Source organism: Vicugna pacos, chromosome 24 (assembly GCF_048564905.1).
Source record: "Vicugna pacos chromosome 24, VicPac4, whole genome shotgun sequence".
Taxonomy (NCBI): domain Eukaryota; kingdom Metazoa; phylum Chordata; class Mammalia; order Artiodactyla; family Camelidae; genus Vicugna; species Vicugna pacos.
In genome coordinates this window covers 3,081,725-3,153,813 of record NC_133010.1, presented here as the reverse complement: position 1 = coordinate 3,153,813, position 72,089 = coordinate 3,081,725, and the positions used below count along the sequence as shown (strand labels likewise).

Here is a 72,089-nt window from a genome sequence, read left to right as displayed (position 1 = left end):
ATTTAGTTAATAATCCCAAATAGATTTAAGAAAAAAATCTGAAAGGTGATCCTAAATTTATTCCAGATATATACACATATATACAAATAAAATAATGAGGAGGGATGTTTGAATTTGTAGTATTAGTGACATTCTGGAAAAGGATAAAATAGGACCAACTCTAGGAAGTATTAATCTATGGTCATGGAAACAGTATAGAAATAGTGCACTGAGAGTATGAATGAAAGAGATTACATTTCAAGAATACACGTGGATATTTATGAGATTTTAGTAATATTATAAAACTGACACTTCAAATCAGTGGATTCAAATACTGGAGTAATTAGCTACATCATTGGAAGTCCTGGTACAGTGTCCTCATTTATCACATTAAAATAAATTCCAGATAATTTTTTAATTAAAAAATAAAACACCAGAAACAACCCAACATGATTTAATCTGTTCAGATATTCAAGCGAGAAGAACTTTCTAAAAAGCTTTTGGAATAAAGCCCAAAACAGCAGAGGCCTAGCAACTCAGCAAGACCAGAAACGCCCACTGTAAAACAAAACTAACCCTCGCCCAACCCTCTCTCACGGCCCTGTATTGCTTTCTGATACGTTCTACACTTTCTTCTTTCCCTTAAATTCCAGTTTCTTGGAGAAGTGCCTGCGATGATGACTCCTCCAGGGCTCAGATCCCTGCATCCCCCACGGCCCTCACCGTGGCACTGAGACAGTAGTTGCACTGCCGGTGGCTGCGTGCTTCAAACCAGTTGGCATTTTCAGCTCCTGTTTATTTGATTACCAGTTAGCTTTTGACGTGGGCAAATATTTTCCTCTCAGTGGAATATTTTCCCCCCTTAATATTTGTTTTACTTAAATAAATTTAAATGCCCAGGCAGAAAAGTGTGTGTGCACATATGCACACACACAGATACACACAGATCTGTTTTTTAAAGTCTACCTAAGTATAGTCCTCCTCCTCCTTTTCCCCAGTCTTGTCAATTAAAGGTGGGCTTTAGCCCTTGCTTTTTTGCCCCACACACTCCCCTTTCTCACTATGCTCCTTTTAGTCAGTGTTCAAATCCCTCTTAAGCCAGGTTACAGCCTTCTCTGTGTTGCCTCAACTAGTTTTCTCTCAACTTCTCTGCTATTCTTCTTTCTCTTGGTGGACCTCTCTTCTCCCATTTGCCATGTACATGGCCCTTTTCCCCAGGGCCTCGTCTTCAGTCCTCCACCTGGCAGGACTGAATCACCCGCACGGCCTCACCCACAGCTCCTCTGAGCTCCTGGCTGGTGAATCCAGCTTAACAACGGACATCACCCCTCAGATGTCCCATAGACATTTCACAATTAAAATGCCACACACAGAAGCATCTCCTTGAAACCAGCTCCTGCCCTTACACTCCCCCTGCAGATCCACTCTCCAGATGGGTCACTGGAAAGTCACCTCAGCAGCTCTGTGGCCAGCCACCCCGGGTCTGCAGTCCCCTCTGTAGCAGTCACCACTTCTGCTGCCCATGACTCTCTCCCTCTGCCCAGGGCCTCTCTGCAGGCGTTTGCCACTTGTTGTCTGGGTTACCTGGGTGGTCCCCCAAATATCCTTTACCCCCAAAATATGGGCCTCCCCCCAAAAATAGTATCTTCCATTCTGCTGCCAGTATAACCAGATATTCTTCAACATAATCATTATGCAGTTCTCTTGCTTACATATATTCCAATATATCCCTGTTTCTTTAAGAATACATTCAAGTCTAAGCACACAAGGCCCATCGTGACAGAGGCCTTGTGCACCAGATACTCCCACCTTGGATACTTTGTTCTAACCCTACTTGTTATTCTTCAGTCTGGCCAAGCCGCTTCATGCCGTGTACTCTTATATGTCTCTACCTGTCTGCATGAAGTGTCCACTCCCTCTACCACACATTAGAGAGCTAACTTCCTTTCACCTTTCAAAATTCAGTTCAAATATTTCCAGCTCTAGGAAGTCCAATTTGTGTTCACCTGCTTAGCAATCCATCAACTACTTGCCAAGTCTTGCCTGGCCTGGGGATTGCAGACACCGAGTCTTACCTGTCTTGGTCTCCCCAGCAGTTGATACAGTGTTTGGCATAGCAGGTGCTCAGTGTTTGTTGAATAGATAAACGAATGAATCAGTAAAGAGATGAGAGGTCTACAATCCCCCCCAGTTACTCAGCTGCCATTTTGGAAAGTTCATTCTGCAGAGTTAAGGAAATGTCTGTGCAGGTGGTGGGCAGACAGAACAGAGGTGAGGGCATGGGGGAGACAGGCCTGGTCCTGGACAGTGCAGGAGAGGCATGGGGGGGGACAGCACTGGAGAGAGAGGGAATGGGGGGTCAGGTGCAAGGAGATGTTGAAGAACAACTGATATTAACTGCAGCAAATTAAATGGAGAACATAATATATGAAGGGAAGATCAAGTTAACACAGCAAGGGTGGAAAAGGCAGTACCAGAGACAAAGAGCTCTCACTTCATCCCTCACTGCATTTCACTTATGCCACCCGCCCTCTGGGAAGGCAGCACCAAATTCTTGAGAGACTGGTGTTTGTGCTGTGGGTGCTGTAAGTAAGAAACAGTATCTTATGGCTTCCAGATTTTAAGACTGATAGATTATTTCTCTTATATCCCATGTCTGAGTTCTCAGACAGCAGGATCTTTCGCTGGTGGGGGGAGAGCTATTGTGGTTAACAACTCAGGGTTACTCTAATAATCTCAAAGGACAGTGGGGAATTCACTAAAACAAATAAAAGAGAAATTTCACTCAGAAAAAACCATATGCCATATATAACCTTATGGGGGCCTTGAGGGCAATGTTACCGCCAACTCATCTAACAGCTGTATGTAAGTGTGCTGAAACTCCAAGCTCAAGTCACTTAAACACGTATGAGATCCAGGGTCCAGGCTGTGGTGCTCCAGACATGGACGGGAAGATGAAAAGCCTGACTACTTCCTCCGACAGGATCAGTCCAGCCACGGAGCACAATGGACACGGACACGATCACGCACCATCAAGACAAGAACCAAGTGCAATTCATGCCTAGAGAGGAGAGCAGAAAATCTCTAAAAAGTGGAGGGCTTCCTGCCAAGGCTTGGCAAGAGCCCTTCCAGGCAGAAAAGCAGAGAAAGGTACTTCAGGCGAAGGAGACTAGTGTTGGTGGCTGGGTGTGACGCCTAACGAAGCACGGGTGGAGGGATCCAGGGTCATCAGTAAGTAGCTCTTCCCCTTCAGCAGCTAAGAGGCATAACTAAAAGGCAGGTGGGGTGTCATTAATGATCATGGGGAAAACTGGGAGGAGGAAACTGAGGTCAGGAGATCACCACCAAAGGCACTTTATTTTAGAGGAACAAAAATAATTCAAAAAGCACTTGGAAATTCTATCTCCCATGAACGAAAAGAACACAAAATAAGTTTCACTCCAGCATTGAATACAGAATAACAGACTGCTTACCCTCAGAAATGGATTGAATTTTCTAATTCATTAGGAATTATTTAGATAATAGGAAAATGAATAAATCTGAAAAATCTCTCTAGAATAGCTGTTAATCCATCCTGTTATGTAGGGTAGAGTTAGGCTGAATTATTTAATAAGTATTTTAATGAGACTACAAAGTTCTAAAAGTCCTATAAATTTCTCCCAAAAGCGTACAACTTTTCCTTTCAATGACCTTCATTTGACTTAATTAGAACAATAATTTTTTCCAAGGCTTTTTTCGTGTGTGTTAAAATACCAAATGATATGCTGCCTTCAGAATGTTGTTGTTATTATTAATGCTGATAATAGCCCCAATAAGACATATTTACAAATATGACTCATTTTGGAGTAACAGGTCATTGGCTTAAAGTCCTTTTGAAAATAAGCAGAATAAACGAATGTAATTTCTACACCAGGGACAGCAGCTGCACCCTTAATGGAACCTGGTCACTAAACACAATAAAATCAAAGATGAAACTCAAATCAGACCCCAGGCAACAAAGCATAGCTGACTGAAGATGCCACAAGATGAGCTTTCATTCACCAAGGGAACCAGATGTGTTTCCATATACAATATATATTTTTAAAACCAATTATTTTATATATAGAATGTAATTTAGGAGAAAGAAAACTCCCTCTATCTGTAGACTTATAAACAGGAAGCACAAAGGGTGCCTTTGCAGACATGAACCCGCATGCATAAATGCAAAGCCTATTGACCAAAATCCTTTCCTGTTTCCTAAGCTTAAATATAAATAAATAAATAAAACTAATTTAAGGCAGTTATGAGCTGAAATGGCTCAGATACAAAACTTGCACATCATCAGCCTTCTAGTAGCTAAAAGTGTGCCATGCATAATAGAAAAGATGAAGTTTCCTATGGAAATCTATTTTGAGATGCAACAATTTAAAGGCAACTGAGAGCTCAAAAGCAAGTTCAACCAAAGAGAAACAGAGCCCAAGCAAATGTACAGAAATGGACAAAGACATTGGAGAAGGAGGGGATCTGTGTTCTACCAATACTCCATATCAGCAAATTCATCCTGAATTCAAACCAGTGATGTGCCATGAGGTCACTCAAGGAACCAGGCAGAAACGATCAGCCAGAAGAAATAGGAACAATGTGAAAGGCAGGTGTGACATGTGGAAGGGGTGACCCTGTGAACCTTGCTGCCATGGATGCTCTTGCGGGCTTTCTGCACAGGCTGGCTGGCTCACATGACTCTGTTTAGAAGGATATCAGCCAACAGCTGTGCCACACGGGCTACAGCCCGAGCTGAGTCACATCTAGTTACGGTTCTGAGTTCATCTTTTGACAACATGACCAGAAGGATCTGAGAATCAATGGTGGAGACATACCTGAATATTCATTCCATTTCATTCCTTGGCAGTAAATCTTCAGCTTTCTACAACATAAATATTGACAAAGATACACACAGGCACCCTATTTGAAAGCCTGACTGCATAATTGCATCTAATGGAGAAAAGCGGGCTCCATTTTGGTGTGGTAAGTCATTGTTTGGCTCGGTAACCGATGCTTCTGAGACCCAAAGCATATTCTAGTATAACCGACAACACAGAAGTCTCCACTGATGACTTATTCATTTCGGGGTATTCATAAAATAACCCCAGTTTGCCCATGGGATACAGATGGTTGTCCTGTTCCCATCGTGGGGTGGTCTGTTCTGCTCCCGAAACTGTGGCACCATTAGATTCATGGCCCAGCTGCCAAACATATCAAATTATAAGGCAGGATATTATCAGACCAAGGTCATAAAAGTATTACTGACATTTCAAGCTGAACACATCATCTTCCCAAGAATTTAATTTCTTGTTTTCAGGATAAATTTCTTTTTATTGCTGCCTCTGTACCCTCAAATATTGTGAAAACTAGTCCTGACTACGTACCTTGGATTTAGCAAAATTGTAGCGACGACTACTACTTTATCTCCTACCTCCTTTTCAGGTGGGCATTTTAGCTTTTAGAAGATGCCTTCCCTCATTTGTCTTCTTTACCCCCATTTCCCTGCTATTATCCACCATGACCTTTCCAGTCTGAAAATCATCAGAGAAAATAAGAAATATAGGGTCTGTGAGCTGGTGATAAGTGCTGTGGAGGAAAATAAAGGAGGGCGAGGAATGTGTGGTAGGGAGGAGTGGGGCTGGGGCAGTGACCTTTGAATAAGGCAAAGACGGAGGCAAAGGGGCGGGCTGAGGCGGGGCAGAGGGAACAGTGATCACAGGCCTGGAGGCCCTCACGCTGGGCAGACAGCATGGAGACTGGTGTGGGCCACAGTGAATAGGAAATAAGTGGTGGTTTTGGGGGTGGAGCCTTAGAGGCTGCCGTGAGGTTGTGGGCATTTTTCCTTCTGAAGGAATTGCAGAGCCATGGAGGGTCACCAAGCAAAAAAGTGATACTCTAATGTTGGATAGAACAGGTCCAAGACCCTAATTTAAGCAGAACAAATCAAGGGCCAAAGAAGTGACTTGCCACCTGAAATTCAGTGCAGAGCTTGAAAGAAACACAGCCTCGACTCGCCACCCAGTGCTCTGCCCCCTTCTGGATGCTGTCCCACAGAGCTGTCTCTAAGGTTATGTTTCTTCCTCACTCAGAGGCTTGTGGGCCAACTGAATGCGTCCCCCTTTTTCAAATGGCAATTTGTCCTGAAAGGAAATCAGAGTTGGCAGTGAAACAATGCATGAACCTGTAGCCTACAGAGCTGTTGTCCCTGAAAGCAACAGCTGGCGCATGGCTTACTCGTGGAGTTCAGCAGAAGAGACAGAGCAACAACAGACTACTTAGGGTGTGGCTGAGCTTCGGCTGACTGCACTGCACGATTGGATGGATTTCAAATTTGGACAGTGAGGCGGCTTCTCACGAAAGGCAGGTGTATACATCATACATGTATGTATGCACATCTGTATGCACAGACGTCTGTATGCATACACACGTGGACACACACAGAGTACATGATGTGACTTGTAAAGAGCTGTCCCTGCTAGGTTTCCCACTGCCTCTGATCTCAGCGTTAACCTTTTACTGGCCATCCTCCAAGGCTTGTTACGAGATTTCTTTGCAATGGAACATGCCCTTCGCTTCACAAACATTCCCCACCTCTTCCCATAACATTAGGGGAAGAGCAGGGAGCTCTGGGATATGGTGGGGATATGGACTCGAGATACCCCTGAATCTGAATCCACACTTCATGGCTTATTTGTTATTTAACTTTATTTACATTCCAAATGCAAATGTTGCAGATCTCAGAAGATGATTTACACTCACTGCTATGGCAGAATGTTGCGGTTAGTAGACCCACCACTGGATCCTTTTAATCAACATGTTCTTCCAATAATTCAGATATTATTGTATCACAAATGCCCATTTCTATATTTTGATATCTGCTTTTCAGTATAATTATCTTCCTTCTTTATTCTCTAAATCTTATGATTTTAAAACATTTTTCTGAGAAGTGGTCCACAGGCTCTACTTATGATAAGTTGATAAAGGGATCCTGGAGATCTAAACCACATTTAAATCCCAAGATAAACTCAATTGTGTCATATACATGGCTAGGTTTAGTCTGCTTATTTTGTTACTTTGTTTAATAATTTTTGTTTCAAACAACAAGATCCTACTGTATAGTACAGGGAACTACATTCAATAACTTTTAATTCCCTATAGTGGAAAAGTATATCACAAGGAAAAATATATATATGTATATGTGTATGTATAAGTGAATATATATATATATGTATGTATAAGTGAATCACTATGCTGTACACCAAGAATTAACACAATATTGTAAACCAACTATACTTTCAACAAAAAAAGTTGATATAAAATTGGGAGATGAAATTTCCACCGCCCAGGCTGCTGTCAGGATGAAACGATTCAAAGCAGGCCAGGTATTAGCAACCCCCCTGACACATCAAAACCCCATGGGGGATCTTCCTTTTGAGCAGCACAGGCTAACCGGCTGTGGCCACCTGTAAATAGGGTTGAAGTTACTTAGACCCTTGGCTTGGGAACACCGTGGCCACAGGGGTGGGGGTCACTGCAGCACCTACGAGAATGACGGGGCCAGCCTGCTGCTGAAGCTGCTCCCCAGGCTGCAGCCCGGAGCGCTGCAGGCAGGTCTGAGGTCCAGCCGGGAGCGCGCAGCTCCACAGCCCCTCGAAGCCCTGCGGTGCGGGTGGCGCTGGGACCGTGCTCTGCCATCACCCTTCCTGGCAACGAGACTCGGGAGACTCCTGGAGGAATTTTTCTCTGCCTCATGCTTCCTGTCTCAGCCTCTTGTGGAATCCGATCCATGCCCCAGGGAAGAAGGGCTTTAACGCCCCTGGACTCAAATCCATCACGGTATGGATCCAGGATGAAACATCCATGTTAACTCACCTGGCGCTCCCTTCTTGTGCTGAACTGCCCTCCCCCGTCGATGGCATTAGGTCATATTAGAAGTCCCGACTTGCTTGTCCTTAGCCAAGGCTCTGAGCCTCTTGCTCAGTCTCCCTGGGTGGAACCACTCATCTGTGGCAGAAAAGCTTGAGCTGTCGTCTACCCATCATTTTCCTTGGCCTTTTGGGTTTTCTGTTGGGTTATGGTTCTCGTGCAGGGATATCAATCTGCACATGAGAAGAACCTGTAGGCATTTTAAAAAATACCGACACTGGATCCGCCCCCCTTTCCAGCCAAGGCTGTAAGCTTTCTCCCTCTAGCAGGGGTTACACAATCATTTGCTTGGGAATTGACCACACATATTGGCATAATCATAGTAAATTGCCCTTTACTCAGTGCTTGCCCCGTGGCATTTTCTAGTTCATGTTGTTTTTGTACCTTCATTATCACATCTAATCCCTACATTATGGATTATCACCATTTCTGTTGAGGACACTCCCCCTTGCTAATCTTGAATACAAGTATCTTTGATTTTCTTAATCTATTTCATTCCTGAGTTTCCTGTTCCTGAATTTAAAGAGTGAATTATGGACACATGTATTTAAGATTCTCTTATTATATGTATCTGACTCATCCTCTAACCAAATAATATCTGGAGAAGAGAGATAGTCTCTTTTAAACATTTGCTTTTTCTTATTATATAGTAGTGGATACACACGGTGGAAAATGTAGAAAACATATAAAGTAAGAAAATTACAGCCATACATTATCTAAACACCAAAGGACAATGCTATGTCATTTTGGGCATTTAACTATTTTTCTTAATATTTTATCATAAAATTTCCCTAGGCAAGTTGCTTAACCCTGGAATTGTACTAGCGTTTTGTCAAGTACAGAATAACATTCCCAGAAATGACCCCAATATCAAAATAGTGTGTGAGGCTGGGAAGGCCACAGGGCTCTCAGCTTATTCTCTGAGTCCTACAAAGAATGCTGTTAATTCACTGATGTCACGCATTCGATGCCTGTGAGTCACTCACTCACTCAGCTGGCTCGGACTGACACCTACTTTATACCAGGTGCCGATCCACATGCTGGGGAGACCCCAGAGGGAGCCTGGATCACGGCATCACTGTCCTTCTTCATTTGCTCCCAGAATCCTACTCAAGAAGACACAGAGTCAGAGACACTCAACCACGCTGATCTTGAGAGAGATAAAAGAGGTCACAGGCCAAGAGATTCAGGTGGCCTCTGGAAGCCAGAAAAGTCAAAGATACAGGTTCCCCTGAGGCCTTCAGAAACATCCCTGCCAATACTTTGACTTCAGCAGACTTCTGCATTCAAGAACCCTACGAGGTTAAATTTGTGTTGTTTAGTGGAGACTTTTTCTTTCTTCTTCTTACTACCATGACGTTCGGGGATACTTGTTACAACAGCAACAGAAAGTGAATACAGTAAGCTCTTTGAAATGTTCAGAAATTGCAGATAACACTGGACTGTCCACTTTGATGTGGGATTGGGCTTATGTGAAAATCAAAAAGACAGTGTGACCTTTGCTAACACAAGCTTTTCTCATTTTTAGGAAGAGAACAGTAAGTCAAAACCTCTGTAGTTATTATTTTAGACAAGTGTCTCTTAAAACATTATGTAACCCTGTGACTTAGGACCCCAAGAGAGTCTCTGTTCTTAGAAGAACATGGATTCAGAGAGATAGGGTCTTACATCTGAGTCCCACAGTGGTCTCTTATTGGCAATGAGAGTTGGGCAAATCAGTTACCCTCTTTAAGCCACAGGATCTTCATTTGCAAAAGGAAGATAAGAATAAGGATTGTTTGGCTGATTAAATTGTACACACACACACACGCACACACACATATATGTACCACATTTAATACAGTGACTAGCACATACTAGGCACTCAACAAATTCCTGTTATGGATATTTAAATGCATGTATAAAAGGAGGAGAAAGTTGTGGGAACCTGTGGGAAAACTTAGTTCACAGACCTAAAAAGGGCCATTTCTCAAAGGGCTCTGATCAGTCAGTCCCCAGTGATGGGCTAATAAGCAGAAACTATAGAACTTGGGGATTTAATTTAAACATAAAATGGAAGGTATTTAAGCATAATTATTAAACAGCAGGTACGTTTTGCACTGTTGGCTGGATCATCTTATCTGGAGAGCTTTAATAAGGAGAGAGACTCCCCAGTTTTAGAGATGGGCACACAGGAAAATGATGTGGATGGGTGGGCCGTTCTCACCCCAGGATCACATGACTGAGTACTCACAGAAGTAACACCTTTCGTATGTTATTCCAGGTGGACTGTCCTCCCATGATTATTGTCAGCTGTGTCATCAGTTCAAGGAGACAGCCACCTGGGTCACACTGGGGTATTAGAAAGAAAATCTCATTTAAATTTTAGAAAGCTCTAACATGAAATAAAGTCATTATTTTATGCCTAAAAAAATCTAAGGAACAGAGAGTAAAGACACTCTTCATTGGGCAACTAAGAGAAAACATGAAACACGTTAGACTGTCAGAAAACAAGGCTGTATTCACACTTCTTCATTTCTGTATTTTCATAGCCAATACACCAGATCTCCCTGATAAGTCACAAATCTGCCCTTAAAGAATGTGATGTAGAAACACGAGGAGTAGTAGTTGACAAACTGGAACAAGAACACCTTCATGGCTAGGTTGTTCTCATAGTCAGTCTGGTCCTTGGGAGCTCTGCAGCTAGAATAAAAAAAGTTAAGTCTGCAAAACAGTGAACGGCTTTGAGACCCTAATCAAAGCCACAGACACATGAGTTAACACGGTAAATATGTGTGTGTGTGTGTGTGTATATATATATATATATATATATATATATACACACACACACAAAATTCACAGTGTTTTCATTTAAGCTGTTTTGAATTCCTTAACATAGCTACTATGTTAATTCTAAGTGTACACACTGTTGTAAGAGTTTCTCCCACTATGAACACAATATTCCACAAGACAAAAAAAAAAAAACAGTCAGCAGTTCATTAAAATTTATAAGCACAACAATATCCAATGGACAAGAACTGTCCTCTGTCAGGTGTAAGTTGACAGAAAGCTACTTTAAACATCCTGCTAAATGATATTATCTTGTCTCCCTGAACGGCAGTAAGGTAGGACTATTGAAGAAAACAAACAAAACACGGGCCAACTTGCTAGAAGTATTTGGGGAACATAAAACGGGTCAAACTCCTAGTTCAGAATTTGAATTGGTCTTAGTGTTTTCAGAAGATGACCCCTGAGCAGACCACTGGGAGAACCACCCAGCCACATGCAGCATGTGGGAAGCACTTAACTTGGGCCGCCAAGCCGCTGGCTGGGATACAAGCCAGAGAGAAGAAACATTTATTACAGAAGCCACAGCTGATGAGAATGGAGCTACACTAACAGGAACAGCATGGAGGAAGACACATAACACTGTGATTACTTGTCCTCTCCATAATGCACAAGAAAATCTGCCTCTGGAACCAGAAACCTCTTCCACTTATTTGCAATACAGAGACTAGTTACTTTCAACAATAGGGTACATGATCTAATGTAATTGAAATTATTATTAAGCACTGACCTGTTTACACAGAGCTTGGACATTCTAATGCTTCCTTTGTCCCTTTTACTAATGCAAAGCTGGAGCTAGTCCACTTCTCACATAGGCTAGAGAAAATACGTTTCCACTTGAAGTTTTCTAAAGACTGTAATATACTGGAATTGAAGTATCTAAAAGATAGTCTCTGTTTCGACTTGGTTCTAAAACTGGTGTAGAAATGGCCTCAGCTGCAGAAGGAGCTTACCAGACTAACTCATCATGAATGCCACTTTCTCATATATGGCGTTCAGCGTCATGATGATGATAAAACTGATGAGGGAAGCAGTGATGGGCGTGTCCCACCTGCACAGTCAGGTACTTCTGGATTGGGTCACTTCCATTCAGGTTCTTGGGAAGTTTTGAAGAAAATACTATGAACACTGAAAGTCCATAGACAGTGATCCCAATACCTGAAGCAATGGTCATCAGGACCTGACAACCCAAAAACCCAGCAGCATGAGACTCACTAATGATCGTAGTTTTACACAGAAAACTTGCCCCCAATCCACGCTTACACAGACAACACTCATGTGCTGTAAACCTCACATAAACGTGAGAGGTGATGTAAATCGAACATAAATGTCACAAGAGATGTGAATACCAGGCATCTTAAACTTTAGAGGAGGAAGAATGAAGGATGTCAAAAAGAATGAGCACATCCACTAATGTAACATGCTGACAGCAGGAGCAGCTGTGTGCAGGGCATAGAGAATATATGGGAACTCCACTTTCTGTGAATTTTTCTGTAAACCTAAAACTACACTAAAGAAGGAAGCCTGTTAAATATATCTTTTAATGGGTGAAAATGGAGTAACTGGTGGCATGTTCTTTTGGAGACAAGTCTTTGATAGCAGAACCAAAGAAAATATCCCTTCTACATCTATAGAATTACTTAGGTTATGAACTAGTTGTAACCCATGAAGGGGATACACTTCCTTTCAAGGGAGAACCTATCACTGATTTAGGGGTCAACAAGTGCTAGCTGTCGTCTTCATTCTGAATAGGACCAGTGAGGCTGTGGATGTGCCCTGAGGGAAATAGTAGAAATGACAGCAGGTCTCTGCTGATGAAAGCTTCACATGCTTTTCATACTCCTTGAGATCTTAAAATGGCAGGTATTCCTACTCCCTGCATTTGCACAAGATTCATGTCCCTGAGCCATTGTAGTTCTGACTGTGTGGACCCAAGGACAACGGGGGTGTCTGAAGCATAATTTGCACGTGGCTGATAGGGTTTCAGCTCCTCACTAGGCAGGTTTTTTCTGGCCACTGAAAAATGCACATTAAAGATCCCATTTTTAAACTGTTTTCCTTCCATCTAGCTTCTTGGTCATAGTCCAGAAGCATGTACTCAGTGTCCCTGGCTGCTCCTGATGGCTGCCCCAGAGAGAAAGCTACAACGAATGTGAATTTCAAGTCTAAGTGAACCACATCATGTTATTTACAGTAACAGCGGGCGGCTGGCTTGCACCTGCAGAGCAGAGCAGTGGGAGTGTTTACAAGCCCCTCCTGGAGCCACACTCCTGCATCTGGATCCCAGCTCCGATGCTAGCTGTGGGGCCTTGTGCAAATTTCTTAACCTCGGGGCTTCCATCTCCTCACCCATATAATGGGGGAATAATAATAACAATTTATAGGACTATTGTGATGAGTCAATGATTTACTAATTGTGAAAACAATTGGAACATTAACCACAGGCATGTGAAAATCTCTATCTAAGTATTGGCTATGAATATGGTGACCAAAGTCTTAAAAAGTTGTTTCTCTGTTTTTAAACCATCAGTTTTTAGAGAAAACATTTTATTTCCTCATCTAGTCTCTTTCATCATCCTTTTCTTCACAATTAATGCTTCATGCTTGTGAAAGGAATAACTTTTTGGTGTGTGTGTGATTAAATGTGAAAATTAGTTAAGGCTGAGAAAAATGTATTATAGAAGCTTTATTAAGCCTTCCTCTCTTGTACGGCACATATAGGCCATTTAAATAGTATGCATTCTTAAAAAGTCTGCATAATAATTTTTTAATTATGTATTAAGTAATCATAATAGTTAAGATTCCTTAAATGCTTACTATTGCTTCAGCACACATCTATTTTTCTAAATCCTCACAATCACCCGTGGGGAAGGTAATATTATATCTCTTTTACAGATGAGGAAGTAGGGCCATGTGGAAATGATGCAATTTGCCCCAAATGAAGCAACTATTAAGTGAAAGTACTGAAATACTCAAAGAGCCCAAAGACACACTAACTGTATAGCACTGTCTCCTACATGGTCTGTGAAATCAATTCTAATTCATTTCAGAACATTTACAAACTTGACACATTTCCATTTTCCTTTCTAGCACTTAATGGGTTCAATATTTCTTAAGAAACAGGAAAGTTTTCCATTCTCCTTCCTCAAGTTTCTTCTTATTTATCATATTTTCTGATCATAAATTTAACATTTGCTCATTAAAGAAAATTTGAAAGTACTCAGTAGTGGACAGAACTGCTGTCCTGGATCTGTCCCCAGTCTTAGAATAGGACCCAGAATTTGCTTTAGAATAAATAACCTCCCTTTTGTTTTTAGTCCTGTGATTTAAGCTAGATTGACCCACTCTTTCTGAAGCACCAGAGGTAGATCTCAGTTAGTTTAAGGCAAATAATACCCCTCATTGTATTGGCCTTGCAAATGATTGGAGAATTGGTAAATAACCCAGGAAGAGCCACTATTATGTGAGGAGATACATGCTGGTGACCATGTGAATGATAAGTTTCCTCTATCAAGAGAGGAAACTGCCAAAAGAGACCTCTCTTGGTTTGGATGGATGATCTGGGATGCTGAGTGCCTAGAAGCATTATGCTGAGACATCCTTGGACACAGAATGAAGACAGGACAAAACCAGCCCTTGACATCATCTGGGCTACAGTATCTCTCCTTGACTGAAGCCGGACCTCAGACCTGAGGTTTTCATTTACAGGAACCAATAAATCCCATGCATCCCCATTTTTTGGTTGTTGTTTAAACACATTGGAGATTGATTCTGTCACCTACAATCAAAAGACTCCAACTCTGAAAATGAATAAAAAATAAAATTAGAAAAATGGTTCTACCTATAGACATAATCCCTTCAGAAGGGTACATTGTTTGTATATTGCAAATCATTTTATATATTAATTTTATTCTCAAGCCTATCTTAAGTATAACACTGACATGTCATAAAATATTTTCATGGACACATTTTTGCATGGCTGCATTCTATTCTACTTTGTGAAGTGTTGGAAGTATATTTTGGCTGAGATTTTATATATATATATATATATATATATATATATATATATATATATACATACACACACATACATACATACATACATACATACATATAAAAGTATGTCTGTGACTTGCATCCATACTGACTTTTCCCTGCCATTTTGAAATAATTCCTGATTAAAAGTTTTTGAAAGCTGAATTAGTGGATTAAAACATAAGAATATTTTTGACTCTTGATATCAACTGCCAGACTGCTTTCTAAGAAAGCTTGAGGAGTACACCAGAAATTATCACAGCATTGTAAATCAACCATACTTCACAAAAAATATCCAGTAACCTAGGGATGGGATTGGTGATCACTGGCATTTCATCCTCATAAACAGAGCTGTGTCACTTGAGAGGTGGAAAACTATTTCATTTTGATGTGCACTGAGTGAATTACCATTGGAGTGTGACATCTATTTTTTCCTTTGTGAATGTGTGTTCATTTTCTCTGCCTTCTACACTCCTGAGTTTTTTTAATGTTACATTTGAAGTGATCTGATCTCTCTATGTATTGAAGGAATTAGCCCCTTGTTGGATTTGTAAACAAATAATATCTTCTGGTGTTTTCTTTAAAATTAGGATTCTTCTGATGCATGGAAATCATTGTATACTTTCCTCTGAAACTTACTGCTCATCTAGAGGTTGTATACTCATCCATATTTATTTCTAGTTTTTTTTTAATTGTGTTACATTGTAAATGTTTCTGGAATTTATCACAATATATGGTTCACTGTATGATTTCAATCTTTTCCTTTCCCCCCAAGTAGCTAACAAGAGTTCCATTCACTGAATAACCTTTATTTATCTCCCTGATTTGTAATGCCTTCCATCTCTTATATTAAATTATTATTGATATCAGAGCCCATATCTGGACTTCCTGTCCTATTTTCTAATCTGGCTATTCTTGAACTAGTAAAACTCTCATTATCTTATTAATTATTATATTACTAGTATGATTTTTTTCACAATAAACCCCAAATGAATTTTATAACTTCTGATATTTTGGAGATATGATCTTTTAATCTAGAATCATGTGATTAAAGCATCTTTTATATATTTCAGTAGTTTTTACTTTTATTTTTTGATAGTTCCTACTATCTTTTTGTTAGGCTATTCTTAGACATTTTACCTTGGTTAATATTCTTGGAAAACTTTAGAAATCTTAATGCCTCCATCTGGTCTCTTAATCAGACCCTGGAGAATCCTAAACCACTGATCTGATTTGAACAAATGAGGTGAAAAGAATTAGGGGAAGCACTGTGGGCAGAAGAGACCATGGAACCTCCAGAGTGGCGCCCTGCGTTAGCTCAGATAGGATAAAGTTTTCTCTATGAGACTACATAGTTCCCCGCTTGACATTTCAGCATTTCACATTAGATTTTAAAAGTCTGTGGCAGGTTCTTACCCAGAAAAAGAGCACTTGCACAAAGGGTTATATGTATACACTTTCCCCAGGTGGCAAATAGAACACACTCTTCTTCCTAATTAAAAAAACAAGTTTAGTCAATCAAGGGATTACACCAATGAAATGATTTTTTTTCCTAACTGATCACTAAATCCTTAACATAATTTAAAAAAAATAATAATTTTCAGCAATAGCCTCCTTATTTGTAAATGCATGGGTTTTATTTCCTGTTTTTTTCCTTTTCTGTTAATGATTTCAAACACACAACAAAATATGTACAGTTTTCATTTTAATACTATTTTTTGAAAATTCACATGTGAACAGTAAACTGTTTCTCTGCCATGGTCTGAGCATCTGACGAGGCCAAGCTTTAAAGCTCTATTCCTTAGCTTGCCTTTGATTACAGAAGTGATTGTAGTGACAGCCTAGACTCTGTACAGGACGGAAAGTATCACGGGGGTCTGCAGCTAACTGGTCTCCACTGTGTGTTTCTTGGTTGAGCTTTATGTGTTAATTAGCTACAACTATGAAGTTTTAGTTTCCATTTTAGAGTTTATATTTAGAATTTTTTTAAGAGATGAAATCAGTAAGACTCAAGATTTATCTGGATTATAAAACCAGATATAGTATAAAAATAGCTGTAACTAAGTACATGGCCCTTCCTTTGTGCCAGGAACGCTTCCAAGTAGATTCTATACATTACTTCGACCCGTCCTTACCACAGTCATGAATAAGCAACTCTCTTATTCTTATTTTATAGGAAACTATGGCACAGAGAAGTTAAGTTGTCCAAGATCACTCAGGAAGCAAGCTGCTGTGTTCAAATATGAATTTAGACAACTTCATTCCCAAGCACTCACTACCACAATGCTGGCCTCTCTAAACAATGGAGCATGCTTTCACAAGTAAAGTAAAATGCTTCAATTAAAAAACAAACAAAAAAAAAGTTAAGCAATTTTGTAAATAAGGAAGAACGATCAAGTGAAATGAGTCTTCATCTTCAATTTTTCAACAAGCATGTTCCAATGAAAATTTAAACTTATTAGCTGGCAATTTTAAATTTAAACTTGGCAGTTTAAATGACTAAAAAACTTTTCTTCAGTATTTTTTGTATGCTGCCAATATGATAAGATTTTGTTTTTCAGGACTCAAAAGCATTATGAACATCTAATTTTGTCTAAGTTTTAGCTTTAATCTCTGAATGTACAGTCTTTCACCAACATATGCTTTTACCCCCATCTTCAGTTGTAAACAATGGGAACTATTAATAATGTGGACTATTAGAAGCTTATTACATTGTAAAAGACCAATGTCACTTTCTATTGGTAGCTGAACCTCATTTTTTTCCATTTATAAAAAGAGGAGTTTGACCTGCTCCCTCCACACCTTTTCAGTGCCAACATTCTGTAGATCTGTGATTCAATTTATTAAATCTATATTTGGAGGCATTTTCAGATGCTCCTAGTAAAAGCATTTTCTTTCCAAGAGTTATTCATGCTCACAACCTACTGTCCTGCTGCTGCTGACTGAAAGTACCATCAGCTCTAAATTATCTCAGCTGATGGAAAGAAGCAATAATACAGATGACTCAAAAAATCATCTTTTCATAGCTCTGGAATGTTGATACAAAGATATACAGTTTTATTTTTTTAATTTTGCAGCAGGAGTGGCAGCAATAAATTTACATTTCCAATTATGTAAAATGCCTAGCTCAAACACTGCTCAAACACTAATGGCACCTCAACAAATGTTTCACTGCTTCTTCTACACTTTCTCTGACTTTAGGATGAGAGCCATGCTGCTTTGTGTACATCCCAACCGGAAGGGGGTGCAGTGACCGGGACTTAATTCAAGACAAAGGGGCACCTAGTCTTCGATGAAAAGGAGGCCGCAATAATGAAGGCACATGTGAAAAAATGGGAGTCAACTATATAAAACGAATGTGTCTTTCCTTCTACATCTATATCATAGCAGCTAATTTATATTTTGCATTTATTTTTTGGTGTTATGAAAGGATAGAAATCAATGCCTCTTATACTCTTATACCAGTCTTTTTCTTTCCCCCTTTTTACTGTTATGATGAAGGAAGGACCACACTTCTCTTCTGCGTCCACCATTCCAGGCAGTGCTCCTTCACCTTGGCTACACATTAGAATAACCAGAGGAGCTTTATAAACTTCCCTATGCCAGAATGCACCCCAGGCCACTAAGTACCATCAGAGTTTGCAGTGATGGAATCCAGACACCAACATTTTTTAAGGCCCCCTGGTGATTCCAACATGCAGCCAAGGCTGACAAGTACAGAAGTAAACAGACTAAAGTGCATCTAAACAGCGCCCGCTTTTCCTGGGTAATCTCATCTATCTCCACGTGGGGACACGGCACCTCCTTTTCTGGCCAGACTTGTTCTTCCTGCTCAGCAGTGTCCCATTTGTACTCAAGTTCTGCCTGGCACCGCTTCCAGAACTCCAGAAGTATGGTGACTAACAGAGAGAGAGAACAGCATAATGTGGATCTTCAGTGATGACTGATGCTTCAGAAATCTGTACTTAATATTTATTACACTTAACACTTTGGTAAATGGTTAATAAAATCACATTTTATTTATAGGCGATACTAAAGAGAAAAATGAGGTAATACCTTTTTATTAAGAAAAAAGAAAATGTGGATAATTTATTGAACTTTTGGAAACAGACTAGCTCTCTAGCTCAGGGGAAATGTATTAACGTGATGGTCACAGGCAGGTGACTGTGTCTGATGCTAAAGTACCAGCTACCTGCACATTATGCCCACTAAAAACACAAATATTGGGGGGAAGGATGAGTATAGCTCAGTGGTAGAGCACGTGCTAAGCATGTACAAGGTCCTGGGTTCAAGCCCCATTACCTCCATTAAAAAAGAAAGTAAAAAAAACACAACTGTCACAATGTAAAAGCACTGCACTGTCCAAACTCCAAGTCTTCTCCTCACATCCCTCTGTCTCTTCTGTCCAAAGGACCTGAGGGTGGAGAAGGGGATTAGAATGCTTTAGTAACCCCTGCATTTCTATTTTCCACCACCCCAGTCACACAAAATAAAAATAATATTCTTAAATGTGGAAAACTGCCATTTTCCTCAATCTTCAGTAAACTAATTTTTAGAAATTGTCATTCTGTTTTAAGACTCGTAACTTCAAATTGTAGACAAAAACAACATGAAATGTTAATTGAAAATGTGGCTTCAGGGTAAATCGCCTACGCCCTTTTTCCCACCAGACTGTTACCCCTAGGCCCCAACTCTATAGAAATTGCAGAATAACCACTGTTCCTTCCACCATTATACCTGAGTCTCTACCATGCTCTGAGAATAAAGAGAAAAAAGACACAGTCCCTGCTTCCGGGAGCTCCTAGGTGCACAGGAGTCATCGTGAAATGATGGCTGAGGAGGCGTGTTAAGAGGGCTTGGATAACAGTCAGCAGAGGGTGCTCGGGGCAGAGAGCCAGAACTGTAGCCAAGGCTCTCCCAGAGGAGGGAACCACTGTGCTGAGTTCTGAGATGCCCTAGAAGTGATCAGGTGAAGGTATAATGTAAAGGCCATTTCTCCCTGGGGAGCTGCACATTCAAAGGAGAGAGGCCAAAGAGAGCCAGGTACCTTCCAGGAACTGCAAATAGTCTAGAAGTGAGCACAGGGTATGGGAGGCACGTGAGGCAACCAGGTGGAGAGATCACAGGTGCACATCACACAGGACTCTGTGTGCCTCCAACGTAGAGGTGACATGCAAAGTGATCTAGAAAGAGACAAGATAGAGGCAGGGAGACCTATTGGCAGGTTCATGTGAAGGCCTGCTGAGACCCCGCCAGGAGGAGAGAGAAGAAAACATTTCAGCAGGTGGACGGATTGGCCACAGGTGTGATGGAAGAGCAGGAAGAGGTAAAAGATGCCAGCCAGATTTCTGGCTTTGGCAGTGTCCTAAATTATAGTGCCATTCCCAGAAATAAGAAGGGCAGGAAGAGGAGCAAGTCATGAGAGGAGACAACTGATTCAGTTCTGGCTGGGTGCCTGTGGGCTCCAGGAGAGATGTGCAGTAGGCAAATAAAAGTCTAGAAATCGGGAGAAAGTTCTAGGCTGAGACAAGTAGTTTTCCTGTTTCAAGTGACTAATGGGTGTGAGTGGACAAGCTCAAGAGAAGAGGTGTAGAGGGGTAGCTCTCACCCTTCTGCACATGGGAAGCATCTGGGAGCCTTTAAAACATAGTGCGCCCCAGCCTGGAGTGGGGTCTTTGTACTCTTTATTGTTTTTTAAATACTTCTTTCCTTTTTGGGGGGGTATTTAGCTTTATTTATTTTAATGGAGGTACTGGGAATGGAACCCATGACCTCTTGCATGCTAAGCACGTGCTCTACTACTGAGCCGTACCATCCCCACCTTTTTTGTTTTTAGGCATTAGCTCTACTGATCAGTAAGGGCTGAGAATCAACCTGTAGAGAGCAGAGAGCCTTGTGGGTAGAGATCAAGGAGAAGCTGCCCAGAGCCCCGCAGACCCCACCAGGGGCAGCCGGAGACGCAGGGAGCCTGGGACGGGCTGTGAGGAACGTGAACCCAACACTCCCCAATGGCGAAGACGACAAACATGTTTCAAGCACCCACTTCCCAGCAGTGTTTGTTCTGACTTTACTAGTTTTCCAGTAATACTGTGTGAGAATAGAAATAACCTGGACACAGGGATCAAATTCAAATGCTGGTTCTGACCATTCTTAGCTGCGTGATTACTGATTAAAAGGTTACCCGTCTGCCACGTGTAAAATGGGGGACATAGAACCGTGCTTGTGGGCTGCTGTGAGCGTAATGCAATGACACCTATAAAGGCCCTCCTGACTCTCAGACGTAATTGCTACTATTGTCCTCATTTGGGACACCAAGAAACAGAGGTGCAGATAGCTTCAAACATTTGCCCAAGATGAGGGTTAGGGTCAGGATTCAAGCCAAAGACTTCGTGGATACAGAACCCAGGATCTTACGAGCAACACGGCACTGCCCAGCCTCCCTGCTGCAAAACCTGCCTCCCTTTGTCTCAGTTCCATGGCGCCTGCGCTGCACAGATGTCCTCACTGCCTGCCTGCCGGCCCGGTGTCTGACCCTGGCACTCCTCCCTCCGACCCACGCAGCGCTTCCTTGGGCACACATCCCCCACGAGGCCATTGCTGTGGCTACTCGGATGTTTACACGGAAACGCAGGTGGCAGCCCAGCTTTTTGCTATAGCTGCTGCTGTCAGTGGAGGCAAAGAGCTCACAGTTGGTGGAGGAGGCCACTTCTGGTCTCCTCCTTGGCTGGAGAGCTGGATGGAATCTAGTTTCCCTCTGCAACTTAGACATCCTGCATGAGAGCTATGTAAGGCCTTCTGGCCTCTTAACATAGAAATGATACCCCCGCAATCGTACTTAACATTGTAACCTCCTGGCCCCACCAGGGAGCAGAGGCCATGGCCTGTTGTCCACCAAGTTTTGTTTCCTTGCACGACAGCTACAATGGGGTGAGTTAACACCGGACCAGAAAATCTACAAAGCCCTCGTGTACAATTTCCTGACACTTGCAGGTCACCCAAATACCACAGATCCTCCAAGTAAACAACTAGTAAGAGGAACTGAGATGGTTCGTCTGTCAGACCCCTGATGGCAGGACTGATTTGGCCTCTCCTGCTCTCAGGATGATCTGTTCTCCTTCTGTGTGCCCTTCCCTGAGGGAAAGAGACTGTTCTTTGTTTATGGGCTAGGAAGTATTTGTGGCTCTCTGACCAGAATCTTCAAAATAGAGTTCTTGGTGAGAGTGGAAGCATTGCACCCACGTCTCATGAGCACAGCTACCCAACAGTCTCATCAAGCCAAGACTGTGGCCAAAACCATGGGTCCATGCTGTTGAGTGTTGGGTCTGGAGAGCAATGCCTCCACCACTGAGAAGCTGCCGCACCACTTGCTCCCTTGCCCCCATCCAGGGGGAGGTGACGCATCCATGGGATGAAAGCCTTGAGGGCACTTGGTGACTGTGGACCAAGCTGTGACTGCCTGGTCCTGTCCGCCATGTGACCCATGTTAGCCTCACATGCAGAAAATCCCTAAAGAGACCCCTGCTTGAATGAATGGGTCACCTATAAGCCAACTGTCCTCGGGCCGCCTAAGAAGCAACACAGTGTACACAGTGAGCCACCCACTCAGTGATATCCCCAAGGCTCACAGCTCCCTAATGTGACACCAGGTAATCCCAGCAAACAGAAGGCCCTTACTTTATAATTGACAAGAATTCTACTGCCAACAGTGCCTTCCACCTTCCACTTATGAAGTTTTTTCCTCTCTATTCCCTGCTCTGCAATTGTGCAATCAGTCCAGAGCTCCTTCATGAGACAGGAGGGAAGGGGGCAGGGCACAGCCATTAAAAGGGTGGCAGAGCCATTAGCACCGAGACGGTGGAAAAGTCAACTCCCAGTAGATCTTGAGCTTCAATACACACTCACCGAAATACCGCTGGATGCTAAATGGCACTCACACAGGTTCCAGGACAGGTTCAAGTCTGACCATAAAAGGTCAAAGGATGAGTAGTGGCCCAATTTCTGGGAATCCCAACACCTTCCACAAAGCGGTTGGAATATTCCTCCCACTTATTAGCATATGAAGATACTGAGTGCATAAAAACTAACAACCCCACACCTCATGGCTGCTCTCTCTGCTGAGGGAGACAGCCCACACTCTGTCTGTGGAGTGTGTATCTACTTTTACTTTAAACTGGAGCACCCAAACCCCACGCCTCATGGCCTTTCTCTTGCCTTCTGAAACCGCCCACTCTGTCTGTGGAGTATATATCTCTCTGAATAAATCTACATTTACTGAACTCTGGCTCTCTTGAATTCGTTCCTGGGCAAACCAAGGACCCACACTTGGCGAGGTACATCCCAGGGACCCAAGTAAGACCTGGGATACGGCCCGTCCTCTCCCCCACATTTTCCTGTATCATACATTCCTTCCCAAAAGATCTCACCTTGTGCACTCCAAAATAGACAACACTCATGTGTCCTGACCTGGATCTGCTTCTGCATGTATCATTTTTTATGTCCACTAGAATGTCACCTTCATGAGGACAGGGATTTGGTTCTGTTCACAACGGAAGCACCAGCACATAACAGGTGCTGGAGAAGTGTTAGCTGAATGAATGAGCTGTGGGAAGTCCTGGGATTTCCACCTGGAACTCCTAGCCAGTTGGGCCCCAGCTGACCCCAGTTGCTCCCTGCTACTCATGGCTGACCTCTTGCCACCACTCTCTGCTCTGCCATCACCTGAGCCGGGATGAGCTGAGATGATCACACACCCCGGAGAGCATGGCGGATGGTTCATGAGGTTGCAACACATTCGCCCTCTGACTGCCAGGGGTTACTTAGGATGGAAAAACTGAAGGCAGCACCATGTGCACCGCCCTACCCCACAACTCACTTGAAGCACCAGGACTGCACACAGGGGAAACGCTGGCCCTTTCCAACCTAAGGAGAGGGACTATGGGTGAGAAGAGGGCCTCTGTCAACTAACAGTCTCTTCACAAGCCCAGTCTTAGAAAAGCTCTTTAAAAACACTTCTGGTATCTTCCTTCTGTTTCTGTAATCCCGCTAAATTTTGTCATTTTAATCTACGCATCAAAAATACAGATGTTTTTGAAATCTCTATTGATTTTCAATGAAGAAAATCCTCAATTTCCTTCTCTGCTAAGAAAATTACTGCACTTTATATAAAAAAAAAACAGCTTCCTTTCATGAGTTTCTATCTTCAAACACCTAATTTCACAAGAATCAGTGAAGCAGAACATGAAAATCACACTGTGCTTTATCACCTACAGGTGGGCAGGGATGAAATGAATGAGTACTGATCTCATGAGATGGGAAGGCTGGGGCTCTTATTCCAGCTACAGATGGAAGGGTCCATATCTGTGTGGGTGAGGAAGGACCAAGGACGAGAAACCAACATTTTCGTACCCATTTCTCTTTTTCAGAGTCCCAGACAAAACACTGTGATTTTATCAACAAAACAAGAACATCTGCACCCTTCTAAAAGCACCCCCACAACTTTACTACTACACACGACACTCTGTCACTGACCGAAAGGCTGATGACAGCCAAGAAATTTGCAGGGATCTTATTCTGTACTCATCCCTTTTTGTCTTTGGGACCTCAGGAAATTTGCCTCCTCTCCCTGAGTGTCATTTTCCTCAACCTTCAAATGGGAGTGTAACAGTCATTCATTTGCTCAGTGTCTATTTGACAACAGGAGACGGCTTATGAAAACAACAACAAAAAAAGCAAAACAGCAATTCTCATCTGTGCTGTCTTCCTCCTCCTCCCTGAACATGAACTTACAGGGTAAAATGGCATCTTTCACTAAACCCCGAACTTAAGGAGCAGTTCTGATAAGGAAGTCACAGAACTGCCGTGTAACTGAGAAATGACCTGGTGAAAAAGAATGAGTTACCAGCAAATCCTCAAAACACGTAAGGGTGCAAACCCTGGGAGCTACAGGCATGGGTGAGAGTTCCTTAGTTCCCCATTTCACAACGCCGAGAATTTTTCAGGGTCCATGAAAGACACAGCCCAGTACAACCACGCCATGTTTTGGAGTACACCGAGGCCACATCGCTGCTGACATGCACTTCTGTGTGTCCCAGAGCAAGAGCCCTGGGCGGGGGTCACTGTGTTTGAGGCTGAACAAGAACTTCCTGTTCTGTCTCTTTTGCTCTCTCTCTTCCTGCAATAAAACAACAAGGACTATGGTGGGGAGCACTGCACCCACATTCTCTGGCAAACCACACACTAGGCAGCTCTAGATGATCTGAGAGAGGACCCTTCAATGAACATATATACACCAAAGTCAGGCAGAAGGCTGCCTGTGACCTTGGGAATCCAAACCATCTTGTCCTGTTAATCAGGATACTAGAAATCTAAAGAAAGTGTGCACCAGATGAAGACGATGCCTTAGACAACATTGATGGTTATGTCCAGCAGTGTCTAAGGACAAGTCATGCTCTGGTAGATGGGAGCATTTTGGTTGCTTTCAGAGTTTGCTACTGAAGGGCTAGGACATGTCATTGAGCCTTGAAACTCCAGAACTCTATACCCACATAGGCAGACAAATTAGGTGAGCCAGCTCAGCCTTCATTCCAACTTCCTAACCAAAAAGCTGTGAGGTTGAAAATTTATTTCTCAGACTATTCTGCAGCAAGGATTCCAGATGTGGCTTTAAAAATGCACATCAGAGATTGAGATTTACAAATATTGACTACTATATATAAAAATAGCTAAAAAAACTATATTTCTTCTATATAGCACAGGGAACTATATTTAATATCTTGTAATAACCTTTAATGAAAAAGAATATGAAAAGGAATACATACATATATATGTGTATATGAATGACTGGAACATTGGGCTGTGCATCAGAAATTGGCACATTGTTACTGACTATACATCAATTAAAAAAATATACATATAAATATAATGGCAATCAGAAGCTTCTGATGTCACTGAAAGCAGAAAGCTAGATGAATGGAAGCAGAGGTGGTTGGAGGAGCTATGTTATTTTGCTGGGGTGGATGCAGCCGGCATGTCAGAGATCTAGAAGGAATGCTCACAACAGTCACTCACTGATCTGCAAGTGAGTTAGGGTAACAGCTTCCTGAAATCCTCCCCACCCGTCCTGATGAGTCAGGTGTCTGGCGTTTCTCTGGAAATCACTAGGCGCAGACTGGAACTCAAAAGTAAAAATTAAAAACTGCAGTCAGGCAGCAAAGGGCCTGGCAGGACGCGTTGTACAAAAGTAGGTCAGAATCAACAAGGAATGGGGAGGGGATAGAACGTGTGCTGAAGACCCTGACTTCAGGGGTGGATTGTCTGTGTTGAGGACTCTGAGTCAGTATGAGTAGATGGATTGGTGTGGACTAAAATGGTGGCCATTGTTCAGATAAGTGAATGATTTGGACTATATGTATTAGAGGAGGTTGTTTTTTCCCCTTCAACATTTATCATTCCTAGGGAGCAGATAAATACTCTGCAACACAACATCTAAGTGCAAAAGAAATGCTACGGGATGATGGTGGTATGAAAAATTTCAGTTCTGCATTTCCAAGATTTCCTTAATGAAGTTAACAGCAGTTGATACTTAAAATAAAAAAGGTACTTATAATAAAGACATTATCATATGTATATATCCTTAAAGATACACATATGGTTATATAAGTGGGCCTGAAATGTGTTCTGCATTCTAAAATCCAATGAAATAAAATCAGTAGCACAATATGCCTGTCAGCTCTATAAACATGATGTAGCTAATGATCTCAGAAAGCAAGGTCAGCTAGGAAATTTGAGATTTGTCTTTTCCAGTGTGAAAGTTAATATTTTTTGCTTTACTTAAAAAGCATTTTTTTAATTAGGGCTGTAGCATCCTTTGGTATTCGGGGTTCAGTAGATGTGTTCAGATGTTCTAGACAGTCAATCAGAGCAAAGACTGAGGTTTAGACAGCAGTTAAATGCCTCACCGGTGTGATCAGCATCCACATACTGCTATACTGAAAATCCTTAAAAGTGAGAACTTCATTAAAGCAACGAAAAGAGAGGGAAAAAAATAGCCACACACTAGTGGAAATTTTGTAACGTGTAAAAATGACAAAGGGCTATTCATGAGCGTATTTTTAAAAACCCGCACAATTTAATAAGAAAAACAACAAACTGACAACAGGTTGCACACAGCTCCCTGTAGGAGAAGCCATGTAGATGGACTCTTATGTGAATGGGGCTGGAGCTGTAGAATTAGTTAGTCTTGCAAGTAACTCAGTTAAAAATAAATGCAAATGGGATACACTTCTAGAATATCTGAGTAAAAATCTTGGAAATCTTACTCCTCTATGAAGCAATGACAATGGCAAAATTTGTCAAAATTAACCTATGTAGAACTCTGGAAATTAAATCAAGGCTTCCATCAATCCGGGGAATGTTTATTTGAGAAAAATAAAACAGCTAAATCTCCTTAAAGATAGTAAGATTTGTGACATTGTAACTTGATCTACCCCATTCCTGTATCCTCACATAAATGTTGGCCTTTAAAAGCAATAGTCTCACCATCAAGGTAGGGGCAGAAGTGATTTAAAGTTACCCAAAAAATCCGTACCCAGAGAGCTGTCACTATGTGACCTATCACAAACTCATGCTGTGCAACCAGCCTGTCCCCAGAGTGTGTGTGGAAAACAATCAGCAGTGAGTACTTAACATTACAACTGCCTGAGGCAGTGGTACCAGTAGGGGCTAACTAGATGCTGACTAGGAAACTTAGAAGGCAAAATTGAGTAATGAGACGTTCTGGGGGTGAAGGTAGGGTTAAAAAGCTCCAAAAAATTCTGAGAATTGTAGAAGGCCGTACACATGTGTGGCACATGGCAAGGAAAGATCTGAGAAAATCTTAAGCCTTCAACTCTGGCTGAACTTGAGGTTCTGCATAAGCAAGAACTAAAGGCTACGGAAGAGCTGCAGACTGCCTGCTGGTGCTGAGGGCATCCCTCAGCACGCGGACACACAGCCACCTGGCAACAGCTCAAACGATTGGCTCCAGGCATTGAAAGAAATCACTATCCAATCATTATTACAGTGGTGACAACTAGGCTTTCTGCACACACACTGATCTCCTGGCCATGCGTGATAAAGAATACAGACTTTACAGAATTTGTTCACGAAAGTAAATAAATAGCTTCAGCAGGAACGACAATGGAATCAACGATAAACCCTGGAGATGAGGAAAATCTGGCTTTCACATCTGCCACATTGTAATATTTTAAATGTCCAGTTTTCAACAGAAAATTACAAGGTGTACAAAGAAACAGAAAAGTTTGGCCATAACAGACGGGAAAAATCAGTCAATAGAAACTCCCTGAGGAAGCCCAGACACTGGACTTACTAAACAATGACATAAATAAGCAATTACACATATGTTCAAAAAGCTAACAGAAACCATGCCTAAAGAATTAAATTATGTGAACATCTCATTGTACAGAGGATATCAATAAATAAAATTTATACTAAAAACCAACTAGAAATTCTACAGATACATATATAATGACTAAAATGAAAACTTCAACATGAGGTTTCTCTGTAGATATGAACTGGTTGAAGAAACAGTCAGTTACCTTAAAACTACTGAGATTATCCAGCCTGTGGAACAGAAAGAAAAAGGAATGAAAAACAAAATGACCTCTGTGTCAGAGATAGGAGGGACACCATCAACAATACCAATACACACATAATGGGAGCACCAGAAGGAAGGAGAGAACAAAAGGGGCAGAAAGATTATATAAAGAAATAATAGCTGAAAACTTCCCAAATTTGATGAACACATTAATTTGTACATCCCAGCAGCTCAACAAACTCCATGTGGTATAAACGTAGAGACATCTAAAATAGGCACATCAGACTCAGTGTGTCAAAAGACAAGAACGAAGGACCTTGACAGCAGAAAGAGAAAAGTGGCTCAACATATAGAAAGGCTCCTCAGTAAGACAGTTGATTTCTCATCAAAAACCATGGAGACCAGAAGGCATTGGGATGGTATCGTCAAAGTGATAATAGGAAAAGACTGTCACCAAGTATTTTATAGCCAGCAAAGTGATCCTTCAAAAAAATTAAAGGAGAAATTAAGACACCCCTACAAAAACAAAACCTGAAAGAATCCATTGCTAGCAGGCCTGCCCTACAAGCAATACAAAGGATAGTCCAGCAGGTGTAAATGAAAGGACACTCGCCTGAAAAATAAAAAGCACTACTACATGAGTAAAAAAGTAAAACAGTATAAATAGAGTATTACATGTAAATGTTTTGTTCTATTTGATGTAAAGGACAACTGCATAAAACAATACATATGAAACTATGTAGATGTGCTTGTAATGCATAAAGGTGTAATTTGTATGACAGTGACAGCATGAGGAGGGGGAGGGAAAAGGTTGATACCAAAGCAAAGTTTTGGTGTACTATTGAAATTAAGTTGGCATTCATGTGAACTAGATTGCTTTAAAACAAGATGTTAATTATAATCTTCTGGGCAATGGAGGAGGAGTAAGGAGGAGGAAGAGGAGGAGGAGGAGGAGAAAAAAGGTAAAATAAACAACAAATTAAAATGGCACACTTGAAAATGCCTACTTTGTACAAAAAAGTGTAGTAATAAAGGAATGGGGGAAAAAAGACTTATAGAAAGCAGATAGCAGATGTAACTTCAACCTGATATGAAATTACATTAATGTAAATGAATTAAACATTCTAATCAAAATACTAAATGCAGAAATAAATGGAATAGAGAATAGATGAACAACAGAGAATAATCAACAAAAAGAAATGTTGGTTCTTTGTAAAGATCAACAAAATTGACAAATTTTTAGCTAGTATTAAAAAAAGAGAGAAGATTCAAATTACTAAAATGAGAAATGAAAGGAAGGATGTCACTACTGCCCTTACAAAAATAACAAGGAACATAAGGGAATACCATGGATAATTATATAGCCAATAAATAAGATAATCTGGATGAAATGGATAAATTCCTAGAAGGACATAAATGACTGAAGCCAATTCAAGGGGAAATAGAAAACTCAAATAATCCTACAGTAATTAGTAACGGAAATAGTAAACGAAAACTTTCCAACAAGGAAATGCTAGGCCCGTATGGCTTTGCTGGTGAATTCCATCAACTACTTAAAGAAAAAACAAAAACAAAAACAAACAAAATAAAACAATGCTTCACAAACTCGTCTAAAAATAAAGAGGAGGGAACACTTCCCAATTCATTCAATGAGACTAGTATCACACTGATACCAAAACCAGACAAAGACTATCTCTTATGAATATAAATGCAAAAATCCTCAAAAGAATACAAGCAAATCCAATCCAGTAACATATAAAATAGACCACAATTAAGTGGGATGTATCCAGGTATGCAAAGGCAGTTCAACATACAAAACTTAATTCATGTAATATGCCATATTAATAGAAAAATGGATACAAACTAGGAATAGAAGAGAACTTCCTCAACTTGACAGAGAACATCTATGAATAACCTGGAGCAAAGATCATACATAATGTTGAAAGACTGAATTATTTCCTCCCACAATCAACATTGTACTAGAGGTTCTAGTCAAAGCAACCAGACAAAGAAAATAAAGCCTCTAGATTAGAAAGAAAGAAATAAAACTGCTTTGATTCCAGATGAGATGATATTATATATTGAAATCACAAGGAATCCACAAAGGCAAAAAAAGAGAGAAAAGAAAAATATCCAATTAAAATTAATAACCCAGTCTGACCAAAATTGTAAGACACAAATCAATATATAAAAAAGTAATTATATTTCTATACAACAGCAGTGAATAATCTAAAAATAAAATGAAGGAATCATTTTCATTTACAATAGCATCAAAAAGAATAAAATACTTGGGAATATTAACAAAAATATGTGGAATACTGAGAAAAATATCTGAAACTTGTATATAGAAAACTAAAATACTACTGATAGAAGTTAAAAATGACCTAAAATAAATGGAAAGTTCTGTTTTCATGGATCAGAAGCCTTATTATTGTTAGGATGGCAATTGTCCTCAAAATGAACTACAGATGCAATGCAACTCTGGCTTTCTGGCAGAAATGAACAAGCTGATCCTAAAACTAATGTGGAAATGCAAGATACCCAGAATAGTCAAAACAATCTTGAAAAAAAACAAAGTATTGAAGTTTCCAAATTTAAAACTGACTAACAAAACTGTAATCCATACAGTGTAGTACTTGCATAAAGGACAGACAAATAGATTGAGAGAAAAGAATTGAGAGTCCATAAACAAACTCTTACACATAGCCATTTAATTTTTGACAAAGGTGCCGTGACAATCCAATGGGGAAAAAATAATCTTTACTAAAATGATGCTGGGACGCCTGCATAAACACCTGGAAAGAAAGAAAACTGAACTTTAATCTTAACACCATTTATGAAAGTTAACTGAAAATAAATCACAGACCTGAAACTATAAAACTTAGAAAATGAACAATGAGAAAATCTTCAGGACTTTGGATTACAAATACTTGTAATAAATGACACCAAATGCACAAACAACAAAAGAAAAAAATCAAGTAAACTGGACTTCAGTAAAATTAAAAACTTCTGTGCTTCAAAAGACTTCATCAAGAAAGTAAGAAGACAATCCACAGGATGGATGAAATTATTTCCAATATTTTCCCTGATAAGGGACCTTTATCCAGAATAGACAAAGAAGACTTAAAACGTGACAATACAAAGAAAAATACAATTAAAATGGGCAAAGAATTTGAATAGATGTTTCTCCAAATAAGACATAAGAATGGGAAATAAGCACATAAAATGATGTTCAACATCAGTAGGCATTAGGGAAACAGAAATCAAAAGCACAATGACATGCCACTTCACACCAACCAAGATGACAAATATATATGATATATGATATATAAATATGTATCTATAAACCCGGTAATAAAAAGTGTTGGGGATGTGGAGAAACTGGACTACTCATACATTAGTACTGGAAATATAAAATGGTGCAGTCCCTTTAAAAACTTCTTCAGCAATTCCTCAAAATGTTAAAAGTAGAATACATCCCAGAAATTCCATTTTTTGATATATCCTCAAGAGAACTGAATATATGTGTTCACACAAAAACTTGTCCATGGGCATTTACAGCAGAATTATTCATCATCAACCGATGGATGGATTAGCAATGTGGAGTATTTATAACAATGGCATATTACTTGAACACAAAAAGGAATTTGGGTACTGATATATGCTACACCATGTATGAGCCTAGACAACGTCACACTAAATTAAAGACGACAATCATAAAAGGCAGCATACTCTATGATTCTACTTATATGAAATGCCCAGAACAGGCAAATCTGTAGAGGCAGAAAGTAGAGTGGTGGCTGCTGGGGGCTAAAGAAAAGGAAGGTTAGGGACTGACTTAATAAAGGGTTCTGGTTCCTTTTGGGGGTGACGGCTACAAAGCTCTGAAATGTATTTAAAATCCTAATGCACACTTTCAAAGGCTGCATTTTATGGTATGTGAATTATATCTCCATAAAGCTGTTATTCTTGAAGCTGAGTCCACCTATGGAGCAACTGGCACAGCACTGACTGTGGCATCTGGAGGGGTAGGGACCCACCGGCCCACCACGAAGGAGAGCAGCACCTGACCCAGTGTTGGAGGGGCACCATATTCTTGCCGATGGACACTGTGAGTAGCACAGACGAAGGGGCCAACAGAGCAAGTTGAGTTCATGAAACAGGGCGAAGACACAAAGACTGCTCAATAAAACCATTAAAAGTGCACAGTCTCTATGAGAACACATCTTTGTTTTTTAAATCTTTTTATATCTGTTTTATTTTCTATTAACTTTTTAATCTTTACTTTTTAAACATTTCTATATGTTTACAGTTCTCATTTCATTTTTAATTCTCTTGGTTTTGATCTGTTATTGATTATTCACAGGTTTCAAATATTGTGTTTTGATTTTTTTCTTCTTTTTATTAAGGCTTTTAAAAGACATCTCAACTTGACTGCTATTCTGCTTCAACTTGTTCTTTTATTATTGATTATACACTGTTTTCAAACCTTCTTTTCCTCCATTCTTTAAAATTCTCTCTCTCTCTCTTTCATTTTTAAGTTATATTTCCACATAGGCTTTAGATAGATAAATAAATAAACTCCTTTAAGGACCACAATATATAACTGATACTCCTTAAGCCACAGTGCCAGAGATATATGAGCAGTATGAAAAAGCAGAGGAAGTATTCCCAATTAAAAGAGGAAGAGAAATCCCCTGAAAGTACAATCAATGAATTAGACATTGATGGCCTACTAGATCAAGATTTCAAAAAAGAAGTGATCAAATTACTGAAGGAACTAAAAGAGATAGTGTTTAGAGACATAATATATGTCAAAAACAAAATAGAAGCTATAAAGAAGAGCCAATTAGAATTGGTATATTCATTGGCTGAAATGAGATCTGACATAAAGGCTGTAAAAATCAGGCTAGATAATGCAGAGGAATGAATAAGTGACCTAGAAGACAGGACAACAGAAAGCACCCAATCAGAACAGCTGAGAGAAAAACATATAAAACAATGAAAACAATATAAGGAACCTATGGGATAATATAAAGCATGCCAATCTATGCAAAATAGGGGTTCTAGAATGGGAAGAAAGAACAAAGGGGATGGAAAAGGTATTTAAAGAAATCATGACTGAAAACTTCCCAAACCTAAAGAAGGAATGAGACAGCCAAGCACAGGAGGCTCAGAGTTTCCCATACAAGAAGAGCCTAAAGAGACACACACCAAGACATATCATAATCAAGATGGCCAGACTGAAGGATAAAAAAATGATCCTAAAGGAAGCAAGAGAAAAACAAAGAGTGAGTTACAAGAGAAGGCTCTCAGCTGATTTCTCTACAGAAACACTACAGGCCAGAAGGGAGTGGCAAGATATATTCAAAGTCCTGAATGAAAAAACAGATGCAGCCTAGGATACTTTCTGCAGCAAGGCTATCCTTTAGAATAGAAGGAGAGATATAGATTTTCACAGAGAAGCAAAATCTAAAAGACTTTAGCAACACTAAACCCATGCTAAAAGAAATATTGAAAGGTCTACCCTAAATAGAAAAGAAGTAGGATGCTACAGAAATGAGAACTCTAACTGGAAAGGTGATAACTACCATGAATTACAAATAGAATAAACATGAAATTGTAAAAGAAGACATCTAAATCATTGAGTGGGAGAGGGAAGCAAAAAAAAAATAGAGTATTTTTTCTTTCTTCTTTTTCTTAAATTTTTTATTCTCGGTAGGATGGGTTTGAGATTACATTACTATCTGTTTAGTACACACAGTTAGAGTAATTGGTTAACACACTTACAAAAAAGTGTAACCAGAAGCCAAAAACTTACAAGTGAGTCACAAAAACTAAATACAATCCAAGATAATACAAAGGAAAATTACCATACTACAAAAGGAAGAAGAAAGGAACAGAGAAGAAATAGCCAATCAACTGCAAAAATAAGTTCAAAATAGCAATAAACACTCATCTATCATTAATTACTGTAAATGTTAACGGACTAAATGCTCCAGTCAAAAGACAGAGTGGCAGACTGGATAATAAAGCAAGAACCTTCAATACACTGTAAACAAGGGACACACTTTAGGGAGAAGGACACATATAGATTGAAAGTGAATGGACGGAAAAGGATAATCCATGAAAATGGAAATGCCAGAAAAGCAGGTGCAGCAGTACTGATTTCAGACATAATACACTTTAAAACAAAGGCCATAAAGAAAGATAAATAAAGACATTTTATGATTAAAGGAGCAATACAAGATGAGGATATTATAATCATTAATATATATGCACCCAACATGAGCACCTAAATACATAAAACAACTACTAACAGAGATAAAGGGGGAAATTGATGGGAATACAATCATTGTCAGAAATTTTAACACCACATTAACATCACTAAGACAGATCTTCCAGACAGAAAATAAATAAGGCAACAGAGAAATTAAATGATACAAGAGAAAGATTAGATTTAGTGGATATTTTCAGAGCATTACAACCCCCCAAAATAGGATATACATTATTTTCAAGTGCACGTGGAACATTTTCTAAGATTGGTCATGTACTTGGTCACAAAGGAAGCCTCAACAATTTTAAGAAGATAGAAATTATCTCAGGCATCTTTATTGACCACAAAGCCATTTAAACCCAAAATCAACTACAGAGAAGCAAAGGAGAAATAAAGGAAAGCATAGAGATTAAACAACATGCTATTAAAAAATCAATGGGTCAATGATGAAATCAAAGTTGTAATTAAAGAATACATTGAGACGAAAATGAAAACACAACCACACAAAACTTATGGGATGCAGCAAAACAGTGCTAAGAGGAGTGTTTAGGGCGATACAAGCCTTCCTCAGAAAAGAAGAACAATATCAAATAAACAATCTAACCCACCACCTAAAAGAACTAGAAATAGAAGAGCAAAAATACCCAAAAGTCAGCAGAAGGAAGGATATAATAAAGATCCGGGAGGAAATAAATAAAATAGAGTTTAAAAAATAAAGAAAATAATCAATCAAACCAAAAGCTAGATTTTTGAAACAGTAAATTAAATCGACAAACCTCTGGCCAAACTCACAAAGAAGAAAAAAGAGAGAGCCCAAATTTGCAAAATAAGAAAGGAAAATGGAGAAATTACAACAAATAACATAGGAATACAGAATATCATATGAAACTATCATGAAAAACTACATGGAAGAAATTGAATAACCTAGACGAGATGGACAAGTTTCTGGAAACATACAGTCCACCAAGTCTGAATCAAGAAGAAACCGACCACTTGAACAAACCGATCACTAGGAATGAAATCGAATTAAAAATAGAAAAACTTCCGTACAAATAAAAGTCCAGACCGGACAGCTTCACCGGGGAATTCTACCACACATACAAAGAAGAACTCATACAAGTCCTTCTCAAACTCTTCCAGAACATTGAAAACAAGTAATATTCCCAAACTCATTCTATGAAGCCACCATCACCCTGATACCAAAACCAGGCAAAAACACCAGGAAAGAAGAGAATTACAGACCAATATCACTGATGAACAGAGATGCAAAAAGTCCTTACCAAAATACCAGCAAATAGAATCCAACAGCACATAAAAAAGATTATATATCATGCTCAAATTGGGTTCATCTCAGGGACACAAGGGTGGTTCAACATATGTAAATCAATCAATGTAATACTTCACATCAACAAGAAAAAGGACAAAAACCACATGATCATCTCAAAAGATGCAGAAAAGCTTTTGATAAAATTCAACACCCATTTATGATAAAAATTCTCACCAATGTGGGTATTGAGGGAACATAATTCAACATCATAAAAGCTATATATGGCAAACCTACAGCCAGTATAGCACTCAAGGGTGAAAAACTCAAAAGATTCTCACTAAAATCTGGGACAAGACAAGGATGCCCACTATCACCACTTCTATCCATCATAGACATGGAAGTCCTAGATAGAGCAATCAGGGAAGTAAGAAAAGTAAAAGGGCTCTAAATTGGAAAAGAAGAGGTAATAGTGTCACTATATGCAGATGACACGATACTATATCTAGAAAACCCTAAAAGGTCTACACAAATGCTACTAAAGCTGATCGAAGGATTTATCACGGTAGCAGGTTACAAGATTAATGTTCAAAAATCAGTAGCATTTCTTTACACTAATGATGAATCAACAGAAAAAGAAGTAAAGAAACAATCCCCTTTAAAATAACACCCAAAATAATAAAATATATAGGAATAAATCTAACCACAGAAGTTAGGGAATTATACACAGAAAACTATAAACCATTGGTGAAGGAAATTAAAAAAGTATTTAAAAAATGGAAAGGTATCCCATTCTCTTGGATTGCAAGAATCAATATTGTTAAAATGGTCACACTGCCCAAGGGAATCTACAGATGTAATGCAATCCCTATCAAATTACCCCGGACATATTTCATAGAACTAGAACAAATCACAATAAAATTTATATGGAACCAAGAAAGACATAGAATTTCCAGAGCATTAATGAAGAAAAAAAGAAGGAGCCTGGAGGAATAACTCTCCCAGACTTCAGACAATACTATAGAGTTACAGTCATCAAGACACCATGGTATTGGTACAAAAACAGACATATAGACCAATGGAACAGAACAGAGAGCCCAGAAATGAACCCATAAACTTTTGGTCAACTAATCTTCGAGAAAGGAGGCAAGAATATACAATGGAATGAAGACAGTCTCTTTAGCAAGATAAACATAAGACAAGATACAATAAACCTCCTAGAAGAAAATACAGGCAAAATATCTGACACACATCTCAGAAATGTTCCCTTAGGGCAGTCTACCCAAGCAATAGAAATAAAAGCAAGAATAAACATATGGGACCTAATGAAACTTACAAGCTTCTGCACAGCAAAGGACACCACGAGTAAAACAAAAAGACAACCTACAGAATGGGAGAACGTTTTTGCAAATGAAACTGACAAAGGCTTGACCTCAAGAATATATAAGCAGCCCATATGACTTAATAAGAAACAACCAAATAACCCAATCCAAAAATGAGCAGAAGACCTAAACAAGCAATTCTCCAAGGAAGACATACAAATGATCAATGGGCACAGAAAAAAAGGCTCAGTATCACTAATTATCAGAGAAATGCAAATCAAAACTACAATGAGGTATCACTTCAAACCAGTCAGAATGGCCATCATTCAAAAATCCACAAATGACAAATGCTAGAGAGGCTGTGGAGAAAGGGGAACCTCCTATACTTCTGGTGGGAAAGCATTTGGTGCAGCCACTGTGGAAAACAGTATTGAGTTTCCTCGAAAGACTAGAAATAGACTTGCCATATGAGCCAGGAATCTTTCTCCTGGGCATATATCCTGAAGGAACCCTACTTCAGGATGACACCTGCACCCCAATGTTCATAGCAGCACTATTTACAATAGCAAAGACATGGAGATAGCCTAAATGTCCATCAACGGATGACTGGCTAAAGAAGTGATATATTTATACAATGGAATACTACTCGGCCATAAATACTGAAAATATAGGGCCACTTGCAACAACATGGATGCTCCTGGAGAATGTTATTCTAAGTTAAGTAAGCACAGTAACAAGGAATAAAGAGAAGTTACCTCCAGGTACAGTTATTTTGATTAAAATATCCATACAGAAAGCAAGTCAACCCCACGACTGCTGCCAGGAGGAGCATCTGAGTGTAATAGCTCAGCCAAGCAAAGAAGATTCCAACCTTCTCTCCGTAGAATTTCCTGCAGAAAGACAAAATGCAGTTTCAGAAGACACACATAAGTTCTCTGTAACTTCATCCTCATGTTAATTTCTTTTTTCTTTTTTTTTGTGGAGGGGGCATAATTAGGTTTATTCATTTGTTTTTAAATGGAGGCATTGAGGATTGAACCCGGGACCTTATACTTGCTAGGCATGCACTCTACCACTGAGCTATACCCTCCCTCCATCATAATAATTTCTGATTCTAAATCAAGGGGGCTTTAAGTTTAAACCTCTGACTCAATTCACACTTAAAACATATGTGTTTTCTTAGCAGCCCCCAAATTCTACCGTGAAATAAGTAGTATTTTATGTATTATAGAAGTACAGATTACTGATTCACTTGCTGAAGAGAGATAAATGAGAACAGAGCAAAGGAGGGGATGAGGCCGACTCTGGAGCAGATGCAGGGGATAATCACCACTCACTGGACAGTCTGGCACATTCAACATATCCCCCCAAAGTTCATTCTAAACAGGCTTGACACAAGTGGACATCAACAAGTCATCTGCTCCTGCCTTATCTCGGGAACTTCCCTCGAGCAAATGCATCGTAAGCCACAGATAATAAGGAAATGTCTAATAATGATAACAACTGGGAGTGCCATGTCTCTCTCACAAAATATTTATAAAACTCATTGTGGGAATGGGAGAGGGCAGGAGGGATGTGACTGAGGAAGGCACTGCCCTGTATTCTTTGTATCTAGCATGTCTGTTATTCGTAGGTTTTAAAAACTCTTCAATGTTTCTCAGTTAATCTGGAGTAGATGTAGCAGGCCAGGGAGGCAAGATTAGAAGAAAGGAGGCAGGGCATGTAGCGGTGCCAGGCTGGCCCTGAAAGGGAGACAGACACAGACAGGCAGACACAGACGGTTGAGGGATGAGGCGGAACAATAAGACGGCGGCTCAGCTGTGTCTTGCTGTTGCTGATACTTCCCTCAACTGGCTCATTACTGACTCGGCAGTGCTTGGTAAAACCTGTGGATTTCTTCAGCTCTGAGTTCTCTCTGAGGCTTCCGCCTCAGTCTGGAGCTCCGCCCCCCAAGGGGGACTCAGCTCTGAGAACAGCCTGCAGTCCTGGGAAACTTCACGCAGGAAACCCCTTGGGCTGGACCAGCGCTCACAGGGCTGCTGTGAGACCAGCTCCATCGTCAGAGACCTGGGCGTGGACCATTCCATGGGGAAAAGGGCTGAGCCTGATGCCAAATCAGATAAGAGGGATAAAGTGTGTTCATTCTCATGTGAATGGGCTTTGTGGCCTGGCTCACGGGTGGCAGGCTCAGGATGGTGTCTGGCAGAGAAAACCCTCGCAATGGGTTTCAGATGTCTTGGGCTCTTTCTTGTTAAGCTTTTTGTAATATATTCTTATCAACTATCCATCCTGAAAATGCCACATTCAAAACTGAAAGAATGTTAGAAGTTGCCTGCTCCAACTGCCCAATGGTAAACACACCCTGCTACAGTTAGAGAGCTTGTCAGGCAGCCTCTGCCTGGATTTTAACAGTGACGGGGAGTTCATTATTTACAAAGGTTACATGTCGGTAAGTAGGTCAGACAGAATTTTTGAACCTTAAACAGATGTCTGCCCCCTAGTCCTTGCTGAAAGGCTAGGAATAATGAGGATCCCTTCAAATGTATTTTGTCTGATTGTTATCCCTCTCTGTCAAAAACACCCCAATTCTTAATATCAAATTTTCAAAATTCATCTTTGATTTCTTTTTATCAAAGTTATACCATACATTCATTAAAGAGTCAAACAATTCTCAAACACCGATTGTAAAAAGGAGCAGTTCCCAACAACCGCCCCATTTCCTGTCCAGAAGCAACCATGTTCAGCTCCTACTGCTGACTCCTGGAATAATTACTCTCTATCTCTGACTAATATCCTTGTAACGCAGCCTACTGACTTTTTCAGCTTTATGTATCACCTATTTAACTTTCTATTTTGGAAAATGAGGATTAAGCCCTCTTTCAAACTCCATCTCATCTACACATCCAAAACTTCATTCTTCCAACCTTTTGATACAATTACATTATAATTTTGATCAGCTCAGTATCCTTGATTTACATTATTATTACTCTATACAGACTGTTCACAGCTGTAGCAAATTGGCTGCTAGGCTTACTTTTTTCTTCCCTACTTTGTTTTTCCTGGAGTTAATAATTGTCTTGGTGGTTCATAGGTTAGATTTCTGTGCACTTGACAATTCAACCCCAGACCTTCCCCTAATGAATAACTTTCCCAATACTTTCCAATACATTGTCTACAAACTACATCTCCTTGAATAAATCTCTTCAGATCTCCTTCAAACTTGATTAACGACATGCTAGTCTTGTCACAGACCTCAAGGGGCCACTAGTGGGAAGCAACAAAGGGAACACATGGACCAGGGGCAGGGAACAGATAAACATATTTTCCTTAGCAAAACATACTTAAAATAGTGGGAAAATTGTTTTCTTTACAAACACACACACAAATCCCAAAAGCCCATAAAGAATGATTAAACAGCCATCAAGCCCATTGCCCTGCCATCAAATTCTGTATAACAAAACAAAAATAACAGAAGGAAAATATCATACAAATATGAACCTCAAGGGGGATGGGGTACACTCAGTGCCAGAGTGTGTGCTCAGCATGCGTAATTTCTTAGATTCAATCTTCAGTACTCCATTAGAAAAAACATTTAAAAAGAAAAGAAAAATGTATCAAATTTAAATATTTACATATGTACAAACATCCTCTTTTAAAACTGTGCTCTACAGGGTAACCCGGGTTAATGAGAAAGTGCCTCTTCATGACTGTGATCCTGCTGATAATTGAGGGAGGAAATTAGTGTATGACCACATGAAATACAATCCCTTATATAATAATGATCCCAGGTGACAATCATTATTGGCTGCTGTCATCACAAAAAAGAGTCAACTGGAAATTATGTACCTTATGACAGGAGTACAAAACTTCACATAACAAGTATTCTTGCACAAAGTTGAACCTCAATCAGATCAAGCTTTTAGGGGAGGATCAAATCACTTAGCTAAAGCAAACACATAGGATGGAGAAACAAGCCTAACACCACAGGGGGGAATGAAATCAGCCAAACAGGAAATAGAGAAACACCTGAGGAATTTCAAGGAAAATGAGAAACAGGAAAATTTTAGATTAGAACCCACTTGAGAGATATGCTAGCTGCAATGTCTGAACCTAGTCTGGATCCCGATTTCAACCCCAAAACTACTTAAAAGTGTATTTTTGTGACAATCAGGGAATTTCTTTGTAACCCTAAATAAAAAAGGTTTATTCCAATTGTATTTGAAAGAGACCTTGTCATTCACTAATGAAAGGTTAAGCTATGTAGGCTTGTCTTCAAAATGATCCCGTAGTAGGGGAGGGGAGGAGTTGGAGATGAAAGATGCAACAACAGTGACTCTGAGTTTATAATTCTGGAGCTGGGTGACTGATACAGGCAGGCTGGCTGTGCTGTTCTCTCTACTTCTGTACATGTTTGAATCTTTCCATAAAATGTGAAACAAACAAAATGACTTCAGTGTTTTAAAACCCTCACTTTGAACAATAAGAGGTTTGCCCAAGTAGGTGGGCACCTGCATGGGGCACTGAGATTAGGAAGATCAGGCACCTGGCTCCAGGCCGACCTGGGGCTGCCTTGACCCTCCTCTTCTCCTCATCATCCACAGACAGCCCATAACTGCATCCTGTCAGCTCCACTCCCCAAACGCATTCCTCCCTGGCTCCCACCATCTCTCATCTGGCCCAGTCCAAGTGTCTCCTACCCGGCCTCCCTGCTTCCTGGGTCACTGCAATTCATTCTCCACAATATCTTTGCAAAATATGATTGAGAGGAAATTACTTTAGTGCTTGAACTATCATGACTGCTTCTCACTGCGCTTAGAGTCTACACTCATTTCCGTGCTCCTGATGCCCTTCTAAACCTCGTGTCTCATCACTGTCACCAGTGGTGGCTCCAGTATCTCCTCAAACCTGCTGAGCACATTTGTGCCTCGGGGCCAATGGGCAAGCTGCCTCTATTCCTGGGGTGATTTTTCCCAGAATCTCAAAGCCCAACCTCCTTATCACCATCTCAGCTCACATGTAACCTACTCAAAGATAGCTTTCTTGACTCACTTCCCCCCAAGTCTCCCAACTCAACACTGTGTTATTTCCTTCATTTCAATCTGACATTGTTTCCTTATTCGCCCGATTATTTTTGTTTGCTCGGTTGTCCTTGACCTCCCTCCCCCCAGCAGCCTTGCCCAAACAGCATAAGCTCCCGGGGAGCAGCCGGCACTGCTGCTCTGAGAAGACACATGCTGAGCGCGACATTAGAGTCACATGGTGTAGTGAAACGGTGTCGAACAGCAGATACAGCAAAGCAGTGAGAATTTCTCTCTTATTTTATAATTTAAGTGAAATCTAACGTTTACTCCTGTTTAATGAAGAATTTGATAGGTCTTTGGTCCCAGTTCCTGGAGGGCAACACCTAAAGCCTTGAAATTTCCCAAGATAGGAGTGTTTTTGCTATTCATGGTGGAAACTTGGATGGCATGTGTTCATGAGATGACTCAGGATGGGGACTGGCCAGCCAGAGACACCAAACATGTGATTAGAGGAGTGGGGCTTTGAGCTTTGTGACAAGTGAGTGACCACCAGGAGAGGAAGGGGCTCAGTGGTTAGGGCTAAGGAAAGGTTTGACTTAAAGTTAGGGTTTGGGTTAGCCATGTAAGTAGTGACCCAATAAATCATGTCTTTGTTATAAAGCCTCCAGTAAAAACTTGGAGCAACAAAGCTCAGAGCTCCTGTGAGCTTCCTGGTTGGTAACACTCTTGGAGGACTGTCACCCTCAGATGCCATGAGGGCAAACCTGAGCCCTTCCCACTGGAGTGCTCTCCACAACAGCTCACCTGATGAGATCTAAGGGCTGCTTCTTGTCTATGCTTCGAGGAGGATCCGATTCCCTGTACAGAAGTCCCTGTTCGCTGGGGCAGCTGAGGTCCTCTGACAGAGGTTGAAGTTGCACTGGGAAGCAGAAGCAAACAGGTGAGCATCACTATCACCACGTGATCACATGTTCTGTTGATAAAATGTGGTACTAACACTTCGTAGTCATTTGTAAATAAGGGGCCCTCACTTGCCAGAAGGGATGGAGGTACCATATAATTTTTCATAATTCTCACCCAGGATTAATACTAACCCCTTGAGGGTCATTTGCATATATGGGTGGAAAGGAACTCTTGGATGTTACAGTCCTGGGGCCACAGTGGGTACCTGGGGAGAGCCTTGCAGATGCTTAATATCTTACAACAGGGCCAGTCTTCCACAGCAAAAAAAACTAGGCCACCCAAGTGCCCAAACTGCAGCAGTAAAGGGACACCTGATGGTCCAGTCCCCTCCTTGGACACCCAGAGGAAGCTGGACTCTGGCTGGTTAGGGGCAGGGTCAATTCTATAACCCAGGCTTTTTTGTCCCCACAATTCAGTAGTAATTCGGTGACAGCACATGGAATATAAACAACAAAGAAACTTGACATGATGTTATATATTTAGCTTACTCAATAAACAAAATTTAAATCCAGTCATTCTCCTTCCCACCTGACCTACTTTCTTTCTCCTGTACTAGAGCCAGATTATTACCCAGCCAGCCTTAACATGGGTCCTGACTCCACTTACCTCCCTCCCAAACACCATATGAGATGATTCCTAAGCCTGGAATGTTCCTAAGCTGGATGTGGGACCAGCAATTACAACAGGCTTTAGTGAAAAAGAACTGGTTGTGCACAGATGCCAACTAAACACTGTAGAATCCTGGTGCCCCACATTAGTAATCATGACAGCTGTTTGCAAGTGTCCCCAAAGTTCATTTAAGACTCTCACTGCTAATTTTGCTGGGACATAAATATAAAACATTTGGACAGCTTGGCTGGACTGCTATGCTGGGTCTCGGGTCCAGGATGCTCAGTGTTAGCTCCCTGCTCCCAGCTCCCTGTTGTGTTCATGCATGTGCATCAAGCAGCTGTTTAGTGTCCATTTTAATACCTTAAACAGTGCATTTCATTATTGTCTTCATCCACAAATACGTGTACCACATAGCAGCAATGATCAATCTCAGCATTTGCTTTCTTTGGTCTTAGAGTCAGATAAATAGATAGCAAAGATAACAAAGTCATAGAGCGCTATAATATAGTATTTCCTTTATTTCAATGACAGGATTTATTTAAAGAGCTTAGATATAACATCCTTGCACTTATGGCATCATTAAGCGTCTGAAGCTGTTACATTATAAGCACTTCATTTCAAGTGAGATGTTATCAGTTAGAGAAGCACTGCTGAATTTGAGGGGTTGCTGTCATCTCAGACGGAGTCCCTAAAAAATGTCAACTCTCTGCAGTATTACCATCATGACAAGAACCCAGACAGATGAAATTTGGAAAGTCCTGTGGCTTTCTAGTGCACAGACAGAAAATGGTATTTCAGAGGGAAAAGCCTGAATTACAGAAAATGATAAATGAAATGGTCTAACATGCATTTCCGTTACAAAGAACTAATACTTCTTTGGTCGATAATAACATCTGTCAGTAATTATGAAAAGAGCTGACAGATGCATAGTACTTAATAATAGGCAGGGCTGTTCTAACATTGACACAGATTCATTAATCCCAATAGCAACTCTACGAGGTGGGTACTACAATTATCCCCACTTTATTGATGAGGAACTTGATATACACAGAGGCTAAATAACATTTACAAGGTCGACAGGGAGAAACCAGCACAGGTGTTCCAGCCTGAGTCTACGCCCTTGGCCACTTCTCTTTTTTTTTTTTAGTGGCGGGGAGATATTAAGGTAATTCTGGTGGGGGGTGCGGAGGTAATTAGGGTTATTTGTCTATTTTAGAGGAGGTGTTGGGGGGCTGAACCCAGGACCTTATGCTTGCTAAGCATGCACCCCATCACTTGAGCTGTACCCTCTCCTCTCGAGTTTATGCTCTTAGCTGCTAATCCTCACTGTCCCACATGGTAACTCTGGGGGAACTACAGTTCATTCATTCACTCGTTAAACTCAGCCTTCCTGGTGCCTGGGATTCAGCAGTGAACAAGACAACATGGTTCCTGCCTTAAATGAGCTTGTCGCCTCCTGACATATTATCTTCATTTTACACAGGAAGAAACAAGGTCAAGAAGATTAGCCTTTTCCTGTGAACACCTGAGGAGACATGAGGTGCTTTATTTCATTTCTGCCATTTGACTTAAACCATGGGGAGAGAAAGCTGCCTTGCAGATCCCGGAGCTCACAAGCCTATTAATCCCGAATTTTTTTTAACACTGTCCTTTACTTGATACTTGATCTGTGAAAGGATGAAGTAAACCTAAAAAGATTCTAAGACAGCGTGTGGTTTATACAAGGTAACAAACCAGCCACTGTTTACTATCCTAACAGGAATCTGTAGGCATATTTCTTTTCTTTCTGTTTTTTCCTTTTTATGGGCAGCTTTTAAAAACCAAACCAAACCAACCAAACCAAATCACTGAAATTCAACAGCAGGTTCTAAATCACCCCCAAGACAGCAGCTAAACTCGGTTTAGACTTACAATGCGGCTTCTGGTGGTTGGATTGAAGAATGTATCTCTATCCTGAATATAAAAGCCATTCATGCAGCTCTTCTCAAATAGGGCAATGAAAAACCCTTGCTCCTGTTGTTGATACTTTCATCCACTTGGAGGACTTTCATAAAACAGCTAAAGTTATCAAAGGTTGAGGACCGGGTTTTCAGATCATTGGGCTTCAGAGGCAATTTTATGTGCAGTATCTCAGCGTATGTACAGAGCACCTCCCACAGGGGGTGTACTTTTGCAAATACAAGCTTGTCATCCAAAACCTATATTGGGAGAATGAAAACACAAACCAGGAAACCATTTTCACATTTTTAGTACACAGATTTTTCTTACGTTGCTGGTAGTTAAAGCACTTGTGTAAACACACACACATATGGCACTGGTAAAAGTGAAGATATAATAAAAATAGATTTGCAGACCATCATACATTTTTGCCTTAAAGATAATTTCTTCGTTGAAATTACTGAAAAGTTATTTAAAATCATTACACTTCATTCATAAAATAAACAATGTTTTAGATGAAGAAAAGCAAACTTGTTAATTTTTGGTCCAAATTAGTAACTAAAAATAGAAACACCAAAATATTCTTTGCAGTGGTGTTGTAATGACAATTTTTTAATTTCTGAAACCTAGGACTATTTACATATCTGTTCAATATAGTGTTAAACAGCCATTAAAAGGGATTTAAAAGAGTTATATTTATTGATATGGAATATATAATAAAAGGAGAAAGCAAAAATAATGTGAAATAATAACTTTCCTTTTTGGAAGGGAAAAATATCTTCATTTGAACAAAAAAATGTTTAGAAAGATTTTAAGATTTTTTTTTTTAAGATTCTTTATGTATAATTAAGATACAGATGATTTTGAATTCCACTGTTCTTTCATTTTAAATTTTGGGGGATAAATTTTTATGATAAAAAAATCTTTAAAAATATTCTTACATAAATACAATAATAGATATATTTATAACTATATTCTCTGGCTGTTAAAAAAGATCTCCTAGCTTTGGATCTGAAACATACATTCCATAATGCAGATTCTGACTGACTCGCCTCCCAGCCCACAGAGAAGGCACGGCTGGTGTGACATGTTTCAAATATCATTCCAGGTAACATGCAGGCTCCCAGCCAATGGCTGCAAAGGGACTGACACCGATCTGGTTGCTCCCAGCTGCAGACCATCACAGATGAGTCTAGATTCATAGGCTCATGTTTTCTCTGTCAAAAGAAATCAGAAAATTTTAGGCTTTTACTTTCACCAAGGGAACAAGAAGTTGTTTGATTTTTTTTTATGCAAAAAGTAACAACAAACCAGTTTGAAACGGATGAAAAGACATTTGCTCAAAACAGCACAGTAGCAATGAAGGTGCTCTGGCTGGCAGGGACTTGGTGGATTCCCGTGAGTGCTGGACTCCTCACATGGATTTCCCTTGGCACTCCAGCAGGTCTGTGGTTGTCCCCATGGGTCTGTGGCCATATACGGCACACAAAAGCCTCTGGCTTTGTCACAATTTCAAAGCCTTTTTTGGCTTATGAAATGTTTTGCCCTCAAATGGAGTTTTCTTGAGACCAGACACTGATGTCATTTACCAGAGTTATAGTCCAGATCTGACATTCTAGATCCTTAAAATCTTGCACACATTCAAATGGTTCAGGTTTGGATGTGTATTCACCTCTGGAGGCCTGGACCAAATTCGATAAAGCCACCCGGACAAGTTCAGCAAAATGCAAAGAAATTTTTCTCTCTGCAAGACTGAAATGTCTGTGAAGCTATAAAAACTTCTGCATCTACAAAAATAGGGAATCAACTCATCAATAACCTATCTATCCATAATGCATGGACATTTAAAAAAATACTGTATTTACTCCCATTAAATTCTATCTGGCTTTTGCCAAATTGTGTCCTAAACTGTAAGGAAAGTATATAAATGTAGAGAATTTTTGACCTTTTAAGAGAAAAAGGAACCCTCCTACTCGGTTGGGGGGAATGTAAATTGGTGCAGCCACTATGGAAGACAGTATAGAGATTCCATGAAAAACTGAAAATAGACTTCCGTGTGATCCAGCAATCCCATTCATGGGTATATGTCTGGAGAAAAATATAATTCAAAAAGACACATGCATCCCAATGTTCACAGCAGCACTATTTACAATAGCCAAGACACTGAAACAACCCAAATGGTCACTGACAGATGACTGGATAAAGAAGTTGTGGTATATTATATATATATATATACACACACACACATATATACATATGAACACACACATACAACGGAACACTGCTCAGCCATAAAAGATAAATTAATGTCATTTGCAGTAACATGGATGGACCTACAGGGTACTATGCTAAGTGAAATAAGTCAGAGAAAGAAAAACAAATATTCTATGTATTAACTTATATGTATATCTAAAAAATAAAACAAATGAATGACTATAATAAAACAGAAATAGACTCACAGGTACACAGAACAGACTAGTGATTACCAATGTGGAGAAGGAGGAGAGGGGAGGCAGGAAGGGGGTAGGGGATTGACAGGTGAAAAGTACTACATATAAAATGGATAGGTTACAGGGCTGTATCATACAGCACTAGGAAATATAGCCATTATTTTATGGTGACTTTAAATGGAATATAATCTATAAAAATGTTGAGCCTCTGTGTTGTACACCTGAAGCTAATATGATGTAAATCAACTACTCAACTACAAAATTTTTAATCAAAGTTTTCTTTTCATATTATTTGCAATAAGTTAGAAGCCAGCACTGTCAATAGAAACATTTTCCAGTAATCCCATTTAGAAAATAAAAAGGAACAAGTAATACTTATATTTATCCCAAAATATCCAATATACTATCATTTCAAAAGTGTGATTAACACTTTTAAAACTTATTAATAAATATTTTACATTATTTTTGTTGTACAAAGTCTTGAAAATATATTATGTATTTTCCACTTATAGAACATCTCATTTCACAATAGCCACATGTGCCTGTTGGCTACCATACTAGACAGAGCAAATTACACCATTCACACTTCTGATAAATTACCTGCTCTTACTTATTTAAAAAACTTTCAGAAAAGGCTTTAGATATTCCCTATATCAAACAAAGCAACCTTGACGGGTGGGGAGTATCTTCATTATAAAGTGAAAAATAAAGGTAAGAAAGCCATGGTTACATGTACGTTAATGTAACAATACCTTCTTAATTCATTCAGGACTTTACAATCTTTCTTCATATGCCAAGGATTCACTGTCACTGTGCAATATTTTTCACTATTATTATCTTTGGAATTGAGATGCTTCTGATGACCCTGCTTTGTGCATCTGTACATAAAAGAAAACAACAAAACAGAGAAAAAGAGCTTATTAAAGATAATTTAGGGGGGAGGGTATAGCTCAACTGAAAGATCATATTCTTAACATGCACAAGGGCCTGGGTTCAATCCCCAGTACTTCTTCTAAAAATAAGATAAATAAAAACCTAAATACCACCCCCTGCAAAAAATTAATTAATTACTTTAATTAAAAGTTAAAAAATGATAATTTAGTGCAGGCTTATCAGTCTACAAGAGCTACAATGAATGCCCCACCCCCATTAATTTAGAAGAAGTCTCACAGTATTTCCCAACATAAATGCTAAAATGTAATTCAGAACACTTTCTGATGGTCAGCATGATTTTAACAAAAAAGTAGACAATTACCTCCCAGGTGACAAAGATCTTTCAGAGATGGGCACAGAAAATTTAGTAAAAATGATTTTGCAACTACCTTTGAAAGAAATGCTGAGAAATGATCTTTTCTGTTGAAAATTAGCCTGCTTTTACATTCTGCAGTAGGCATACGTGTTTACAAACCAGGCAGGAAAGGGATCATATTTTACACATACTTTAGAAACTGATTTGAATTTTGCTCTCTACCTGCAAGGCTATTTCTTAGGTAATAACATAAGCTGGCCAATATACTAAATTTTATTTCCCTGTTTGCTTAGTCCTCACAAATCTGTAAGCTGCTATTATTACCCCCATATAACAGATAAAGAGCATGAGGTAGAAAATAATTTGGGTAACTTGGTAAATGGTGGAGCTGGGTAAGACTGCAGCCGGTCTGACACTCAAGTCCTTTCTTCTCATCAATGTCTGATACTGCTACCTACATTCAGCAATGACCGCTGATTTCATATTTAAGTGTGTCATTTCTAAAACTGCAAAGCTATATTAGTACTGCTGTGTAAATTATTCTTTTCAGATATTATTGCCAAAAAACAGAAACAAATAAAATCAGGGTTCCACTGAGGGGAGGGCGAACTGCATATGGACGGACACAAGGGGTCTTTTTGAGGATACAGTTGCACAAATCACGATATAGCTAAAATGGCTTACTTGTACAATTATAATATGTGAATTTTATGGCCTGTAAATTACACCTTAATACAGCTACTAAATTAAGAAACTGGGATACCAAATTAAGACTAAAACACATATATAATCACACAAAGAACACAGGCAAATATCATTATTTACTGCACCATTTTCCTTCATGCAGCTTCCTTTCCTCACCCATTCCTGAAAGGATGATTCATTTTTAAAATAGTCTTTTAATTTATACAGCAAATTATTTTTGTCTACGTACTATGTACACAGGACTAGTCTAGGCACTTGGAATAGATCAATAAATAAAACAAAAGTCCTGTTCTCACGGAGCTTGGTTGGAGTCTAGCTGGGGTGGGGGGTGGAGATGACAATTCACACAACAGAGCAGCAGAGGAGGTGGCATGTTAGAAAAGAGGAACCATGGAAAAATGAAAAAAGGACAAGGTAAAGAGAGTGGAGGATATGGGAAGAGGGTGATGTTGTATTAAATACCAGAGCAGGCCACACTGAGGACTGAGGTTAGAACTAAGACTAGGAGGTGAGAAGTCCCAGGTGGACGGAATAACCATCACCAAGGCCAGCGTGCACCTCGCATTTTCCAGAATGGGGGCACGGCTGGAGCTGTGGAGAAGTGTCAGTGCAGATCCTGTACGGCCTTGGAGGACGTTGTAAGGACTGTGGCTTTTACCCGGAGTGAAATGGGGAGGCACTGCAGAAGGATGACACAATCTAAGTTAGGTTTTCAAGGCTCACTTGACTGCCAGGTGAGAATAGTCGAAACGGGTCAGAGATGAAAGTAGGAAAGCCTCTGAGAAGGACTGTGCAGGAGGAGAGGACAGTGGCTCAGGGCAGGGAAGCAGCAGTGGCAGCAGGAGCCATGGTGAGAAGTGGCTGGGCTCCGGATATGTTTTAAAGTCAGTGTTAAACCAGATCTAGTGACAGAATTCATGTGGTATGTCAGTGAAAGTCAGAATAACTCCAAATTTTTTGACCCAAGCAGCTGGAAGGATTAAGTTTCCACTAACTGAATGGGGGAGGTTGCAGAAAGAACCAGTTTGGGGGGTAGGAGGACCAAGAGCTCAGTTTATACACATGTTGGTTTTAAGATATCAGAGTTCCAAGTGAAGATGTCAAATCAGCAGAAGATTGTAAGAGTCCAGAGTTGGAGAGGAAAAAGTCTAGCGGGAGACAGAAATGTGTGAATCATGGGTCACACAGGTAGTATAGGAAGACATGAAACCCAGGTAGTCAAACATAAAGATAACCTGGCATTACCCATACAAGTTGTCCCTGAGGGCCTGCCTACTAGGTGTGGATATCAGTCCTACATCCCGACCACTCGAGTTTTAAAAAGGACCTTACAAATGAATTCGTGCAAGACACTGCCTCCAGTGGGTGGGTCCAGAGCTGGAGTGGGAGAATGGGATGGTGCACGCTACTCCCTATGGCAGAATGTGTGTGTGTGTGTGTGTGTGTGTGTGTGTGTGTACGCATGTGTGTGCGTGCAGGGGGATGAGATACACCTGGCTAAAAAAAAGAGCTAGTAAGTCTACAAGCTGAAAGATGAAAGAACATCCAGATATGGTAGAGGGAACAGGGGAAACACGGTGTACTGTAAGACATATCCCCATAATGCCACTTCCCACCATCCTTTCATCAGGAACACAGTTGGAAAGGGGGGAATTATGTAGGTACGTGTGATGTACACAAACTTTCCGAGTATGTAACACTGAATATCTACATATGTATCAAGTTAATGATATTTATATCTGCTTCAAGTTTAATAACAAGTTCACAACAGAGGGAAAATAAAATACTGAGGACTGTATCATAGAAGACTTTTCAATGCTCAGAATGGAAGCAAAATCAGCTTCACCCCACAAAGAATGTCATTAGGAGTCAAGAATGTTTATATTTGCTTAAGAAATTGAGAGTTACAACTTCCTGCCTTAAAGAGTTAACTTTAAGGCAGATACCACACTATAAGCAACGTCTATACTGGAGCTTTCTTACAGCCATTTTTAGTTCCTGCTTGTTCTGATGTAGTCCAGAACCTCTGCAAAGAAAACCTTCTTTTCAAAGGCTTAAAGGAATAAAAAAAGAAATAACACTGCATTCTTTTTTTTTTCATTTTTATTGATTCATAATCATTTTACAGTGTTGTGTCAAATTCCAGTGTTCAGTACAATTTTTCAGTCATACATGGACATATACACACTCATTGTCACATTTTTTTCTCTGTGATTTATCATAACATTTTGTGTATATTTCCCTGTGCTATACAGTGTAATCTTGTTTATCTGTTCTACAATTTTGAAATCCCAGTCTATCCCTTCCCACCCTCTACCCCGCCCCCCCCGTAACCACAAGTCTGTATTCTCTGTCCATGAGTCCATTTCTGTGCTGTATTTATGCTTTGTTTTTGTTTGTTTGTTTGTTTTTGTTTTTTAGATTCCACATATGAGCGATCTCATATGGTATTTTTCTTTCTCTTTCTGGCTTACTTCACTTAGAATGACATTCTCTAGGAGCATCCATGTTGCTGCAAATGGCATTATGTTGTCGGTTTTTATGGCTGAGTAGTATTCCATTGTATAAATATACCACATCTTCTTTATCCAGTCACCTGTTGATGGACATTTAGGCTCTTTCCATGTTTTGGCTATTGTAAATAGTGCTGCTATGAACATTGGGGTGCAGGTGTCATCCTGAAGTAGATTTCCTTCTGGGTACAAGCCCAGGAGTGGGATTCCTGGGTCATATGGTAAGTCTATTCCTAGTCTTTTGAGGAATCGCCACACTGTTTTCCATAGTGGCTGCACCAAACTGCATTCCCACCAGCAGTGTAGGAGGGTTCCCCTTTCTCCACAGCCTCTCCAGCATTTGTCATTTTTGGATTTTTGAATGACGGCCATTCTGACTGGTGTGAGGTGATACCTCATTGTAGTTTTGATTTGCATTTCTCTGATAATTAGTGATATTGAACATTTTTTCATGTGTTTTTTGATCATTTGTATGTCTTCCTTGGCGAATTGCTTGTTTAGGTCTTCTGCCCATTTTTGGATTGGATTGTTTATTTTTTTCTTATTGAGTCGTATGAGCTGCTTATATATTTTGGAGATCAAGCCTTTGTCAGTTTCACTTGCAAAAATTTTCTCCCATTCCATAGGTTTTCTTCTTGTTTTATCTCTGGTTTCCTTTGCTCTGCAGAAGATTGTAAGTTTCATTAGGTCCCATTTGTTTATTCTTGCTTTTATTTCTTCTAGGAGAAAATTTTTGAAATGTATGTCAGATAATGTTTTGCCTATGTTTTCCTCTAGGAGGTTTATTGTATCTTGTCTTATGTTTAAGTCTTTAATCCATTTTGAGTTGATTTTTGTATATGGTGTAAGGGTGTGTTCTAGCTTCATTGTTTTACATGCTGCTGTCCAGTTTTCCCAACACCATTTGCTGAAGAGACTGTCTTTATTCCATTGTATATTCTTGCCTCCTTTGTCGAAGATGAGTTGACCAAAAGTTTGTGGGTTCATTTCTGGGCTCTCTATTCTGTTCCATTGGTCTATATGTCTGTTTTGGTACCAATACCATGCTGTCTTGATGACTGTAGCTCTATAGTATTGTCTGAAGTCTGGGAGAGTTATTCCTCCAGCCTCATTCTTTCTCTTCAGTAATGCTTTAGCAATTCTAGGTCTTTGATGGTTCCATATAAATTTTATTATGATTTGTTCTAGTTCTGTGAAATATGTCCTGGGTAATTGGATAGGGATTGCATTAAATCTGTAGATTGCCTTGGGCAGTGTGACCATTTTAACAATATTGATTCTTCCAATCCAAGAGCATGGAATATCTTTCCATTTTTTAAAGTCTTCTTTAATTTCCTTCATCAATGGTTTATAGTTTTCTGTGTATAATTCTTTCACCTCCTTGGTTAGATTTATTCCCAGATATTTTATTACTTTGGGTGCTATTTTAAAGGGGATTGTTTCTTTACTTTCTTTTTCTGTTGATTTATCGTTAGTGTAAAGAAAGGCAACTGATTTTTGAACATTAATTTTGTAACCTGCTACCTTGCTGAATTCTTCGATCAGCTCTAGTAGCTTTTTTGTGGACCTTTTAGGGTTTTCTATATATAGTAACATGTCGTCAGCATATAATGACACTTTTACCTCTTCTTTTCCAATTTGGTTCCCTTTTATTTCTTTCTCTTGCCTGATTGCTGTGGCTAGGACTTCCAGGACTATGTTGAATAAGAGTGGTGATAGTGGGCATCCTTGTCTTGTCCCAGATTTTAGTGGGAAGCTTTTCAGTTTTTCACCATTGAGAACTATGCTGGCTGTAGGTTTGTCATATATGGCTTTTATTAATTTGAGATATGTTCCCTCTATACCCACTTTGGTGAGAGTTTTTATCATAAATGGGTGTTGAATTTTATCAAATGCTTTTTCTGCATCGATTGAGATGATCATGTGGTTTTTGTCCTTTCTCTTGTTGATGTGATGTATTACATTGATTGATTTGCGTATGTTGAACCAGCCTTGTGTCCCTGGGATGAACCCCACTTGGAACACTGCATTCTTTTAAGTGTTCTCTGTACCGAAAGTCACTTGCAAATGCAGCACCCTGCCACAGGACCACATTTTTAACGATAATGTCCTTTGCGCAATTTTTCAATTGCTATGTGACTTTGTGTCAGTCTCTCACTCAGAAGCAGAAAGGAGTACCAGAAAATGTCACATCATGTCTAAAACTACAGATGTGGAAGATGAATGTACACCAAGAAACAGCTAAGTGGGAGGGTAAGGCTTACCTTTTAAGTTACCGTAAGTGCAGTTACACCTTCTCTCTGCTTCCCCTGTGAAGTGAAGAACTAGTCTTTTCCAGGAAAGCTCTTATTCTGAGAAGTGTCTTCTTTAAAATATTTGGAGATTCCTTTTTAAGGTTCTTTCATGTTTAAGTCTTTCCCCAACTCTACATCCATTAACAAGTGTTAAAATTATCCTATAGCCTATTGTTACAGAACATACTCTACAAAAGCTGAGGTTTCCCAGGGTTTGGATCCCAGAACTCTGCTACCAGATAATCCTAAAGCTTTCCTTCCATAACAGACTCTTCCGCCAATTCCCAGCTGTGGGCAAATTCGGCTTCTCAGATCAGGTAACTTTCTAACTCTGCCTACGAACACTCTGCTGCCAGTAAAGGAACTCTCAGACAGAAAGCACACAAAGCCCCTAGTGAGGGTTGCCTCCTTCAAACAATCAAGATGCCATCACCAAGCAAATACTTAAACCCACTGCAAAACCTCTGAAGACATCTTACAAACAATATAGTTTGTATAGATGCATACTATTTGCTCTGGAATAGTGATTTCCAATGGAAGGAACAAAGGACCCCATGACCCAAGCAATTTTTTAAAACTGCGCATAACCATCCCTCTTCACGTGAGGATTCAGGCAAGCCCGTCTTATAGGCCTAGGTGTAACAGAATGACAGCACCTCTAGGAGTAGGGTGAAAAGTAGCGAGGTAGACTTCTAGTGAAAGGGGGTGATGCAATAGGCCCCATCGCCCACTTACCTCCCACCACAGGACAATCACCTCAGATCGAGAACAAACACTTTGGGAAACAGAGGTTGTTTATGTTTTTATGGTTTTCTGGTGGAAATAATGTCCTGAGTCATGTGAAGTTGTGGCTGCAAAATTGAACAGGGGACCAGACATTTTCACATTCAGGACACAAACACTCAACCCCCGGGTGACCACCGTATCTGCTCTCCCCTTTGCCTGTTCACCCCAAAAGCTGCAGGACTCTCCTGCTTGCAATGACAACCAACAATTCTCACAAATTCCTGCCAAGATCACGTCAGCAGCTGGTGGTGTCAAAGTCAACATTTGTACTGCTCTGAAGTCCCTCCATTACTTTATTTCCCTTCTATTTTCTCTGTTGTCTTCCTAGATACACTTGCATTCAGGAGCTGGTTACCGCACTAACATTGCCTCTGTAATCATTCCAGGATATAGGAGGTAGAGATTCAACTGTAACCAGTCCCAGAATACTTGTCATGCCACTCTAGTGTCCCAAGAAAATACTCTGGCATCCCTCATCTCACCCAAAGAACCACATTACTTAGAAGTTGTAAAAGTGGAGGGCTTTCTCTACTGGAAAACACTGTGGCTTGGGTATAGTTGTGATTTCAGTTTTTGCAACTAGTTACAGGCAAAAAGACATGTTCCACAAATTTTCTTCAAGCCTTTGAAATTTAAACTTTTATTAGATACAGAGCCGGCGGACTAACCGTAATCTATGAACATATGGTCATATTACCAAATAATGTTCATATCTGCCTTACAGACATGTAATAACTTGAATTACACCTGCATCCTGTAGGCCTTTAGAATTGGATGTGAAGCATCCTGTGACATAAAAAACCTCCTATCCAGTCACAGAACACCTTACAGACAACATCACATTAATGCCACTGAATACATTAGTAGAGTCTATGTATGGTTAAGTCACATCTCCAATTTCTCAGAGCTGGAAAGGAGATGTCTAGAAAAGCTGAAGAGCCGAATTACCAAGACAGCTCAAAAGTTAAAGCAGACTCCTTCACCTCCCAAAGCGGAGGGCGGAGGGGGCATTGCCCACCACCCTCTCCTCCCACAGGACATGGCATATGGGGAAGCAGGCAGGAGTGGGAGGCTGGGACTTGGAGGTGGAGAGGTGATGAAAGCAAGAGTGGAACTGCTCTGGTCCTAGAACAACAGAGCTGTAAAATGCTCGGCTTCAGTTCAACCAGCTCCCTCTCCCACTTTCCCTCACACCTACGTGACAAAAAGAGCAAGTCAGGCACTTTCTGCCCATGACGGTGACTACTAGCATGAAACGGACCAGGATAAAAGCATGTCGTATAAAAGATCAGTCTTAATTTAAGGACTTTGTTATAAACAATGAACAGCACTATCAGAGTGGGACACTTGTGAGGCGCTCAAATAGGGAGGAGGAGGCTGAGGATCCATTTCCAGCACTTCCATGTCTTTTATCACTCCTATTTCTGACCTTTCCTTTGCCACTTTTTGTAGCACTGCCATCACTGGCAGGTAAAGGTGCAGGAATGTGACTTGGCCGTTTGGCTGATGGGGCTACATTTCGCAGCACTGGAATGAAAAGGCGCTGGAAGAGGATCAGCTGGAAGATGTGAACCGCGGTCCTGGCCTGTGCCAAACACTAACCAGGTGACCCTGGTTTAGGCTCTTAGTCTCTCTGGGCTTCCGGCTGTTTACTTATAAAAGGTTTTGTCATTGCGGAAATATATCCAATATGAAATGTAACGTGAAAGTCAAACATAATGACATCTCACCTGCTTGCCTCACGGAACTGTACAAGCACTGAACACTATGTGAATGTAAACACAGAGTTAAGAAAACAGTTGAGTTATAGCACTAAACTGAACATGGAGATAAAATTTTATGGATTTTCTTGGCTTTCTTTTTTAATTGCAACTCTGAATTAATAGTTATTAGCTATATTCCACACCACCACCCCTGCGAATAAATAAAGTAGGTAAGCAATCCCTGGATGCCTTCTATTGCTCCATGCTAAACAGTGTGAGGGGTATAAAGGAGACTGAACATGGGAGTCTTCTCCAGTTACGAGCTAAGTGAGGAGACACATTGGAAACCACCCGGGAATGGTATCAAATCAGTACTCAAAGCCAAGATTACAGGCTAACAATCTTAAACAGTGCAGGAATACAAAGAGGAGCTAGAAGTATTTGGAGTAAATAGGGAAGACACTATGAAGGGGATGGGGATCCAACTACTTCTTAGGGCAATTCTAAGCTGTTTTAACTGAGGACTGGATAGGAAAAGGCTGGTGACTCCTGGTTTTTAATAAGGCACAGGTTACCGTAGGAGGCGAAGTCACATAATGATTGGAACACATAAGGTAAGGCAAAAATGATGGAGGGTCGAGACTACCTGGCTGAGATCTGCTTGTGGTACATCTTTGACTTGACTCTAGATGTTGGAGGGTCAAAACTGTAGGTTGAAGGAAAGGGGGGAAGAGAATATCCAAGAATTCAACAGAAGGAAAAATTCATGTATCAGGGATGAAAGCTCTTCATCCGAGTATCAGCAATCACAATAGACACTTAAAACCAAATACATACAGTTCCAGAAGCTGACAAAATGTGGAGGGTGGTGAGAGAAAGATAAATCAAAGACCATTCGAAGCCTTTGGGTATTCAAGACCAGAAGAATGATTATCCCACTGAATAAGTGGAGACGCTGCAAGAAAAAAATGATGAAATCAGCTTTAGACATGTTGAATCTGACCTATGAGCTAAGAGTAGGTGTTCTCTAAGAAGCTCAAAATTCAAAACTGAAGCACAGATCTAGAGTACAGGCTTAAGATGCAGATGGACAAGACATGATAAATCTCCTAAAAGAAAACATAGGCAAAACATTATCTGACATAAATCTTAGCAACGTTCTCCTAGGGAAATCTACCCAGGCAATGGAAATAAGAGGAAAAAATAAACAAATGGGACGTAATTAAACTCATAAGATTCTTCAAAGCAAAGGCAACCAAAAGTAAAACAAAAGAACAACCTACAAATGGGAGAAAATATTTGCAAATGATACGACTAACAAAGGCTTAATTTTCAAAATATATAAACAGCTCATGAAACTTAATAACAAAAAAACAAACAACTCAATCCAAAATAAGCAGAAGACCTAAACAAGCATTTCCCCAATAAAGACACAAAAGGCCAATAGGCACATGAAAAAATGCAAATCAAAACTGCAATGAAGTATCAACTCACACCAGTCAGAATGGCCATCGCTCAGAAATTCATGAATGATAAATTCTAGAGAGGCTGTAGAGGGAAGGGTACCCTCTTACACTGCTGGTGGGAATCCAGTTTGGTGTAGTCATTACGGAAAGCACGGAAATCCCTCAAAAAACTAAAAGTAGACTTATCTTGTGACCCAGCAATCCCACTTCTCGGTATATAACTGGAAGGAACTTCAATGTGAAAAGATACCTGCACCCCAGTATTCATAACACCACTGTACAGAATAGCCGAGACATGGAGGCAAGCTAAATGTAGCAACAGATGACTGGATAAAGAAGTTGTGGTATATTTGTACACTGGAATACTACTCTACCATGAAAAGGACAAAATAAAATCATTTGCAGCAACATGGATGGAGCTAGAGATCGTCATTCTAAGTGAAAGCAGCCAGAAAGAGAAAAATACCAAATGATACAGACTCATATGTGCAATCTAAAAAAAGAGAAAAAGACACTGTGAACTCATCTACAAAACAGAAACAGACTTGCAGACTTAGTAAACAATCTTAAGGTTACCAGGGAAAGGGGATGGGAAGGGATAAACCTGGGAGATTTACAAATGTTAACCACTATATATAAAAATAGATTTTAAACAAAGTTTCTTCTGTATAGCACAGAAACCTATGTTCATTAACCAGCAATAACCTATAATGAAAACGCCAATACAGTCACCAACTTAGGAAGCAAGAGAAGAAAGGAGAGTTAGTTATGCTGGGCTAGAGCCCACTTCTAAATTCCTTGTCAGCCACTGAGGCTGCCCCGAGTACACTGAGCCCTCCTCCCAGGGACAGGCTGACATGACATGTGTCCTGCAAACCTGGGGCAGCAGAGGCCGTCCTCATGTCTGGACCTGGGGAAGATGGGAGCAAGTCCACCTGCTCCCCTTGGGGCAGCACCCCTCCCCGCAGCCCCTACCTCCCGACTGCGCCGCGCCTGCCTCTCAGGAACCCACTGACTTGAAAACAAGTGATCCACGAACCTGGGGCAGCGGCAGGGAGATGGGCAGCGACCTGGCAAGCTGATCGATTTGCCCCCATCTCCCCCACGGCCTGTCCAGGGCTCGGCTTCTGCTGCTCCAGGCACTGTCCCCAGGTCAGCTTGCTCCCGGGAGGAGGGCGCTGTGTGGTCGAAGGCAGTGGCTGGTTATGTGGTCTGCCCATGGGTGCCTGTGGATTTCCTTCAAACTCCCCAGCGCATGGCCTGAGCTTGGCCTCTGCTGCCCCAGGTTCGTGGAACTCAGGTTACAGGTCAGCCTGCTCCTGGAAGACAGGTGCTGTGCTGTTAGGGAAAGGCGGCGGCTGCGATGGCGGGACTGGGGCTGCCTTGTCAGAGCGCGGGGGTTGCGACCATTTCCCACTGCTGCTGCTGCAGCCATCCCAGCACACTGATCACACCGCGCCCACCTCCCAGGAGCAGCCTGACCTGTAACCTGAGTCACAAGAACCTGAGAATTTAGAGGCCGCCCCCAAAGACAGGCTGCGGGGAAGATGGGAGCAAATCCAGGGGCTCCCATGGTGTAGCCCGCATTCCATCCAAGGCCCCGCGACCGCACCGCACCCGCCTCCCAGGAGCAGGCCATGATCTGAGGGCCAATTGGAGATGCTCTGGAGCCTTCCGGCGCCCTCCCACCTCCCGGGGCTGTACCTGCTCTCCTAAACCCGGGTATAAGCGGCGGCAAAAACGAGGGGTTCAGGAACTACAAATAGAGGGGTTACCATGAACCACAGCGGCGGCTGGTACCGGCCTCAGGGTCCTAACTGGCCGCACGGCCGGGATCTCACCTCCGCACCCCTCACTGGGCGCCTCCCCAGCCGCACAGCTCAGGCGTCGCCCGCCGGCTCCCCGAGAAGCGCGCCCCCACCAGCGCCCCCATAACTGCCCGGCAGTGGCAGGCGAGCCACGGGCAAGCGGCGGCCAAGACCCCAGGCCGTGTTCCTCTTCCAGGAGCTGGTCCAGGAGCAACCGGCTGCCGCCAGCTTCCACGCATTCTCGGCGGGTTCCGACGTCCGCGTGTCTGTCCGTCTACACGTGCGCGGCCCTCCTCCTCCCGTCCGCAGCGCAAACTGCTCGGGTGGGTCTCCTGCTTTATCGGACCTGGCCACTGGGGCCGGGAGGAGCCAGGTGGGGCCCCTCCTGCTCGTCCCGCCGGGTCTCCATCCCCAGAGCCTTCACCCTGCCACCGACTGGGTCCTGGCACTGAACTAGAACCACGACTGCCCTGGGCCAGGCCACACCCCGCCAGCCCCACTTCCCCTGCTCAACTTCCCCTCCCTGTTACTACCCTCCCACCCCTGGCCAGGCCTAGTCTCCCACCAGACCTTGAAGACAGGGCTCCTTCTCCTCACACCGAGGTCCCTGCCCTGACACTCCATCCTGCTAGGTCCTAACCTATGGCCCCTACACCCACAAGCTTACCCCTCATGCCTCAGCACAGGACACCCAACATCCTGAAATTGTCCCCCTCACCTCTCAGCCAGGTCAGGCCCATTCTCAGCGGGCCCCACACCCCACAACCTGTACCCCTTCACCATGGGATCCCCTTCACTCTGAGTGCACCCCTACCCTGAGCTGACTCCATCAACCCTCACCCTGTGGTTGGGGTGGGGATATCTGGGCTCCAGTAATGATGACTAATGCCACCAGTGGGGGATCCAGCCTAGTGTGCACATTCATTGTTAATGTCTGAGGCTACAGGGCGTGGCAGGCTAGGTTGAAAGCGGTTCCAGTTCCCGCCCTGGCACTCTGATCCCCGCACCCTGTGCCTCAACTGACCCAATGGGTCAGGGTGATCCCAGGCTGCCAGCCACTGGCCTGTGGGCCTTGGGTGCTTGATGGTCCTGATGGTGGTCTGGACCCTTAGGGCGGAGGCACTGGGCACGCGGACCTTTGAAGTGGGGGAGTTCAGAGGGTGCACTTGAGCCCAGGGTTAGACAGCAGATGGTGGGCTGTGTGCATGGGGCTGTGTGCGTGCCCTGGCCTCAGCCCAGGTGGGTGCAGGGATCTTGTTCATTCACACCAGGCCAGAGGGAAGAGGGACGGGAGCTTTTAAAGCGTCAAAGTTAGGAAGCCAAGGCTGGAGAGCATAGTAGGAAGGTGCACTGGCCTAGCCACCAGGGAGCCCGCCGCGACGCTGGTCCCTTGCATCAGGGGAGACTGGCAGTTGACTGGCCAATGAGACATCCCCTGCTGTGATATAGTTTACAGGCAATTGAAGGGATTTTGACAGGTAATTTTAATACAATAATTGTCACATTCTCTGTGGGAGATCAGGTCCAAAGTCATGGTGAATCTGGCAGGGATCCTGCCAGAACTGGAGCCTGGGACAGTAGAAGACCCACACAGGAATCATCCCCTTAGCTCTCACCAAAAGGCACTGTAATAGAGAAGAACAAATCTGACTCCATATTGGATCTGTTCCTTTTCCTTTAACCCTCTGCCATGTTTTCTAGTCTTAGTCTTGCTAGCTCTGCACCTTTTGTAAAACAATGTTGCCTTTAGTCTGAAATAAACAGGAGAGCCTATTCTCAACACTCTGACATTTAAGGATATTAACACTTTTGCACTCCTATAAAGATAACAAGTTGCAGAATAGAAAAAGTTTGTTTTGTTGCAGGTTTTACAGGAACACCATTATCTGACCCACGTGGACAGCTGCAAAGGATTCCAAGAAGAAATCCTACACCAAGAAGTTTGCAACAACCAACCACAGCCCCTCCACTATTTACTAGAAAAGGAGCCTGAAATCTGACATAGGGAAGATGGTTCTCCAAGATATTAGTCTGCCATTATCTTGGTCTGAGGCTGTCTACGTAGACCAGGTCATAGTGCCTCTGTAATACCTTTAACAAAACAAAAGTTATTTTCTATTCTGCAAATTGTTGTCTTTATATAAGTGCAAAAGTGTTAATATCCTTAAAGATCAGAGCCTTGAAAATAGGCTCTCCTTTATATTTCAGGCTAAAGGCAACATTGTTTTACAAAAGTGCAGAGCTAGCAAGACTAAGCCTAGAAAAGAGGGCACAGGGCTAAACCCAAAAGAACAGATCTTCTATGGAGTCAGATTTTTTCTTTTCTATTATACCATATTCTATTTTTGTTTTAAGTTTATAAGAATAAAGTTTAGCCTTTTCCCATTTTAAATTGTGCAATTTCAAGGAGCATTAACTGCATTCACAATGCTGTGAGACCAACACCACTGGTTTAGGCAATTGCCTTCCTCAAACTAAAAGCTTGTATACAAAGCACACCCCACATCCTACCACCCCTATCCCATGAGAAGCCCTAATCCCCTTTCTCTCTCTATGTCTTTACCTATCCTTGAGGTTCCCTATCAATGAAATCATATAAAAGGTGGATTTTTTTCTCTCTGCCCACATATCTTAAGTAGGGATGGGTGAATTTTTTGTTTGTTTCCACGTGGATTAGCATTTTTGTAATTTGAGAGGAAAATCCAGATGGATTAAAGATGAGACGTACCAAATGAAGCCCTTTTAGTAACTCTGTGCATAATCTCATGGTAGGCACTGCTGTTCTAAGTGTGAAACCAGAGCCAGAAGGGAGATGCTTAGCTCTTCTTGTGGCAAAATAAAACCAAGCTTAAGCAGAAAACAAAAGCCAAGAAAGACAGCTGGAAAGACAAACCACAGCCTGGAAAAACCTTTCCTCATGACCCAAGCTCAGAGAAAAGCTTTACATCCCTGTGGTCCAAAAACCTCTTGAAGCCCAGTGTTCCGAAAAGAAACAAAACACACACAGGCAGTTCCAATGAGAGGCACTGCAGGTGGCTGGTTTGTGCTAGAGATGCTCGACCTGTAAGGTGAGGACACTGGCAGACGGACAGACTGCAGAGACAGCGTTGGCCACCATCACACTGGTAGGTCTTTAGCCCGGTGACAACCAGCCCTGGTGACAACGTGAGCAGGCAGAGGCCCCAGGAGGTCCCCTGGAGGGAAGAGCAAATGGACGCTCCTCTCCGGCAGAACAAGGTGCAGGATACATCAAAGTGCCACAGGTGCATCCCTTCCCTAGCAGTGCTGATCCTTAGAGAAGATCCCACCAAAGTGCTTGCACAATTTTCAAAGATAACGTTTCTTCAGTAATATGAATTCAAAATAATCAATATGTCATCAAGGGATTTTCAGAAGTGACCTGCCCTGGGCCCGAACAATACACACATATAAATACACACATATACACATAAATATATACACACAAACATACAGGAAAAGAGACAGACTGAAACACAGAGAAGCAGGGGAAACAGAGAAACAGAGAGAGAGAAAAGACAGAGAGAGAGGCACAGAGAGACAGAGACAGAGAGAAAGAACTGTGGAGCTGGTAATGAGTGGAACTCACGCACATTTTCACAAGTCAGTCTGCATGTAAGCACCTGGTCTCAAATTACATTCACCCTCCAGGGAAGGGTGTGGAGATCACACAAGGGCGTGGGAACAGAAGGCAATAAATAGGAAGCCATTGTGGGGCAGCCCACCACAGAGGCCGAGATGGGACACTGGGCCTGTATGTCAACATGACAGAATGACCTAGGCGGTTGTATGCTAGAGCGGACGATGTCAAAGTTGTTTTTAATTTCAGTCTCACGACTGGGAGCTGGGAAGCAAGAAGCAAGGAAAGTTACTTTCTCCAGACCCCAGGGCAGACCCCGGCCTGTGTGGCATGTGCTCTGCGCTCCACCAGCCCACTGTGGGGTCCTTCCTTTGTTGAGTCTGTGCACAAGCTCCCTGTGATGCCAGCCCGTGGGGGTGACAAATGCAGGAGGTGTTTCTAGGTCTAGAGGCAGGATGGCTTCTCTAGGAAACAGGGGCCAGAATGATCCTCACTGTGCTGAAGGGGTATTGGGGAGACCATGAGAGGCATGTGACTTGTCCAGGGTGATAGCACTGCTAAGTGGGGGGAGCCAGGTCTGAACCCAGCTGTGTCTTCAGAGCTGCGACACTGGCTGCATCCAGGCAGCCCCAGGACTATGGGGGGGCTGAGTTGGTGTCACTGTGTGTGGACATGGCGTGGAATGAGAAATGAGGGATCAGCAGCCCCGAAAGGACCTTGGGGAGCTTTGTGTCAGGAGGAAGCCTTGGTAAGTTGATCCCAGGAAGTGACCTCACTTCCCTGGCAATAGAGCCCAACAGAACTTGGAACCGAAGTCACCAGGCACCCACTCTGTAGAGAAGTCCCTACTAAGCTTACTTGGTTGGAGACAGAGGCATGTTCTGCTGCATCCCAATATCCCGAGGCCGCAGCCCCCGGAAAACCCGCAGCGAGGGGCTGTACCAACGCTGCCGGCACTGGGTCAGGTCTCACCCAAGGCGACTCTGGCCTTTTGGTCAGAGGGACCCAAAGGTAACACAGGGAGGCCCAGGGCAGGCCCGCCCAGGCCAGGCCACCACTCAGATCCCACCCAGGTAGTCCTACGACCCAGTCCTGGCTGGTGGAAGTGGAGCAGTCATGTTGGGGATGGGTTTCTGCCTCAAACAAGAGCAGGTCAGAGGCCTGGGGGGCCGGTCACATCCACAGCCCAGGTCAAACCTGGCTGGCTGGGATGTGGAGAGCTGGGGAAATGGTCCTGCTGCCCGAGGTGGAGCCCATGCATTCTGGGTATGTCTTTTCCCTCCCAGGTGTCTGAGCTGAACAGAGTCCCAGTCTGATCTTGCAGTAGAGGGCCGAGTGGACAGAATCAAGAGTTTTCCTGGCCGGGCAGGGCTCTGACACTTCCAGGCCGGGTTAGCTGCTGGTCACTGTCATTGCAGAGCTAGATACCACATATTGAACAGAAGCTGATGAATAAGAACACCAACGCCCCTTCCCCAAGTGAAGGGCTGGTGTGCCACTCTTCTGAGGGCCAGCGTAGGCTCCAGGTGGGTCTGGATATGGAGGGGTCCCCACCACCATTGCCCACAAATTAGTGGGGCAAGCCTCCGACACAGACATCACCCAGGGCTCTCCCCAGGGACCTGCCCAGGGCTGACGGGTAGCTCAGCACACCTGGCTCTGACCTGGAGCACCGTGCCTGTCAGAAGTATTTATGTATTAAAATTAATATTATAAGAAACAATTGTGAACCTATCACCCAGCATCATAACAGGAATATTGACAGTGACATACTGTGTCCTCTTTCCCTATCCTGCTCTTGGCCTCCTCTCACAGGAAGTAACCAGCATCCTGAATCCTGGCTTACCATTCTCTTGTGTTATTTTCACACACACAATATTTAAGATCAGTTAAAACAAATGAACTGCAGGTACATGCAATGAAATGGATGAATCACACACTCTATGTTAAATTAAAAAAGGAAGCCCTAGAAGGTAGCCTATAGTGTGCTATGCTTTTAACTGTGTCTATATATGTCAACTAAACTCACTAAATTAAGAACAACTACAGCTAGAGTTCAGGTGGGAGAGGGACAGATAAAAGGTGAGGTGAGCAGATTTGCTGCAGGTGAGCGAGTTCCTTTCCAGTAACATGTCATTCTCTCTGAAGCAGGAGGCAAGGCCATCTGCTGGGATTCAGGGAAGAGACAAAGGAAAAGTTAGAGGTGTGCAGAGAGCAGAGAATGTTGACACCACTGAGTGGTAAGTGGGGAAATGTGCTCACCAGAGAAATCCTGGAGGATTGCCTGGCAGTGGCAACATGCTGGGCATTGATTTGTAGTCTTAGAAATCTGTGCTGGGAGAGCCTGCTGCCTGCAGGCTCAGAACAAATAGAGCTGGGTGAACAGAGATGGAAGTCGTCCTGGTGAGGAAATGAAAAGATCAAGGGTCAAGGGAGTTTTGTTTGTCATAAAGAGAGTGCTGACTGTGGATGCAGAGCAGGAAGGTGGGGAAGTGGAAGTAAGAAGAACGTGGACAGGCAGGAAAGCAGAGGAGTCAGTGCATGATGCCCCAATGAGGGTGAAAGAGGGCAAACTCCACTCCGTACATATATATGGGGAGCTACAAGCTCCAACTCGGTTTTACAGTGAAAACGGCAGGCACTTCAAAGCGGCACTAGGAAACAGACTGAGAAACCAGAGTAAGGGTTTCTCCTGCAACCCGTTCCCTTTGTGCTGGATGAACGAACGTCTCTCCACATGCTCAGTTCTGAGAGATAAGTGTGTGTGAAAGCCGTCCTTCACCTAGCTTGAAGGGAACACAAAGTTTCTTTTCAGTTGCCAACTCCACTCCATACATATATATGGGGAGGTACAAGCTCCAACTCGGTTTTACAGTGAAAACGGCAGGCACTTCAAACCGGCACTAGGAAACAGACTGAGAAACCAGAGTAAGTGTTTCTCCTGCAACCCGTTCCCTTTGTGCTAGATGAACCAACGTCCCTCCACGTGCTCAATTTTATGTTTTTGTATGTAATATTTTCCATTCACTTATGTTGTTTATACATCAAAGATTCTTTTCATTGGGAAACTATACTATATTCATTTACATTGGTAAATTCTAGCTCCAACAATATTTTATGTCGATAACTGCATGATATTCTGATCGGCACTTGGAAATAGACTTAGTGTCCTGAGTCAGTGTTTCTTCTGCAACCCGTTCCCTTTGTGCTACATGAACGAACTTCTCACTACATTAGTAGCTCATAAAGATAATTTGTGTGAAAACCATCCTGCACCTGCTTTTTTGTAACACAATTTCTTTTCAGTGATATATACACTGCATGTATATATATTTAGAGTTTCTATCTCCAATACCTGTTTACTGTGAAAACTGCATGAACTGCAAACTGACACTAGAATACCAATTGAGAACGCTGAGTAAATGTTCCTACTGCAAACCATCTCTTTTATTCTAAATGAACGAATGTCTGTCCACAATCTCAGTTCTAATAGGTTAGTGTTTGTGTGAAAGCCGTTTTTCAGGTTTCATTTTGGGAACAGTAAGTTTCTTTTCTGTTTGGATAAACGCTTCATACTTTTATAAGGTTTGGTGCTATCTCCAGTTTTAATTTAAAATGAAATCTGCATGAACTTCTAGCCAGCATTACGAAACATACTGAGAAACGAGAATAAGTGTTTCAACTTCAAAACTTTCCCATTATATTTGATGGTCGATCACCTCCCCTCAGGCTCAATTTTGAGAGATAAATGTGCATCAAATTGGTATTTCACCTATCTTCTTGAGAACATAAAATTTCTTTTCAGTTGGAAAAACAGTACATACATATATATGGGGACGTTCTTGCTCCAACACGGTATTACAGGGAATACTGCATGAAATTCAAACCGACGCTAGGAAGCATACTTTAAAACCAGAGTAAGAGTTTGTACTGCAACCCACTAACTTTATACTAGATGAACGAACTTCTCTCCACATGCTCAGATCTGAGAAATAAGTGTGTGTGAAAGCCGTCATTCCTGTAGCTTGTTGGGAACACTATGTTTCTTTTCAGTTGGAAACAACACTATTTACATATATTTGGGGTGGTAGTAGTTCCAACTCGATTTTACAGTGAAAACTGCATGGACTTCAAACCGGCAGTTGAAAACATACTGAGAAACCCGAGTACATGTTTCTACAACCCATTCCCTTAATGCTAATGATCGAACGTCTCTTCACATTCTCAATTCTGACATTTAAATGAGTATGAAATGTATCAATCACAGAGCTTTTTGGGAACACACAGTTTCTTTTCTGTGCGAAACTGTGTGAAATTAATATATTTTGGGAGGTTCAAGCTCCAACTCGGTTTTTCAGTGTGAAGTGCATGAATCTCCAACCGGCCCTAGGAAAACATACTGAGAATCCAGAACAAGTGTTTCTACTGCAACCCATTCCCTTCATGCTATATGAACAAACATCTCTCCACTTGCATAATTCTGAGAGTTGAGTTGTGTGAAAGTCTTCTGTCAGCTAGCTTGTTGGGAACACAGTTTTTTATGAGTGGGTAAATTCACTACATTTGTAGAAATGTGGAGGTACTACTTCCAACTCGGATTTACAATGAAAACTGCATGAACTTCAAACCAACACTAGGAAACATACTGAGAATCCAGTGTAGGTTTTTCTACTGGAAACCGTTACCTTTATGCTAGACAAACGAATGTCTCTCCACATTCTCAATACTCAGAACTGAATGAGTGTTGAAGCCATCCTTTACCTACCTTGTTGGAAACCCAGAGTTTCAGTCCAATGGAAACTACGCTTCTTTCATATATATAGGGAGTTACTAGCACGGACTTGGTTTTACACTGCAAACCACTTTTATTTGAAACCGGCTTTGAGAAACGTGCTGACAACTCAGAGAATTTGTTTCTGTATATCACTTAACCTTCAATGCTGGATGAAAAAACGCCTCTCCACAGGCTTACTTCTGACATCTGAATTTGTTTTGGAGACTTCCTTCACCTAACTTGTTGGAAAACCAGATTTTCTGTTATAGGGGAACTGCACTAGTTACATATCTAAGGGGAGGAACTTGCTCCAACGTGTTTTTCACACTAAATCGCTTTTACATTGAAAACGGCATTAGGAAACATGTTGAAATTTTAGAGAGTGTGTGTCTATATTACCTCTGCATTTTATGCTGCATGAAGGAACTCCTCTGAACATGCTCAATTTTCATAACTGTATGAGTGTGGAAGCCATAATTCACCTATCTTGTTGGAAACCCATAGTTTCAGCCCAATATAAACTACGCTGTTTCCATATATATCGGGACGTACTAGTACGAACTCGATTTTACACTGCAAACTGCCTTTACTTGAAAGCGGCTATGACAATCATGCTGAGAAATCAGAGTAACTGTTTATGTATGTCCCTTAACCTTCAATGCTGGATGAAGGAATGCCACTCCATAAGTTCACGTCCGATATCTAAATGTGTTTTGAAGCCGTTCTTCAAATAACTTGTTGGAAACGGATAGTTTCTGGTATAGAGGAATTAAGCTGCTTACATATCTAACGGGAGGCACATGCTCCAACTTGGTTTTCCACAGCAAATCGGTTTTACATTGAAAACGGTGGTAAGAAACCTGCTGAGAAGTCAGAGGGTGCGTGTGAAGAATACCTCTGCATTTTATGCTGCATGAAAGAACGTATCTCCACATGCTCAATTTTCAGAGCTGTATGATTTTCGAAGCCATACTTCACCTAGGTTGTTGGAAACCCTGAGTTTCAGTTAAGGTAAACTAAGCTACTTTCATATATATAGGGACGAACAAGCATGACCTCGGTTTTACACTGCAAACGGCTTTTAGTTGAAACTGGCCTTGAGAAGCATGCTGAGAAATCGGAGTAAATGTTTATCTATGTCACATAACTTTTAATGCTGGATAAAAGAACGTCTCTTCACAAGCTCACTTCTCATATCTGCATTTGTGTTGGAGCTGTCCTTCACCTAACTAGTTGGAAAACCAAAGTTTCTTGTATAGGGGCACTACGCTTCTTACATATGTAAGGGGAGGCACTCGCTCTAAAGTGGTTTTCCACAGCAAACTGGTTTAACATTGAAAAAGGCGTTAGGAAACATGCTTAGAAATCAGAGAATTTGTGTCTAGAATATCTCTGCCTTTTATGCTGCATGAAGGAACGCCTCTCAACATGCTCATTTATCAGATCTGTATGAGTGTGAAAGCCGTTCTTCACCTAGCTTTTTGGAAACCCAGTGTTTCAGTCCAAGGTAAACTGCACTTTCCAATATATGTGTATGTACTAGCATGAACTCGATTTTTCACTGCAAACTGCTTTTACTTGAAACCGGCTTTGAGAAACATGCTGAGAAATCAGAGTACTTGTTTCTGTATGTAACTTAACCTTCAAGGCTGGATGAAAGAAGCCTCTCCACAAGCTCACTTTTGACATCTGAATTTCTCTTGGAGCCGTCCTTCACCTTACTTGTTGGAACCCCAGAGTTTCTTGTATAGGGGAACTAAGCTACTTACATATGTAAGGGGGGGGCACTCGTTCCAACTTCGTTTTCCAGATCAAACCTCTTTTACATTGAAACTGGCGTAAGAAACATGCTCAGAAATCAGAGAATGTGTGCCTGGAAGTCCCTCTGCCTTTTGTGCTGGATGAAAGGACGCCTCTCCACATGCTCAATTTTCAGGAATGTAGAAGTGTGGAAGCCGCCTTTCACCTAGCTTGTTGGAAACCCAGATTTTCAGTCCAAGGAAAACTTTGCTGCTTTCATATATATGGAGACGTACTAGCACGAACTCAGTTTTTTACTGCAAACCACTTTTACTTGAAACCGGGTTTAAGAAACATATTGAGAAATCAGAGAATGTGTTTGTACATCTCACTCTGCCTTTTATGTTTACTGTGAAATGCTGGTTTCAAAGAAAAATCACTTTGCTTTGGTAAACTGCTTTGAATCGAGTTCCTGCGCTTTGATATGTAAATTGGGTAGTTCCCGTATTCCAGAAACTCTGGTTTTCCAACATGTTAGGAGAAGGACGTCTCCAACACAAATTCAAATGTCAGAAGTGATCTTGTGGAGAGGCATTCTTTCATCCAGCATTGAAGGTTAAGTGACATACAGAAATAGTCACTCTGAATTCTCAGCAGGTTTCCTAATGCCAGTTTCTAAGGAAGAGCGGTTTGCAATGGAAAACCGCTTTGGAGCGAGAGCCTCTGCTTAGATATGTAAGCAGCGAAGTTCCCCTAGACCAGAAACCCTTGTTTTCGAAGAAGTTATGTGAAGAATGGCTCCAACTCATGTTTAGATGTCAGAAGTGAGCATGTTGGGAGGCGTTCCTTCTTCCACCATTGAAGGTTAAGTGACATACTGAAACACTCACTCTGATTTCTTAGCATGTTTCTGAAATCCATTTCAAGTAAAAACATTTTGCAGTGGAAATGTGAGTTGGTGCTAGTTTGTCCGCATATATATGAAAGCAGCGTTGTTTCCCTAGTCCAGAAATTCTGGGTTCCCAACAAGCTTGGTGAAGGACGGCCTCCACACTTATACAGATCTGAAAATAGAGCATGTGGAGTGGTGTTCTTTCATCCAGCATAAAAGGCAGAGTGACATGTAGAAACACATTCTCTGATTTCTCAGCATGTTTACTAACGCCGGTTTCAAAGTTAAAGCGGTTTGCTTAGGAAAACCGCGTTGGAGCGACTGCCTCCTGTT

At 41.4% G+C, this 72,089-nt stretch overlaps 3 long non-coding RNA genes across 4 annotated transcripts; 1 reads left to right on the top strand and 2 right to left on the bottom strand.

The window, feature by feature from the left end:
• Positions 1–18,540: 18,540 nt before the first annotated feature.
• Positions 18,541–45,913, bottom strand: LOC140688855 (uncharacterized). Its single transcript, XR_012063699.1, has 4 exons — positions 45,752–45,913; positions 43,070–43,184; positions 38,000–38,134; positions 18,541–18,686 (listed from the first exon to the last, which is right to left on the bottom strand). It is a non-coding gene; the product is annotated as an uncharacterized lncRNA (long non-coding RNA).
• LOC140688854 (uncharacterized) lies at positions 42,477–45,489 on the top strand. 2 transcript variants are annotated; one of them, XR_012063697.1, is made up of 3 exons: positions 42,477–42,543; positions 42,998–43,205; positions 45,324–45,489. It is a non-coding gene; the product is annotated as an uncharacterized lncRNA (long non-coding RNA). The 2 variants fall into 2 exon arrangements; XR_012063698.1 differs by having other exon boundaries at positions 42,479–42,543; positions 43,013–43,205.
• Positions 45,914–45,960: 47 nt separating the features above from the next.
• LOC140688966 (uncharacterized) lies at positions 45,961–60,954 on the bottom strand. The gene is made up of 4 exons (XR_012063803.1): positions 60,786–60,954; positions 48,981–49,106; positions 46,801–46,995; positions 45,961–46,038 (listed from the first exon to the last, which is right to left on the bottom strand). It is a non-coding gene; the product is annotated as an uncharacterized lncRNA (long non-coding RNA).
• Positions 60,955–72,089: the final 11,135 nt, after the last annotated feature.